Consider the following 72,089-nt stretch of genomic DNA (forward strand, 5'->3'; position numbering starts at 1 on the left):
TTACAGTTCTTTAAGAACTTCCCTTGCATATAAAAGAACTGCAAATGAAGTCGTGTAAAATAAGCTCCAACAGGGTGACCACAGAATCTAGAGAGGAGAGGATAGTATCTATCATGGGTTTAGACTGTGAGAAAAGAGCATTTTTCAAAAACCTTTTGTATGCACGCTCAAACTTCCCACTGACACTGAGCACTGACCTGGTTCAAAGTCAGGTTCCCAATGTGATACTGCCATTGCCAATTGGTAAGTCAGTCAGGTCAGAACGGCTTGATTCAATGGACTTGAAATTAAAGCTTAGCAGGAATCCATTTTTCCATCCCACAACTCTTTTCTTTTTAAATATTTCAACATTTTCCTTTTCTACAGTGAGATAAAACCAAGACCATTTGAAGATTTTTTTGAGAAAAAGAGAGAGAGGAAAACACTCATCCCCATGCTTGTTATTACATCTCCTGTTTATGAGGCCTCTTTGCCTGTAGGATGCTTCTTTCTCCTCCTTCAGGCATAGTCATGCCTGGAGAAGGGCAGCTCTGTAGGAGCAAAGGGCCAGGACAGTAAGGCTGAGAGGGAATAGATGTGTGTGAATGCTGTTAAAATACTGGCAGCACATCACTGCATATCCCCATTCAGGATTCACACGTCAACTACCAAATACTCTTACTTCCTGATATGTCATTATTCGGTACCTCCAAACCTCTGCTCCTTTACTTTCTCATCATTATTATGATGACCTATATGTTCAGGAGGAAAATCAAAGATTTGTTCCACCATTTCCCCCCATGAAAACCAGTTTCTCACCTTTCATGTCTCTTTAATTTCTGCTGGACAGAAAACTCCAGGCTCCTAGGAGTGCTCTCTGGGTACTTACCATGCTCCAGTTCCTAAATGAATCTAGACAAGAATGTGAGTGTGTCCCCCTTACAAATAACTCATTTGGTTTCTGACAGGTCTTTAGAGATTCTGTCTGTGTGTGGGAAATATATCATTTTGCTAATATGGGTTTAGTATTTGGTATTCAATTCACATCAACCTGTGCCTGTTTAATATGCCAGGACTTTAATAAAACCTTTGACACCATTTCCCACAGCATTCTCCTGGAGAAACTGGCTGCTCATGGCTTGGATGGGCATACTCTTTGCTGGGTAAAAAACTGGCTGCATGACCAGGGCCAAAGAGTTGTGGTGAATGGAGTTAAATCCAGTTGGTGGCCAGTCACAAGTGGTGTTCCCCAGGGCTCAGTATTGGAGCCAGTTCTGTTTAATATCTTTATCAATGATCTGGATGAGGGGATTGAGTGCTCCCTCAGTAAGTTTGCAGACAACACCAAGTTAGGCAGGAGTGTTGATCTGTTTGAGGGTAGGAAGGATCTGCAGAGGGATCTGGACAGGCTGGATCGATGGGCCAAGGCCAATTTTATGAGATTCAACAAGGTCAAGTGCTGGGTCCTGCACTTGGGTCACAACAACCCCATACAACGCTACAAGCTTGGGGAAGAGTGTCTGGAAAGCTGCGTGGCAGAAAAGGACCTTGGTGTGCTGGTCAACAGAGGACTGAATATGAGTGTGCCCAGGTGGCCAAGAAGGCAAATAGCATCCTGGCTTGTATCAGGAACAGTATGGCCAGCAGGAGTAGGGAAGTGATTTCCCCTTTGTACTCAGCACTGGTGAGTCCGCACCTTGAATATTGTGTGCAGTTTTGGGCCCCTCACTACAGGAAAGGCATTGAGGTGCTGGAGCGACGAAGCTGGTGAAGGGTCTAGAGAACAAGTCCTATGAGGAGTGTCTGAGGAAACTGGGGTTGTTTAGTCTAGAGAAAAGGAGGCTGAGGGGAGACCTCATTGCTCTCTACAACTACCTGAAAGGAGGTTGTAGGGAGGTGATTGTCGGTCTCTTCTCCCAAAGTAGCAAGTGATAGGATGAGAGGAAACGGTCTCAAGTTGTGCCAGGGGAGGTTTAGATTGGATATTAGGAAAAACTTATTCAACGAAAGGGTTATCAAGCATTGGAACAGGCTGCCCAGGGAAGTGGTGGACTCACCATCCCTGGAGGTACTTAAAAGATGTATAGACATGGTGCTTAGGGACATGGTTTAGTGGTGGACTTGGTAGTGTTAGGTTAACGGTTGGACTCGATGATCTTAAGGGTCTTTTGCAACCTAAATTATTTTATTCTATGATTCTCTGACTTTCTCAAAGGCTTAGTATTCTGAAAATTATCTTTTTTAAAAAATATTCTTTGTATAATTTCACCTATCTTAGTTTGACTCCTTAAAAAATGAACGAAGATGTTCATCTTTCCTAGAACCAGAGATTATGATAGTTGTAGCTCCTGTTTCTCTCTTTTAAAAATAAATTTGAATGCTTACTCATTGGATACAAAAAACTCTGTAATTCTCAAATGGTTCCCAGTGTTTAATTTAATCTTAAAATCTGTGAGTGCACTGATGAAGAAAAGCTAATACAAACATTTGCAAAATCTTTATCAGATATTCTAAAATATTGAAAAGGCTAAAATATTACATATTCCATTAAAACTCTCTAGGTGTCTGTTGTGGTTTTGTTTAGTGAGGGGGGCCTAAGGTGGTAGCTTCTGTAGGAAACTGCTAGAAGTCGCTCCCCTTTGTCCAGTGGATTCGGCCGGGCCTAGGGCAGACCTGCTGCTAGCCAAGGCCGAGCCGATTGGTAACAGAATGGTCCCTGATTACGCCTCTGTGATAATGTACTTAAGAAAGGGAAAACAGGAAAAAAAAAGAGAAAAGAGAAGATGTGAAGAAGCTGAGCGGGGGCAGAGGCAGAGAGGGGGAGGCGCAGGCCTCATGGGCCGCGCAGGCCTCACCCTCTGGCCTCTCGCCAGGCAGATGACTGGGCCTGACTCGGTCCAGCCCGGCTGCAAGAAGTGGAGAGGAGATGAGATGAATGATGTGAAGAGATTCTGAGAGGCATCTGCCAGCCTGTTGTGAAGAACTTGTCTTGTGAGAGGAACGGCTGCAGATGCCAAGGTCAGTGAAGAAGGAGGGGGAGGAGTAATGCGGCTCCTGGCCAAGATTCCCCTGCAGCCTGTGGTGACGACCATGATGGAGCAGGTTGTCCCCCTGCAGCCCATGGAGGTCCACGGAGGAGCAGAGATCCACTTGGAGCCTGTGAAGGACCCCACATCGGGGGAGGTGGATGTCTGAAGGCGGCTGTGGCCCGTGGAGGGCCCGCTGGTGCAGCCATTCTGGAAAGACTGCACTCCATGGAAGAGATGACCCACACCAGAGCAGTTTCACGAAGGACTGTGGCATATGGGTGGGACCCCACAACGGAGCAGGGGAGGAATGTGAGGAGTTCTTCCCCCGACCATGAAGCAGCGGCGTAAAACGATGTGTGATGAACTGACTGCAACCCCCATTCCCTCTTCCCCCCTGTGCCGCTCGGGGGGGGAAGGTAGTAGAGATAATGTTAAGCTTGGGAAGAGGGAGAGGTGGATGGAGGTTATCTTGTTCTCTGTCTCATTATCCTGCTGTTTGTAGTAATAAATGAATAGTTTTCCCCAAGTCGAGTCCGTTTTGCCCATAACGATAACTTTAAGGATTTTCTCCCTGTCCTTATCTCAAACCTCGAGCCATTTTTTCCTTATATTATCTCTCCCTATTTTCTCGGAGGGTGGGGGGAGTGAGAGTGACATTGCATAGTCTGGTCCCGATTGGGGCTGAACTACAACAGTGTCTTGTAACAGCAGCCAGGAGAGTTTTGATAAAGCACTTTTATTTAGTTGAGTGTTGTCCTGCTTCTGGCTAGGTTAGAGTTAATATTCACCTGAGCTGGAAGGAGAACTGGAGCTGCTGGCCACTATGGCTGGGGGTGTGGCTGGTTAACTAATTAGCTAACAGCTGGGGTAAGTTTACCCAAATTAGCCAAAGGGCTATTCCATCCCATGGGACATCATGCTCAGTATATAAGTGAGGAGGGTGATAAAGAGAGTCTCCTGCTATGTGGGAAGAAACTGCATATGGAGATTTGTTGTAAGCTATCATACTGTATTTGTTTTACATCACTGTTTTGTTTTCTTTTGTTGTTGGTATTAAATTTATTTGTTTGTTTCATCTCAACCCAAGTATTTTTGCTGTCTTTTGTTTACCAATTCTTCCTTCTGCCCTACTGGAGGGTGAGGGGAGTGAGAGACATAGACTGTGTAGTCTTGTCCCTACCAGAGCTAAACTACGACAGTTATTTTGGGACCCAGCGTGGGGCTCAAAAGGTTGAGATAACAACAGATCTTATTCATTATGTTTGAAACAAATTTGTTTATATACACTTATTGTATTGGTTGTTAGTTACTGGTCATGATGTTGCAGTGGTTAGTTACATTGTTGTGTCGTCTACGCTCCTATATGTACTATGTGTTCCTGGTGTTAGTGTTTATCACCTCAGGAAGAATGATCAGAATTATCCTTCTGTTATACTATGCCATATCAATCTATGATATGGTGACATCAATGGCCTTAGAGATAAATTGGTATTCCTATGTGGACAGCTTCCTGAATTCTTTCACTTCCAGGGTAGTTAAACCACTTTTTGAGAACTCTGAAGATCTGGGGGATATTCAAGCCACTATGATGTTGTTGTTATGTGTCTTGAATATGTGCCAAGTCTTGTCTAGGGCTGTAAAAACACTTTTTTTGGAATCTCCTCCTGAGATTTACCCTAAGGCAAGATAGTAATACGCGGCATGGTATGAGGGAGAGCAAACTGACCTGCAATGTAGGTACTCAAACTCCACCAACAGGCATTGTAGTTGAATCAGAGGGTGAACCTGTGTTGGTATCAGTTGCCCCTGTATACAAGAAGGCTTGGAAGCAGAAGTCAGCTCATTTAGTGAGGGATAAAGAAGCCTCTTCTAAGAAGGAGCAAGTGGAAGAAGAGTGTCGTAGTTCAGCCCCGATCAGGACCAGCCTACGCAGTCTCTCTCTCACTCCCCCCACCCTCCGAGAGAATAGGAGGAGATGATAAAAGAAAAACAGCTCAAGGTTTGAGATAAGGACGAGGAGAAATCATTGAAGTTCCTGTTATGGGCAAAACAGACTCGACTTGGGGAAAACTATTCATTTATTTCTAAAACTAGAAGGATAATGAGACAGGGAACAAGATAACCTCCCTCCACCCCTCCCTCTTCCCGGGCTTAACATTATCTATACTACCTCCCCTCCCGAGCGGCACAGGGAGGGAAAAAGGGAATGGGGGTCACGGTCAGTTCATCATGCATTGTTTTATGCTGCTGTATCATCGTTGGGGGAAGAACTCCTCGCATTCCTCCCCTGCTCCAGCATGGAGTCCCTCCCACGGGCCACAGTCCTTTGTGAAACTGCTCCGGCGTGGGTCATCTCTTCCACGGGGTGCAGTCCCCCTAGAACAGCTGTCCCAGCGGGCCCCCCACGGGCCACAGCCTTCTTCAGGCCTCCACCTGCTCTGGCGTGGGGTCCTCCATGGGCTGCAGGTGGATCTCTGCCCCTCCGTGGACCTCCATGGGCTGCAGGGGGACAACCTGCTCCACCATGATCTTCACCACAAGCTGCACAGGAATCTTGGCCAGGAGCCATGTTACTGCTCCCCTTCCTTCTGAACTGACCTTGGTGTCTGCAGCCGTTCCTTACAACAGGCTGGCAGACGCCTCTCAGGATCCTTTTTACATCTTATTCACTTCTCATTTCCTCTCTACTTTTTGCAGCCGGGCCTAGTCGGCTGCCCGGCAGGAGGCCAGAGGGTGAGGCCTGCAAGGCCCATGAGGCTCGTGCCTCCCCTGCTCAGCTGCTTCACATCTCTCCTTACTTTTCCTGTTTTCCCCTACTTAAATACATTATTGCAGAGGCATTATCATGGGATATTCTGCTACCAATTGTCTCAGCCTTGGCCAGCAGCGGGTCTGCCCTAGGCCCGGCTGAGTCCACTAAACAAAGAGGAGCAACTTCTAGCAGTTTTCTAGAGAAGCTACCACCTTAGGCCTCCTCTGACTAAAAAAAACAGAACAAAGAGGAATGTTTATTTGCTTCATGCCAAGGAAGAACTCGGCAGGCAGGCTCTTCCTCAGAGGAAGAACTCCTAAAGGAGACAGAGTAAGCACCTGATCTCTATCCCTGAGTGAGCTGTGAGACATGTGAAAAAATGTTAGCTGTCATCCTGGGGAGCACATTGTCAGCTGGCTGCTGTGGTGCTGGGATAATGGGGCCAATAGCTTGGAATTAGAGGGCAGAGAAGCTAGGCAGCTGGGATCCATTTCTAGAGAAGCAAGCATTGCTTTCAAGGAGGATGTAATATGTCACCCAGGCAAGTGGGCCACCATGGAGAGGAACATCCAGTACCTGAGGGAAACTAGCTGTACTGGAGGTCGTTTATGATGACCTGGACAATGATCAGTTACCTAAAGATCCAGATGAGGTTAGGTGCACACGACAAATGTGGCAGAAGTTTGTTCGAAGTGCATTGTCATCATATGCCAACTCACTGGCAGTTATGATCTGGAAAGATGGAGAGGAAGAAAAGGATGAACTGGCTGGCTGACTCCAGCAGTAGGAGGAAAGTCTGTCTTCCTCCCTATGGGCCTGCATCTCAGCTGTGGATAAACTGTTCCAATAATTCAAAGCAGGTATGTCCCATTTCCCACTGGTATGGGCCAATATTTCAGCTATTAGGAGGGCTTTAAACTAGTGTTGCCGGGGGAGGGGGAGCACAGTTCAGCCCACTGCTGTCAGCATGGCACCAGTGCCAGCACCGAGGGTCCAGAAGCTGAGGAAGGATCACAGATAAGTGCAAATAAACCTAAACTGCGGTCCAATAGCACCCCTGTAGCTCCAGCCAGCAAGTCGGCTTTGTCGGGGGCCCAGCTGAAGTGTCTTTATACCAATGCATGCAGCATGGGGAATAAACATGAAGAGCTAGAGATGCGTGCACACGAGCAGGGCTACGACCTTGTTGGCATCACGGAGACGTGGTGGGATGACACATACGACTGGAGCGTCAACATGGAAGGGTATAGGCTTTTTAGAAAGGACAGGAAGGGGAGACGAGGAGGGGGTGTCGCTCTCTACATCAGCAACCGGCTGGAGTGTGTGGAGCTCTGCCTGGGGATGGAGGAGGAGCTGACAGAGAGCTTATGGGTCAAGATTAGAGGATGGGGACGGACAGGGGAAGTTACAGTGGGGGTCTGTTACAGGCCGCCTGGCCAGGAAGACAGAGCAGACGAAGTGCTCTATAGGCAGATAGGAGCAGCCTCATGGTCACAGGCCCTGGTCCTCATGGGGGACTTCAGCCACCCTGACATCTGTTGGAGAGACAACACGGCAGGGCACAGGCAGTCCAGGAGGTTCCTGTAATGCGTGGATGACAACTTCCTCCTGCAGGTGATAGAGGAGCCGACAAGGAGGGGTGCCATGCTCAACCTTGTGCTCACCAACAGGGAGGGGCTGGTGGGGGATGTGAAACTAAAGGACAGCCTTGGCTGCAGTGACCACGACACGGTGGAGTTCAAGATCCACAGGGCAGCGAGGAAACTACACGGCAAGCTCTCTGCCCTAGACTTCAAGAGGGCAGACTTAGGCCTTTTCAGGGACCTGATGGGCCAAGTGCCATGGGAGGTGGCCCTGGAGGGAAGAGGGGCCCAGGAAAGTTGGTCCATATTCAAGGAGCACCTCCTCCAAGCTCAGCAGAGGTGCATCCCGACGAAGAACAAGTCGGGCAAAAAGACCAGGAGGCCCGCGTGAATGAGCAAGGAGCTCCTGGACCAACTGAAAGTAAAAAAGGAGGCCTATAGAGGGTGGAAACAGAGACAGGTAGCCTGGGAGGTCTACAAAGAGGCTGCACGAGTGGCCAGGGATAAGGTAAGGAAGGCCAAAGCCCTGGCAGAATTAAATCTGGCCAGGGATAGAAAATGCAACAAGAAGAGCTTTTATAGGTACATAGGGGACAAAAGAAAGTCCAGGGAAAATGTAGGCCCCCTTCGGAAGGGAACTGGTGTCCTGGTTACCCGGGACATGGAGAAGGCTGAGGTTCTCAATGACTTTTTTGCCTCAGTCTTCACCGACAAGAGTTCTTGTCCCACCACCCAAGCTGTAGAAGGTGCAAGCAGGGACTGGGAGGATGAAGAACCGCCCACTGTATTCGAAGAGCAGGTTCAGGATCATCTGAGGAACTTAAAGGTGCACAAGAAGTCCATGGGACCTGATGAGATCCATCCGCGGGTCCTGAGGGAACTGGCAGATGAAGTTGCCAAGCCACTGGCTATCGTATTTGAGAAGTCATGGCGGTCTGGTGAGGTCCCCGATGACTGGAAGAGAGGGAACATAACCCCAATTTTTAAAAAGGGGAACAAGGAGGACCCGGGTAACTACAGGCAACTACAGCCTCACCTCTGTGCCTGGCAAGGTCATGGAGCAGATTCTTCTGGAAACCATGCTAAGGCACATGGAGAGCAAGGAGGTGGTTGGTGACAGCCAACATGGCTTCACCAAGGGCAGATCGTGCTTGACCAATTTGGTGGCCTTCTATGACGGGGTTACGGCATCGGTGGGCAAGGGATGAGCAACTGACATCATCTACCTGGACTTGTGCAAAGCTTTTGACACTGTCCCGCACGACATCCTTCTCTCTAAACTAGAGAGGCATGGGCTTGATGGACGGACCACTCGGTGGATAAGGAGTTGGCTGGATGGCCGCACTCAGAGAGTGGTGGTCAACGGCTCAATGTCCATGTGGAGACCGGTCACGATTGGCGTCCCTCAGGGGTCCGTGCTGGGCCCGGCCCTGTTCAACATCTTTGTCGGCGACATGGGCAGTGGGATAGAGTGCACCCTCAGCAAGTTCACTGACGACACCAAGCTGTGTGGTGCTGTCGACATGCTGGAGGGACAGGATGCCATCCAGAGGGACCTTGACAGGCTGGAGAGGTGGGCCCGTGCCAACCTCATGAAGTTCAACCAGGCCAAGTGCAAGGTCCTGCACCTGGGTCCTGGCAATCCCAGGCACAAATACAGGCTGGGCGGGGAGTGGATTGAGAGCAGCCCTGAGGAGAAGGACTTGGGAGTGCTGGTGGATGAGAAGCTCAACATGAGCTGGCAATGCGCCATTGCAGCCCAGAAGGCCAACTGCATCCCTGGGCTGCATCAAGAGGAGTGTGGCCAGCAGGTCGAGGGAGGTGATTCTCCCCCTCTACTCTGCCCTGGTGAGACCCCACCTGGAGTACTGTGTCCAGTTCTGGAGCCCCTAACATAAGAAGGACATGGACCAGTTGGAGAAGGTCCAGAGGAGGGCCACAAAGATGATCAGAGGGCTGGAGCACCTCTCCTATGCCGACAGGCTGAGAGAGTTGGGGCTGTTCAGCCTGGAGAAGAGAAGGCTCCGGGGAGACCTGATAGCAGTCTTCCAGTACCTCAAGGGGGCCTACAAGAAAGATGGGGAGAGGCTGTTCAGTAGGGCCTGTTGTGATAGGACGAGAGGTAATGGTTTTAAAATAGAGGGGGGTAGATTTAGATTGGATATTAGGAAAAAAATTTTTACAATGCGAATTGTAGAACACTGGAACAGGTTGCCTAGAGAGGTGGTGGAGGCCCCATCCCTGGAAACGTTCAAGGCCAGGCTGGATGAGGCTCTGAGCAACCTGATCTAGTCGGGGATGTCCCTGCTCCTTGCAGGGGGGTTGGACTAGATGACCTTTGAAGGTCCCTTCCAACCATAACCGTTCTATGATTCTAAGTGTTTCCCTACTCAAGAGAGATGGTATACCTGGCGGGGTACCCTGTGGCTTAACTTGCCAGGACATGAGGGAGTAGGATGGGAAGCCTACCTCTGCCCTAGAGGCACGGGTACGTGAATTGCATGGAAAAACCATTGCAAATAGAGGTTCTCCCCGGAAAATTGTTGCACCAGTCTCCAATAGGCAGAGTAGAAGGAATAGCTTTTGTTTGGACCCTCTTTATGGGACCTCTCATGCATATTTAAAAGAAATGAACAATGAATACTGTGGCCAGGTGTCGTAGTTCAGCCCTGATTGGGACCAGACAACACAGTCTCTCTCTCACTCCCCCCACCCTCCAAGGGAATAGGGAGAGATAACATAAGAAAAATGGCTCAAGGTTTGAGATAAGGACAGGGAGAAAATCCTTAAAGTTACCGTTACGGGCAAAACAGACTCGACTTGGGGAAAACCATTTATTACTAAAAACAAAGCAGGATAATGAGACAGAGAACAAGATAACCTCCCTTCACCCCTCCCTCTTCACAAGCTTAACATTATCTCTACTACCTTCCCCCCAAGAGCGGCACAGGGGGAAAGAGGGAATGGGGGCCGTGGTCAGTTCATCACGCGATGTTTTATGCCGCTGCATCATCGTTGGGGGAAGAACTCCTCACATTCCTCCCCTGCTCCATTGTGGGGTCCCACCCATATGCCACAGTCCTTTGTGAAACTGCTCCAGTGTGGGTCATCTCTTCCACGGGGTGCAGTCTCTCCAGAATGGCTGCACCAGCGGGCCCTCCACGGGCCACAGCCTCCTTCAGGCATCCACCTCCCCTGATGTGGGGTCCTTCATGGGCTCCAAGTGGACCTCCATGGGCTGCAGGGGGACAACCTGCTCCACCACGGTTGTCACCACAGGCTGCAGGGGAATCTTGGCCAGGAGCAGCATTACTCCTCCCCCTCCTTCTGAACTGACCTTGGCGTCTGCAGCCGTTTCTCACAACAGGCTGGCAGATGCCTCTCAGGATCCTTTTTGCATTTTATTCACTTCTCATCTCCTCTCCACTTCTTGCAGCCAGGCTGGGCCGAGTTGGGCCCAGTCAGCTGCCTCGCAAGAGGCCAGAGGGTGAGGCCTACAAGGCCTGCGCCTCCCCCTCTGCGCCTCTGCCCCCGCTCAGCATCTTCACATCTTCTCTTTTCTCTTTTTTTTCCTGTTTTCCCTTTCTTAAGTACATTATCACAGAGGCATTATCAGGGACCATTCTGCTACCAATCGGCTCAGCCTTGGCCAGCAGCGGGTCCGCCCTAGGCCCGGCCGAATCCACTGAACAAAGGGGAGCGACTTCTAGCAGTTTCCTACAGAAGCTACCACCTTAGGCCTCCCCTCAGTAAACAAAACCACAACATAACCCAAAAGAAGAATGATTTTAAATGGGGCCCTGAACAACAGTAAGCTTTTGAACAAATTAAACAAAAAATTGTTCATGCGGTAGCTCTTGGTCCAGTCTGGGCAGGGCAAGAGGTAAGAAATGTGCTCTACACTGCAGCCAGGGAGAATGGCCCTACCTGGAGTCTCTGGCAGAAAGCTCCAGGGAAACCCGAGGTCGACCCCTTGGGTTTTGGAGCCAGGGATATAAAGGATCTGAGGCCTGTTATACTCCAACCAAGAAAGAAATACTGGCAGCATATGAAGTAGTTTGAGCTGCTTCAGAAGTGGTTGGTACTGAAGCACAGCTCCTCCTGGCACTCTGACTGCCAGTGCTGAACTGGATGTTCAAAAGAAGGGTCGGTCCCCTCTGCGCATCATGCAACTGATGCCACGTGGAGTAAATGGGTCACACTGATCACACAGTGGGCTCAAATAGGAAACCCCAATCGCCCAGGCATATTAGAAGTAATTACAGACTGGCCAGAAGGCAAAGATTTTGGAAAGCCACCAGAGGAAGAGGTGACACATGCTGAAGAGGCCCCACCATATAACAGCCTCCCAGAAAATGAGAAGCAGTATGCCCTATTTACTGATGGGTCCTGTTGTATTGTAGGAAAACATTGGAAGTGGAAAGCTGCTGTGTGGAGTCCTACAAGATGAGTTGCAGAAGCTGGTGAAGGCCAAGGTGAATCAAGTCAGTCTGTAAAAGTGAAAGCTGTCCAGCTGGCTTTAGACATTGCTGAACAGGAAAAATGTCCTGTGCTCTGTCTCTACACTGACTCATGGATGGTGGCAAATGCCCTGTGGGGGTGGTTAGAGCAATGGAAGCAGAGCAACTGGCAGCGTAGGGGCGAACCCCTCTGGGCTGTCACATTGTGGCAAGATATTGCTGCCTGGCTAGAGAATCTAGTTGTAAAAGTACGTCACGTAGATGCCCATGTACCCGAATCGAGCCACGGAAGAACATCAGAACAACCAGAAAGTGGATCAGGCTGCTAAAACTGAAGTGGCTCAGGTGGATCTGGACTGTCAGCATAAGGGTGAACTGTTTTTAGCTCGGTGGGCCCATGATACCTCAGGCCATCAGGGAAGAGATGCAACATACAAATGGGCTTGTGATCAAGGGGTGGATTTAACTATGGACACTATTGCACAAGTTATCCTTGAATGTGAAATATGTGCTGCAATCAAACAAGCCAAGCGGTTAAAGCCTCTGTGGTATGGAGGACAATAGCTGAAGTATAAATATGGAGAGGCCTGGCAGATTGATTACATTACACACCCACAAACCCACCAAGGCAAGCGCCATGTGCTTACAATGGTGGAAGCAACTACTGGATGGCTGGAAACATATGCCATGCCCCATGCCACTGCCTGGAACACTATCCTGGGCCTTGAGAAGCAAGTGTTATGGTGGCATAGTGCTCCAGAAAGAACTGAATCGGACAGTGGTACCTACTTCTGAAACAACCTCATAGACACCTGGGCCAAAGAGCACAGCATTGAGTGGATATATCGTATCCCCTATCATGCACCAGCCTCTGGAAAAATTGAAAGGTATAATGGACTGCTGAAAACTACACTGAGAGCAATGGGTGGTGGAACCTTCAAAAATTGGGATAAACATTTAGCAAAAGCCACTTGGTTAGTCAACACGCGGGGATCCACCAATCGAGCTGGCCCTGCCCAAAATGAACTTCTACGTACTGTAGAAGGGGATCAAGTCCCTGTGGTGCATGTAAGGAATATCCTGGGGAAGACAGTCTGGGTTATTCCTCCCCTGGGCAAAGGCAAACTCATGCATGGAATTGCTTTTGCTCAAGGACCTGGATGTACTTGGTGGGTAATGCAAGAGGATGGGGAAGTCCGATGTGTACCTCAAGGAGATCTGATTTTAAGTGAAAATAGCCAATAATTTGAACTGCTTGACGTTGATTACTATATAGTACTCTGTCGTTATCTAGCTGTTATATGTTCCTCTGCTTCCTCCTGCTCCCCGCCCTGAGAGACTTATGTTGTATCAAAAGTATTATAGTAAAAATCACCTAAATCAACAAAGAATGAACTTTGATAAGACAGAAAAAAATGCAGCAGTGATGGACCCAGAACTGGTTCTTACAGCTAGCACCTAGCAACAGATCTTCAGTCTGCAGACCATGAACATGCTAAATCACTCACACCAGATAGACTACCTGAGCAAACATTGTGTGGTCTGTCCTATGCTGAGAGACTGTTATGACAGATGGAGCTCTAAGTTATGGACTGGATAAACTCAACAGACATTTTGGAGGGATGGCCCATAGACTAAGGGAGTGATATCTGTGTGTATGTATATAAGTAGATCAAAGAAAGAAAAAGGTGATGATTAATTGGAAAGTGTAGGATCTGGGCATGATGTAGATGGTATGGAATAAGGAGTGGATGATATCCTGGTTCTGGCTAGGGTAGAGTTAATAGTCACCTGAGCTGGGAAGAGAACTGGAGCTGGTGGCCCCTATGGCTGGGGCACCCAGCTGGGATAGTTAACTAATTAGCTAACAGCTGGGGTAAGTTTACCCAAATTAGCCAAAGGGCTACTCCATCCCATGGGACATCATGCTCAGTATATAAGTGAGGAGGGTGCTGAAGAGAGCCTCCTGCTATGTGGGAAAAAACTGTGTGTGGATATTTGTTTTGAGCCATTGTACTGTATTTGTTTTCCATTGCTGTTTTCTTCTGTTATTTCTGTTAAATGTATTTATTTGTTTCATCTCAACCCAGGTGTTTTTGCTGCCTTTTGTTTACCAATTCTCCCTTCTGCCTCACTGGAGGGTGGGGGGAGTGAGAGAGAGACTGGTCCCAACCAGGGCTAAACTATGACAAGTGTTTTGTCCAGTTAATAAAATAAAGGAATTAAAATTTCTGTTTAATACATAGGAAGGACTGAAGTAATGAGCTTTTGAAGACAATGAAACAATAAATAAGAATAAAAGTTTTGTTTCATGAACTCAGCTTTTTCTGTATGTCTTACTTTTCATTTCTGTTGGGTTTCCGTGGCAAGGTTGCAGTAGCGAGGAGGAGGGGGCTGTAGGAGTGGCTTCTGTGAGAAGGTGCCAGAAGCTTCCCCTGTGTCTGATCTGATAGAGCCAGTTCTAGCCAGCTCCAAGATGGATCTGCCCCTGGCTGAAGCTGAGCTTATCAGCAACACTGGTAACACCTCAATGAAAATATATTTAAGAAGGGGTAAAAATTGCTGTGTAACAGCAACTAGGGGAGAGAGGAGCGAGAATATGTGAGAGAAACAACCCTGCAGACACCAAGGTCAGTGAAGAAGGCAGAGGAGGTGCTCCAGGCACCAGAGCAGGGATTCCCCTGCAGCCCGTGGTGATGACCATGGTGGAGCAGGCTGTCCCCCTGCAGCCCATGGAGGAGCAGCTATCCCCCTGCAGCCCGTGGAGGACCCCAGGCTGGGGCAGGTGGATGCCTGAAGGAGGCTGTGGCCCATGGAGGGTCTGTAATAGGGCAGCCGTTCCAGAGGGACTGCACCCTCTGGAAAAACGACCCAGGCTGGAGCAGTTCATCAAGGACTGTGGCCCGTGGGAGGGACCCCACGCTGGAGCAGGGGAGGAATGTGAGGCGTTCTTCCCCCGAGGAGGTAAGAGCGGTGGAAAGCCGCATGTGATGAACTGACCATGACCCCCATTCCCTATTTCCCCCTCTGTGCTGTTAGGGGAGGGGAAGGAGGTAGAGATAATTGAATATGAAGTTAAGCCCGGGAAGAGGGAGGGGTGGGGGGAAGTTGTTTTGTTTTCATCATCATTATCCTGCTTGGCTTTTAATAGTAATAATAAATAAATTGTTTTCATAGAATCATATAATAGTTAGGGTTGGAAGGGACTTTTAAAGGTCATCTAGTCCAACCCCTCTGCAAGGAGCATTAATAACAATTATGTTTTATATCCTGCTAGCCAAATCACTCATTAAAATGTCTAATCAGTCCCCACTTAGGGCATATTGGCTGGGAGTCCTGCTTGATTCTTCCTTGCAGTGAAAAAGGAGACCTACCTGGTCTGATTTCTATCAGTTTAGCACCCACTTAATTGTTGATTCATCTATAAAATGTTTCTTTGGTTAACTTCTGAGAAAGTCTAGTAAGGATTTTGACACTGTTCTGTGTAAATCAATAGAAATGACATTTGCAGCTTCTCTCCACTCACAATGCCTGTTATTGTCATAAAGAAAACGGGAGTAGTTTCATGTGATTTGTTCTCAACAATTCCATGTTGTCTGTAATTTATTGCCTAGTTATCTTGGAGACAGTTTTTTATTTGTCCTTGTATTTTTTACTAACTGGAATGAAACTGTCGGGGTTCTCGTTTCTCCTTTTTCTCCTTTCCTCCCTGCTAAACTGCATTTCTGCTTTTTCCAGAAATTCCATCAGGCATTTTCATCATGTGAGAGCTGTAAGCAGCTCTGCAGCTGAACCAGCTCTCTAGCTGATGTGAATTTCATCAAGCCACTGCATTTAAAAATCATATATTTGCTAGTATATTTGTAGTTTAGCCCCGATCGGTGTGGGGTAACGTTAGCAAGGCTGCATGTATGCAGGAGGGGCGGTCCGTGGCGATTTACGCACTGGACGCGGATGAGTCCACAAGTGCAGGGGGCAGGTGCGTCCATGTACGTGGTGGGCACGGATAAGTCCATGAGTGCAGGGGTAGGTGCGTGGCGGGCATGGATGGGTCCATGGGCGGAGGGGGCGGGTGCGTTCGCGTGCGTAGCGGGTGTACGGGTATTTAACCCTGTGTTGCGCAGCATTAAATTGAAGGCTTGGCTTGACGGTATCCGTGTGATGCCCTGCTTTCCCCGGGGCGGGGCTCCGGTGCGTCCTGGGTTGGTTTGCTGGCAAGAGAGCCGGCAAGTGGTGACCCCGACGTGATTCCGCGGGATGGGATCCCGATAGAGGGAGGGTCTGTAAGTTGTCGTGCAGCGACAACCGGTGACCCCCGACGTGTCAGAAGGTAACGCGTGGCCGCGGGGCGGTCGTGGTCCGGACAGGTTTGAGTCGTGGCCGCGGGGCGGTCGTGCCTGCCTGCTGTTAGGATGGCATCCATCCAGGATACAGTAAAGGCGTTGGGAAAAGAGGTAAATTGTCCGGTGCATACGGCACCGTTGACGAAGGGCTTGATTAGCAAGCCGGGAGAGGTGATGGACGTGGCGCGGTTACAGGCGGTGGGGAAAGAGCCGTCGGAAGGGGAGGGGGACGAACGGGGTCGAGACGGCGCGGAGGGGACGGGGGGTGGCGCTCCGGTGGTCTGCCCGGTTCGGCCGAGAGCCTCTGACAGTGATAAGGGGGCGATGGAGGTTGGGTGTGCCCCCCCGTGTGTTGCGCCTTACTTGCCGGGGGGGCCTGGGCCGAGGGGGCAACCCCCCGGATGCGAGGACGCGGGGGTGCCCTCTGTCTCCTTCTACCCTGTCGGCTCCACCGCTTGTGGATTCGCGGAGGGGCGATACCGGCTTGCCACCTCTCCCTGAGGGTTCACGGGTTGCGGACAGGGGAGGGGGCAGCGAAGCGGGAGCAGTGGACGCTTTAATCCGCAGGTTCACGCGGTTGGCGGCGGACGTAGAAAAAACACTGAGTAAAGTAGAGGGGTCGGCGCGGGAAGCGGGGGCAGCGGCTGAACAGAAACCAGGTCGTGGATTAACGGATTGGACATTGATTGCTAAGAATTGCGTATTGGAAGGGGTATCTCTAGGGCCATCAGACGGAGATGGGGGTATAATGGTGTGCCCAGTGACACAGGGGCAGCAGGGTCGGCAGTGGAGCCCGTTGGATTACAAGTTATTCAGGGAATGGCAGAAGGCGGTGAAGGAGGAAGGTGTTAATGGGGTGGTGGCTCGAGCGATCTTGGATGTGATCTGGGCAGCAAACCTGCTTCCTTTTGATTGTAGGCAGCTGGCTAGAGCGGTTTTTACAGCCCCCCAAATGGTGCTGTGGGAGGCTGCGTTAAAGGAGGAAGCGGACAAGGTGGTTTTAGAAGCTTTAGATCCGAATCACCCCTTGCACGGGATTAGTGTGGAAAGGATTCTAGGGTCAGGTAAGTTCGCTGATCCGGCCGCACAGGCTAATATGCGGGGCAGGGATATCCACGCCGCCGCGCAGGTGGCATTCGCAAAAATGGGTAAATATGAGGGCAAAAGGCAGCCGTACACTCAGGTGAGGCAGGGCATAGGGGAGTTGTATACCTCTTTCTTGGAAAGGCTACAGAAGGCGATTGAGAATTCTGATTTACCAGAGAATGTGAAACCTATAGTGGCGAAAGAGTTAGCTAAACAGAATGCAAATGAGGTAACTCAACAAGTTTTGGCGCAATTGCCTGGGGATGCAGGTGTGGCGCAGATGATGAAGCAGGTTATGGAGGCAGAAGCGTTGCAGCAAGCAAAACCGCTCATTGCAGCAGTTTCTGCCATGCGATCACCCCCCGCGGGCCCCACCTGCTTTGGCTGTGGGGGTGTAGGACATTTCAAGTGGCAGTGTCCTTCAGGGATGGATCAGGGGATAGAATTACAGGTGGCCAGAACAGGAGATGTTTTCGATGTGGGCAGGGCGGACATCTTGCCAAACAGTGTCTGCAGCCACGCTTGGCCAGAGGGCAGTCAGCTGAGCCGGGACCGCTGCCGCCGCCGCCGTGGAGCGAGCTGTGAGGGGGGCGAGCGGGGAGAGGCTTGGCGGTGGCTGCCCCTCAGGCAAGCCCGGTGCTGGGAGAAACGGCGGGCGGAGGCCGGTTTCTGTCACGGTCGCCGTGGGCGGGCTCGCCCGGTGACTCGGCGGATCCAGGTATATGCTTCCGAGATGTCCAGCAAGCTGAAAAGCCATCCTGCTGAAAATGGAGAGCATCCCAAGAGAAAAACGGAAAACGGAACGGACAGCATGGCTGCCTCAGCCCTTAGCACCTACACCCCAGAAGAAATGGTACAGCAGATGAAGGAGCTCATCACTGAGAGCAATGGGTTAAAAGAAGCCATGAAGTTGCATAACCAAGCTATGAAGGACCGGTACGAGGAACTTTCCATCTGTCGAGAGAAGCAGAAAGAAGAACGAGGATTTTATGAGTTGAAGCTTAAGGAAGTTAAGCAGCGCTTGCTAGACAAGTGCATGGAAAATGAAAAGCTACAACAACACCTTCAGAACTTAAAGGAAAGAGAAGGAGCTGAAATGGAGGGCTGCATGGCTCCTGAGAAGGAAATGAGGCAGCTGATATCCCAGGTGCACCAGCTCCAGGCTGAGAAGGCCAATATGCTAGGCATCATTTCAGAACTGCAGGTCAAGCTGACCATCTCAGCAGAGGATTCCTTTGTGGAGATTGGGATGAACGAAGGAGAAATAAATAGAACTGCAAAGGAACATCAAGAGAATAGTGGTGAAATGACCAGTAACATTGATATCTACGGCAGGAGCAAAACTGCCAATGAATCAAAGAATCTGCAGTCTGAGGAGCTAATTGTAAGCCAACTGCTCTACTGCCTTAGAAATGAAACTCAGAAGAGGGAAGAACTTGAGAAGGAGCTGCAGAATCACAAAGAGAGACTGTCAAAACTGGAGAAGAAAACCAGCAACTGCCTGAAGAGTGGGACACAAACTGAAGAGCAAGCAGAGGAGAGTTCAGAGGCTGTTGGCAGTGAAGTAGAAACTCTGAGTTTGCAAGTTTGTGCTCTGTTTAAAGAGCTTCAGGAAGCCCATGAGAAGGTAAAAGAGGCAGAATTGATTCAGAAGCAGCTTCAAGAAAAGTGCCAAGTACTGGGAAGAAAAAGCTCAGCTGCTGCATCAGAACTGGAGGAGAAGCAGCAGCTAATATACACCATCAAGAAGCTGGAACTTCAGGTGGAGAGTGTTGGATACCTGGAGTACCAGGGGCACTTAGTGAACAATCCAGACCGAATGGAATTGTTATGTTTGTGAGCAGCAGGCCTCAAGGACATCACTGAAGCCGCTTGTGAGAAAATAATGAGGCCGCCTGTGAGAAAGTAATGAAGCTTCCTGTGAGAAAGTAAACGAAACAACCTTGAGAAGAAGGAAAACAGCTGGCATACGTGACTGGGGGCTGAACATGAAGCAGGGTGCAGGTGGAGAGAGCTGTGAGTGTGAACAAAGAGACTTAACGAATCATATTTTAGCTAGGAGCGCGTGCATGATATAGTTAACCAATTAGTAGAGAGCTTGCGCATGATACGGAATTAGAAGGGCTATATTAACCGGGATGTATCAACAATAAATTGGCATTTGCTTGATCATATTGGTCGTCAGCAGTGTCCGTTACTTCCGCGTCAACAGGTGGCGCCCGAACAGGGACCCTCGGATCCGTGTTGGACATCCCGATGGAACCGAAGTAGGAAAGAAGAAATGAGGGGGCGGAAGCCGGTCGAAGGCGAGTGTTGCCCCGGCACTCGGGAAGTCGCTATAGCGCAAAAAGGTACAAAAGGTACGGAGGGAATCTCGTCGTGGCCAGGCGAGCGGCCGGGGAGGAGATGGGGTCCACACTGACCAAAGAGGAGTCAGCAGTGGTTAAGCTCCTCCAACATATGCTCTCTATGAGAGGACTGAGTTATGACTCGGCCGTCCTAGAAGCTTTGCTGCAGTGGGCAAAGAAAAGGGAATTAATTCCCACAGTTGATGATGCTTTTGAACTCCCGACATGGGAAAAGATAGGAAAAGAGCTGTGGGATGAAATAAGTAAAGGATCAAAGGAGGCGAGCAAACTCTCCACCGTGTGGAGGCTAATTAATGAAACATTGATAAGCATGAAAGCCAAACGTTCAGTTGCCACATCTGCTTTTGCGGCCTTAACTCCAGCCGACGGGTCCACCTCCACTACTAGCATGCTGTTCTCGGGTTTAACGAGCCCTGCCGCCGCCCCAGCTCGTGCTGAGGGTGGGGGGGTTCGAGCCCCAGCAAGGACTCCAGGAAATGCAGCCACAGCCCCTATAACTATAGATATGTGGGCACCAGAGGGAAAAACTGCCAAAGGCTTTTCACCACCATCAGATGTACCACTGCCAGGCACCCTGCCACGCTGCGCCAGCGCAGGCTCAGAGTCACGAGCCTTTTCGCCAGCGCCAACAGCTCCGGTTTATCCCCCGTTACCACCTTCTTCCCTGCCACCATGGCGTGAGGAAGAGGGGGATGAACATTCATCCGGCTTGAAGGATGCACAGCTGCAAGAGACACTAAAAAGGCTGGAAGCCCTAGAGGTTCGCCTAGAAGGGTCACTGGGAACCTTGTCAACTCCTTCGCCTGTGCCACATCGAGACCTGCCAGCGTCCAACCTATTCATTCCGAACGGAGCATCGGGTGAGATCAGTCTTTTTGCACCTTTGCAAGGGATGCCGGCGGGAGGGGCTGGGGATTTGAATCCAACAGCGCGGTGGAAAGGGGTGATTTGAGATGCCGTGATAGAAGGACAGCCTTTGCCCATGGCATTTCCAGTTGTGACCGATAATACTGGGAAAAGTGTGTTGAAAACATTAGACTGGAAAATATTGAAGGAAGCTAAAAGTGCAGTTACTCAGTATGGGCTAAAATCATCATATGCTCAATCTGTGTTGCAGCATATTTTTTTGTCACAGTTGTTAACTCCTTATGATATTAGAATGATTGTCCAGATGCTTTTGCTACTGTCACAGCAGCTGCAGTTCTTTCAGTACTGGCAGACTGCTTGTGATAGGGCACCTGCAACTCCTCGACAACAGGGTGATCCATTATTTGGGGTGCAAACTCAAATGCTGATGGGAGTGGGACCCTACACACGATCTGATTGGCAAGCACAATTTGCTACTGAAGTGTTACAACTGGGCCAGGATTTGGCTTATAGAGCGCTTGCTAGGGTGCATGATGAAAAGTCCAGACCTGCCTTTATGTCAGTAAGGCAAGGTCCCACAGAACCATATGGGAAATTTATTGATCGGTTGCACACTGCAATTATGGCTCACCCTGATCTGGATGATGACATGAAAGCAAAGTTCTTAGATATGCTTGCCTTTAATAATGCTAATGAAAAAACTAAGAGAGCCCTTAGTGTGCTGCCAAAAGGATCTAGGACAGGGCAACTGCTGGAAGCTGCCGAGTGAATGTTAGAACAAGAAAAGGCTACAGTCATGGCTGCTGCTGTAGGTGCAGCAGTTAAACCGTTGATATCAATAAAGTGGCGCGTGATTAACTGACTGTAACCCCCATTCCCTCTTCCTGCCCCCCTGCCCCCCATCCCTGTCCCGCTCAGGGGGCAGGGGAGGGAGGTGGAGATGGTGTTAAGCCTGGGAAGAGGGAGGGGTGGGGGGAGGTTGCCTTGTTCCTTTTTTCCTTATCCTACTTTGGTTTTAGTGATGGTCTGTTTTGCCTGTAGCGGTGGCTTTAAGGATCCCTCCCTATTTTTGTCTTAAACCTCAGATTTTAGTTTTCTTTCCTCTTATATGTCCGGGACCACGGCCGCCGCCAGGCGCCCCCACCCCCCCGCCCCTGACATGGTTAACAGATACTCCTGTCTGAGTCAAGCTTTGTATAAGTGGAAGGACCATTCCCTCTTATAACATGGGGGAAGGGATACGCTTATGTCTTTACAGGAGCAGTAAACAAGTGGATCCCTGTCTGTATCATCTGCGGGTATTTCAGAACGTTTGGTTGACCTGCCAGATACCGGTAGGACGGCAACTCTGTGTAAAACAGCAGCAGCCACGAGTGCTGAGTGCTAAAACTATAAAAGATGGAACTTTTTGGAATCAGTAAAGATGGACTTCTGTCTATTTTTTTTTTTTTAACTATTCAAGAGCTAATGTTTCTAGAGGGGTAAAGATTGTAAATGCTTTAAGATCTATACATTGCAATGACACAGCATGACGTAATCATGCGAGCACATATCAAAATCCAGACAGCATAAAAGACCTAAACGAAGCATACATAGCATTGAATCTGATTGCCAAGATAATACAGAGATTTGGAAACTAAGTAAAATTATTGCTGCTTCAGTCTTTACACCTGGTGTGGCAAGTGCCTAGGCGTTAACTACGCTAAATAAATTGGACTGTTGGCTTGCTAAGCAAATAAATACAACTGCATCGGCACTATTAACGCTGTTAACTGATGTAGGTTCTATATACTATGCTACTTTACAAAACAGAACCGCTGTTAGCCTGCAGAGCACATATTTTGACAGGCCTTGTTGTATGCGCTGGCCACGCATGCAGCAACACCTAGTCAGTACTCTTTCACTGAATCTGCTGAGGGTATAAACAGAGGTGGCTCGGAGCGAAGGGGAGAGGACGGACCCAGAGCACACTTTATTTATAACAGGGGACGCCCTGAAAGTGCTGTGCCTGCCTCCCTTCTCTGCTCTGACCCGGCTGATAAACATCCTCTTGCTCAGCGGTGTCTTTGGCATAGTTGGGTTAGTAACAGAATAGATCAGCAGTAGAATTTTTTTATTATTAGCACAAAATCATGATTGTCAGGATTTTGATGGGCTTTGCTGCATGAATCTGTCTGATCATTCGGAATCTATTCACAAAGTATTCAAAACTTGCAAAAAGGAGTACAAAAACAGCAACAAAGTGATGGTTTTGATATATTCAGAAATCTTTTGGTGACCTGATATAAGCTTGTTACTAATAGCTGTAGGATGCTTATTCATTCCTTTTATATATGTATTTTGATCTATATTCTGTGTCTTAAAATGTGTGCAGACTTTAATAGATAAAGCGTTGAAACAAGCCTCTTCTCATAAACAAAGAAGGGGGAGATGTGGGTATTTCGCTGAGTCAGTATGGTATCAGTGAAAGCACACCGACCTTGGGGGAGGAATGCAATCATGCTCTCAGGAAGAAAGCCATGGAATGAGAAGGGAAGCTTTAAGATACAAAACATTGTTAGCAGAATTTATGGCTTGTTTCAACAGAGGCTTGCAAAAAGAAAGTAGTCACTGGCCTTGTAGATAAGAAAGTTACTGGAGTTGTTATGTCTGTAATAGGAGAAGAATGCTGTAGTAGAAAATAACTAGAATGTAGTGAAACTTAGTTTTGCTTAGCAATCATGAATATGTATAACGTGTGATGAGTAACTTTATTGGCTAAGCTTGTGTGTAGCATAACTGGGTGGTTGCTATCCTTGGTTAAAATCAGAATTGTGATACTAGGCATCATACTAGGTATAATCATTAACATTCCATACTTGGTCACCTGCCTACAAAAGTGATACAGAGAATGCTACATCAGGGCGTGCACGCCATACGACGTTAGTTCCGACTGTCCATCTCACAGGCTCGGGCTGTAGTGGCAGCCTGTCCAGCATGTCAAGCAGCAAAGCTGAACCAGCCCTTATACTACCCAGGCATTAACCCCGGGGGTATGCTCCGAACCAGGTATGGCAAGTGGATATCACAGAGTACGCGTCATTTGGCCGTCTTAAGTACATTCATGTTGCGGTCAACACTTGCTCCCAAGCTCTCTTCGTGTGTCCATTCACGAGGTCCATGACACAGAAATCCATCCTACACCTGAACTGGGCTTTTGCCTACCTAGGAGTACCTCGGGAGATAAAGACTGACAATGGGCCGAATTATCGATCACAGGCGTTTCGCCACTTCCTGCAGACGTGGGGAGTCCGCCATACGTTTGGCATTCCTCTGAACAGCACCGGGCAGGCGATTGTAGAACGCGCACACAAAACCCTGAAAGCACAGCTAACGTGCTTAAGAGAGGGGGGAGAGAGGGGTTCGCCAGAGGTCTTAGTTGATAAAGAGCTTCTGGTACTGAATCATATATCCTTCGCTGACCCCCAATCCGTTTCCCCTATCCAGAACCATTATTCCTCGTGTCAGCCGCTGTGTGGGGGCAAGGAACTCCCAAAGGTCTGGTACCCCCTGCCAGAAAACCCACGTTGGGAAGGTCCTGCTGATTTGCTAACATGGGGATGAGGGTATGCTTGTATCTCCACAGGTGTGGGGCCCTGATGGATCCTGGCCCGGTTGGTACAGCTGTGGCTGGAGGATCAGCAGGGTAACAGAGCAGTGCGGTGCTCTCCAGCTCACCCTAGTGGGATTGATCCTGATTGTGAGTCTTCCAATGCCAGTGACTAATTTCTGGGAGCGGTTCACGAACTGTGCCAACTCTACTCAGGTTTGCATAGCGCGTGGCCTGTTGGGCTCTTGGGAATGCCAACCGCACAGCCCTCGCCATATCTGAACTGGCGACTGCCTTAGCAGCACACGACGAAGGACTGACACAAATGAAGTTGGCATTAGATTATGCCCTTGCGAGGCCTGGCATCGGTTGCAGCGCCCTAGAGGGAGTCCTAGGTCTCCAGGGTTACTGCTGTTTGGACTTCAGCAAGAACACCTCCTTCGTTTACCTAGATGGCTAAGAAATATTGTGTCCATAGGTTTGATGATCCTAGCAGTTGCTTTGATAATGCTTTGTTTGTTTCTGTTACTGTTACATTTCTTGCATGCTATGATTGAGGGGTCACTAGGCGACTCTCCATGATCACCTATGTTATGGCGGCATCCGCCCCAGAGTACCAGCCATTAGACCAGGATGATTTAGCATAGAGGGGGGGAATTGTGGGGTAAGTTAGCAGGGCTGCATGTATGCAGGAGGGGCGGTCCGCGGTGATTTGCGCGCTAGGCGCGGATAGGTCCATGGGCGGAGGGGGCGGGTGCGTTCGCGTGCGTAGCGGGTGTACGGGTATTTAACCCTGTGTTGCGCAGCATTAAATTGAAGGCTTGGCTTGACGGTATCCGTGTGATGCCCTGCTTTCCCCGGGGCGGGGCTCCGATGCATACGGGGTAGGTTAGCTGGCAGGAGAGCCGGCACGCAAATGAATGGATAGCTGTAGCAAAACTGTTTGTAATGCCATTTGTGCTTCTAGAGTTGGTCTCCTCGTGGAGGTTAAATTTGAGTCTCCCTTTAGTATTAGGAATAGTGGAGAAAGCAATTCAGTAGAGAGGCCTAATACCAGGCCTACCCAGTTGATATCTCCCAGCAATTTCTGCAAATTGTTTAAGGTAAACACTCTTTGAGGGATTTTTAACTTCTGTGGCATAATTGTTCTTTCCATAATTTGTCAGCCGAGATACTGCCAGGGACACACCTTTTGAATTTTTTCTTGAGCAATAACCAATTTAAATCAGGATAATGCACTGGTGATATCATTAAGAACTCTGTCCACCAGAGACTCATCAGGTGCTGCAATTAAGATATCATCCCTATAATGATAAACGAGGCTATTCCTATGCAAGCACCTTACTGGTGCTATGCCCTGTGCGACGTACCATCAGCAGATGGTTGGACTATTTTTCATACCCTGCGGAAGTACCGTCCAGTAATATCGCTGATTGGATTCTCCCATATTGTTTGAAGGCACAGAAAATGCAAATCGTGCAGCATCTGATTTGTCTGTTTTACAAACACAGGTGTATTCTAGGAACTGTCTGTTGGCTTTGTATGTCCAAGTTGTAATCGCTCATCAACTCATTCAAATGGTGCAGCTTTTTTCTTGCTAAAGGCCACTGGTCAACTCAGACGGGAGTATCTGTAACCATGGCAGTTTTTGGGTAAGCTGCCCCCGCCCCGCCTGATGGGGTGTGGGGGGGGTGGGGGAGAGCGCCTGGCGGCAACCGCGACAAGAAATCCTTAAAGCCACTGTCACAGGCAAAACAGACTCGACCTGGGGAAAACTACTCATCCATTACCAAAACTAAAACAGGATAATGAGAAAGGGAACAAGACAACCTCCTCCCCCCCTTTCCCTCTTCCCGGGCTTAACACCATCTCCACCTCCTTCCCCGGTCACCTGAGCAGGACTAGGCAGGGGCTGGAAGAGGGAATGGTGGCCAGGGTCAGCCAATCACACGTTACCTTATGCTGCAGTTTACTAAAAGGAAATCTACAACAACAACCAAGTGTAAGAACATTAACATATACAAAATGAACAGTCTACAGTTTCTCACCACTCGATGTCCAAATGACCAATACTCTGTTTTGGGTTTTTTTTTTTGCCCAGCTCCCTGCACCTGCTCGTTAATGAGACTTGGAAAGCCAAACAGTGTCCTTGGTCTCATTAACAACCCTAATCATCAGAACATTTTTATCAACATTCTTCACATACAAAACCCAAAGCTTCTGAGAGGAAAATTAACTCCATCTCTGCTGAAACCAAGACAGTATTCACCCCTTATTTCATACCATTTACTTCATGCGTATATGCACACACACACAAACACGCCACCTCTATAACAAGGAAGCTCCAAAGACTGAAGGCTCCTTTTCCGGATCTATGGGACCTGGATCAAAGGGATTTTCTGGCTCGCTGTTAGTCTTTGTTTCCACGGACGGAGGAGCGGATGGGGTAATGGGTGCTGTTGAATCTCACTTCCGTGTGTGATTCTTCAAGGCTTCAAACATGACACGCCACACCGGTAATAACTTTTGAACAGCAGGGTCACCCCGCGTTACATAGTCCCACAGTCTAATACCTATGGTGTTCCAGGAGCCCACCGTATATATATTACAGAGGTTTGCATTTGATACGTGATCAGACACCCAAGTCAACAAGCTCTTCAGGTCAGTGTTATTAATGGCACAGTTCTGTTCTTCTAACATTTTTGTTAGACTCGTTAAAACTGATTTATGTTCCTTTGAAGCAGTGCTTCTCGTCGTTCTGGTCCGGAGGACCGCGGCTCTATCACCCGCCGCTTTATCCTTGGTCTCGGGGACCGCGGCTCTTTTCCCCACCGGGAAAGCACTAGGACCCCGCTCCGCGCCCCGCGACTCCTCGGGCGCCACCTCGAAACTGGCTCCCGCCTCACTATCGCCCCTCCGCGAATTTACAAGCGGTGGAGCCGATGGGGCAGAAGGAGAGACAGAGGGCATTTCTGTCCTCGTATTTAGGGGGCTGTTCTTTCGGGTCAGGCTCCTCCGGCAAGGAAGGCATGATACACGGGGGAGCACACCCAAATTCCATCGCCCCTCTACCACCATCAGAGGCTCCCGGCCGAACCAGGCAGACCGCCGGAGCGCCACCCCCCGTCCCCTCCGCGCCGTCTCGACCCCGTTCGTCCCCCTCCCCTTCCGAGGGCCGCCCTTCTTTGATTGCAGTTAAAGCCGCAACCCACACTTCACGCCCCTCTCGAGCCTTAGCCAGCAGTCTTTTCACCGAACCTAACGTCTCCAGCCGCGTCGCCACACCCTTCGTTCCGACCCCCCCTTCTTCCAGTAACTCTTTCCCCACCGCCTGTAACCGCGCCACGTCCATCACCTCTCCCGGCTTGTTAATCAAGCCCCTTTCCTGCATCCATTGGATGAACTCCGTCAACGGTGCCCTATGCACCGGACAATTCAGATCTTTACCCAGCGCCTTTAATACCTTCACTGTATCAGGGATGGATGCCATCTTAACAGCAGGCAGGCACGACCGTCCGGACCTGTCTCACGTCGGGGTCACCACTTGCCGGCTCTCTTGCCAGCAAACCAACCCAGGACGCACCGGAGCCCCGCCCCGGGGAAAGCAGGGCATCACACAGATACCGTCAAGCCAAGCCTTCAATTTAATGCTGCGCAACACAGGGTTAAATACCCGTGCACCCGCTACACACGCTAACGCACCCGCCCCCCTGTGCCCATGGATCTATCCGTACCTGCCACACACCTGCCCCCTACGCTCATGGACTTATCCTCGCCTAGCGCGCGAATCGCCGTGGACCGCCCCTCCTGCGTACATGCAGCCCTGCTAACGTTACCCCACACTCATCATTCTCTCTGAGGTGATAAACACCACCACTGGGAACACATAGTACATATAGGAGCATAGACAACACAACAACATAACCAACCACTGCAACATCATGACCAATAACTAACAACCAATGCAATAAGTCTGTATAAACAAACTTGTTTCAAGCATAAAAATTTAGATCTGTTGTTTTCTCAACCCTTCGAGCCCCACATTGGGCACCAAAATAACTATCCTAGTTTAGCCCTGATGGGGACCAGACTACACAGTCTCTCTCTCACTCCCCCCACCCTCCAGTGAGGCAGAAGGGAGAATTGGTAAACAAAAGGCAACAAAAACACTTGGGTTGAGATGAAACAAATAAATACATTTAACAGAAATAACAGAAGAAAACAGCAATGGAAAACAAATACAGTACAATGGCTCAAAACAAATATCCATACACAGTTTTTTCCCACATAGCAGGAAGCTCTCTTTAGCACCCTCCTCACTTATATACTGAGCATGATGTCCCATGGGATGAAGTAGCCCTTTGGCTAATTTGGGTAAACTTACCCCAGCTGTTAGCTAATTAGTTAACTATCCCAGCTGGGTGCCCCAGTGTCGTAGTTCAGCCCCAATTGGACCAGACTACGCAGTCTCTCTCTCACTCCCCCCACCTTCCGAGAGAACAGGGAGAGAAAATATAAGGAAAAATGGCTCGAGGTTTGAGATAAGGACAGGGAGAAATCCTTAAAGTTACCATCACGGGCAAAACAGACTCGACTTGGGGAAAACTATTCATTTATTACTACAAACAGCAGGATAATGAGACAGAGAACAAGATAACCTCCCTTCACCCCTCCCTCTTCCCAAGCTTAACATTATCTCTACTACCTTCCCCCCCCGAGCGGCACAGGGGGGAAGAGGGAATGGGGGTTGCAGTCAGTTCATCACATGTTGTTTTATGCCGCTGCTTCATGGTCAGGGGAAGAACTCCTCACATTCCTCCCCTGCTCCGTTGTGGGGTCCCTCCCACGGGCCACAGTCCTTTGTGGAACTGCTCCGGCGTGGGTCATCTCTTCCATGGAGTGCAGTCTCTCCAGAACAGCTGTCCCAGCGGGCCCTCCACGGGCCACAGCTGCCTTCAGGCATCCACCTCCCCCGGTACGGGGTCCTTCACGGGCTCCAAGTGGATCTCTGCTCCTCCGTGGACCTCCATGGGCTGCAGGGGGACAACCTGCTCCACCATGGTCATCACCACAGGCTGCAGGGGAATCTTGGCCAGGAGCCGCATTACTCCTCCCCCTCCTTCTGAACTGACCTTGGTGTCTGCAGCCGTTCCTCACAACAGGCTGGTAGGTGTCTCTCAGGATCTTTTTTACATCTCATTCACTTCTCATCTCCTCTCCACTTCTTGCAGCCAGGCTGGACCGAGTCGGGCCCAGTCGGCTGCCTGGCGAGAGGCCAGAGGGTGAGGCCTGCAAGGCCCATGAGGCCTGCGCCTCTGCCCCTACTCAGCTTCTTCACATCTTCTCTTCTCTCTCTTTTTTTTTCTGTTTTCCCCTTCTTAAATACGTTATCGCAGAGGCGTTATCACGAGACATTCTGCTACCAATCGGCTCGGCCTAGGCCAGCAGTGGGTCCGCCCTAGGCCTGGCCAAGTCCCCTGAACAAAGGGGAGCGACTTCTAGCAGTTTCCTACAGAAGCTACCACCTTAGGCCCCCCCCTTACTAACAAAACCACGACACCCAGCCACAGGGGCCACCAGCTCCAGTTCACCTCCCAGCTCAGGTGAATATTAACTCTATCCTAGCCGGAACCAGGACACATTTTTATTTTGCAAGAGTGGCTTAATGAAATTATGATTTGTATTTCCTTAGGCTGACAAATCCAGAGTAAAGCGTAAGATTTGTTGATACTGTGGTAAATCAGTAGCCAGTTAAACATTATTAGGGAGAAAGGAAAAAAGGCTATTGTACTGTTCCCTTACAGAAGTGCTGAATAATCTGAAATTAATGTGATGAAATACAAAACCATAAAGGAGGTACCTTTTTTGAGAGAAAATGAAATCTTTAATGGCAAATTTTTCATTTATACAGTTCAGCCAAGTTCTCCTGTGAACCTCTCTCTAGAAACAAAAACCATCTCCTAGTATAATGTACCTTTGGGCAAAATGGTCTCCACCTCCATTAGCTGATGTCAGCTCTAATTCACATGTCTATCACTATGAGCTATGACTAAAATCTGAGGAAACGGAAGAGTGGGAGGTAATGGAAAAATATATTTATTGTACAAATGCTCTTTCAGTGAGTTCTCTTGTCTGAATTTAACTTAGTTTCTATAAGGATAGCAAAATTAATTTAACCAAATATGATTAAAAAAGAGAAATACTGTAGTGGTTTGTAGAGGCGGTGAAATTCAAGGTATTTGTATAGTTGTCCTAATGTCACATACTAAAAAAAAGTAAAATTGTAATTTTCATCAATGTTTCTGTTCCCAGGTATCACAGTCAGAGACTGTTCAGTTCACATAATTTAAACTAAATAAGGATCAAAGCTGTTTATCAATTCATTAAGATATAATTAATGAGCAATCAGTTAACTATGCAGTCAAGGTCAGTATCAGCAATATAACAGATAAATCACAATACTAGGCACTTAAAAATGTTTATAGACAACTACAAATTTATAAACACATTCCTGTAACTAGTCCTAGAAACATACTATATACATAAATTCCCCTCTCCCAGAAAGAATGAATTATAAACACACCTCACCCTCCACAGAGTAGTATCTCCCCTATTTATAATCCCTTCTGCAGGGAACGTGGATTCTTTAACTTAATGTGAACCCATGCACCTTTCTACAGTCTACTAAGCCACACAGCAATGAAAAAGCACCAATATGGTCACATATATACACCCAGGTGTGAGTCTCTGCCTGCTGCAGCCCACGCTGTCTGAAGTGCAGCTACTCAGCATTAGAGAAGGAGGCTGCTCTGTCTGGCCAAGGCAGAGGTCATAATACTAGAAGAATAGCTTTTGACAGCATCAAACTAAACTTCAGCTATTGCTGTTTCCAGTGTGTGTGCATACATACCCACTATTAAAATTTTTCATGCTTCTTTAATATTGATTTTCAAGCTTACTTTTTTTTTTTTTGTTTCAGAAGTCTCTCAGTCATTCCCTAATTACTATTACTGGAGCACAGGTAGTTTCTTCATCAATCCTTCAGGTCAAAGGGAAAGGAGTTTGAAAGGGTCAGCCCAATTTGACAAATCAGCAAATGATTACAGGACCAATGCCACAGTCAGGAGTTCTGCTACTTAGACCGTGGGACTCACTTTGAGAGGCCTGGTCTACTGAGGGCTGATGGGGTCCACCTGACAGAGAAGGGGAAGAGCATCTTCATCATCTTTGCCAAGCTGGTGAAAAGGGCTTTGAACTAAAGTTGCCGGGGGAGGGGAACCTCAATCCATCCCACTCCTGGCAGTTTGATGCCAGTTCCAGCAACAGATGCCCAGAGCCTAGGGAAGGATCACAGGTTAGCAGAAGAGCACCTGAAGAGCAGCACAAAGGAATTCCAGCCACTCCAGCAGGAAAGTCAGTTTCATCAGGGGCCCAGCTTAAGTGCGTCTATGCAAATACACATAGCATGGGGAATAAACAAGAGGAGTGAGAGATGTGTGCATGCCTGCAGGGCTGTGATCTTATTGGCATCACAGAGATGTGGTCGGATGGCTCCTACAACTGGAGTGTTGGAATGGAGGGATACAGGCTCTTTAGGAAGGACAGACAGGGGAGATGAGGAGGGGGTGTTGCCCTCTACGTCAGCAACCAGCTGGAGTGTATGGAGCTCCACCTGGGGATGGAGGAGGAGCTGACAGAGAGCTTGTGGGTCAGGAATAAAGGGAGGACAGGGACAGTGGACATTATAGTGGGGGTCTGCTACAGGCCACCTAGCCAGGAAGACAGAGTGGATGAGGCCATCTACAGGCAGATAGGAGCAGCCTCACAGTCACAAGCCCTGGTCCTCATGGGGGACTTGAACCACCCTGGCATCTGTTGGAGAGACAACACAGCAGGGCACAGGCAGTCCAGGAGGTTCCTGGAATGTGTGGATGACAACTTCCTTCTGCAGGCGATAGAGGAGCCAATGAGGAGAGGTGCTATGCTGGACCTTGTTGTTCTCACCAACAAGATGGGAATGATGGGAAATGTGGAGCTCAAGGGCAGCCTTGGCTGCAATGACCATGAGATGGTGAAGAACCTTAGGGTAGCGAGGAGGGCATACAGCAAGCTCGCTATCCTTGAGTTCAGGAGGGCAGACATTGGCCTCTTCAGGGATCTGCTTGGCAGAGTACCATGGGATAAAGCCCTGGAGGAAAGAGGAGCGTAGTAAAGTTGGTTGATATTCAAGGAGCACCTCCTCCAAGCTCAGGAGCAATGCATCCCAATGAAGAGGAAGCTGAGCAAAAATGCCAGGAGGCCTGTATAGATGCACAAGGAGCTCCTGGACCAACTGAAAAACAAAAAGGAAACCTACAGAGGGTGGAAGCAAGGACAGGTAGCCTGGAAGGAATACAGAGAAAAAATCCAAGCAGCCAGGGATCAGGTGAGGCAGGCTAAAGCCCTGACAGAATTGAATCTGGCCAGGAACGTCAAGGGCAACAAGAAAAGCTTCTATAGGTCCATCAGGGATAAAAGAAAGATCAGGGAGAATGTGAGCCCTCTCCAGAAGGAAACAGAAGACCTGATTACCAGGGACATAGAGAAGACTGAGGTGCTTAATGACTTTTTTGCCTCAGTCTTCACCGATAAGGGCTCTAGCCACATCACCCAAGTCGCAGAAGGCAAAAGCAGGGCCTGGACAATGAAGAACTGCCCCCTGTAGCAGAAGAGCAGATTCGGGAACATCTAAGGAACCTGAAGGTGCACAAGTCCATGGGACCTGATGAGATGCATCTGTGGGTCCTGAGGGAACTGGTGAATGAAGTTGCTAAACCACTATCCATAATATCTGAGAAGTTGTGGCAGTCTGGTGAGGTTCCCAATGACTGGAAAAGGGGTAACATAACCCCCATTCTAAAAAAAGAAACAAGAAAGGCCCAGGGAACTACAGGCGTCAGTCTCGACTCTGTGCCTGGCAAGGTCATGGAGCAGATTCTCTTGGAAACTATGTGTAACTGGTTCGTAGGATTCCTATGCACAAAGTTCACCCAACATATGCTATTTAAAAGCACGACAGTATTTATTGCTCTGTTATAGCCTTGCAGAAGCAGTTACTAGCGTATTGTTTTCCCTTTATGAGAGTCTTACCAACTCGACTAAGCCAGAGACACTGCTGAGCAGGAGGATGTTGATCAGCAGGGTCAGAGCAGAGAAGGGAGGTAGATGCAGCACCTTCAGGGCATCCCCTGTTGTTTGTAGAGTGAGCTCTGGGTCCTTTCTTTCTCCCTCTGCTCTGAGCCGCCTCTGTTTATACCCTCAGCAGATTCAGTGGAAGAGTACTGACCAGGTGTTGATGCACGCGTGGCCAGCGCATGCAACAAGGCCTGCCAAGTATGTGCCCTGCTGGCTAACAGCGGTTCCCGGATAGCAGCAACATACTGCTCAATAACAACCCTCCTAGTTCCCCTCTCTGAGATAACAACCCTCCTAGCTCCCCTCCCTAGCTCCAAGGTCGCGTTCTCACATTTGTGTGCAGCTTGTAATCTCCCACAGTGGCCCTACATGGACCATCACTGAAATCCCTCACACACTATGCTAAGGCACATGGAAAGCAAGAAGGTGATTGATGACAGCCAACATGGCTTCACTAAGGGCAAATCGTGCCTGACCAATTTGGTGGCCTTATATGATGGGTTATAGCATCGGTGGACAACGGATGAGCAACTGACATAATCTACCTGGACTTGTGCAAGGCATTTGACAGTGTCCCACATGACATAGAATCATAGAATGGTTAGGGTTGGAAGGGACCTTCAAAGGTCATCTAGTCCAACCCCCCTGCAAGAAGCAGGGACATCCTTCTCTCTAAACTGGAGAGATATGGATTTGATGGATGAACCACTCAGTGGATAAGGAATTGATTGGTTGCGCTCAAAGAGTGGTGGTCAACACCTCAATGTCCAAGTGGAGACCAGTGACGAGTGGTGATCATCAGGCTTGGTATTGGGACCGGTCCTGTTTTACATCTTTGTTGGTGAGATGGACAGTGGGATAGAGTGCACCCTCAGCAAGTTCTCTGAAGACACCAAGCTGTGTGTTGTGCGGTTGACATGCTGGAAGGGAGGGATGCCATCCAGAGGGACCTTGACAGGCTGGAGAGGTGGGCCCATGAGAACCTCATGAAGTTCAACCAGGCCAAGTGCAAGGTCCTGCACCTGGGTCGTGGCAATCCCAGGCACAAATACAGGATGGGCGGAGAATGGATCGAGACCAGCCCTGAGGAGAAGGACTTGGGAGTGCTGGTGGATGAGAAGCTTAACATGAGCAGGCAATGCGCCCTTGCGGCCCAGAAGGCCAACCGCATCCTGGGCTGCATCAAGAGGAGCATGGCCAGCAGGTCGAGGGAGGTGATTCTGCCCCCCTGTACTTTGCTCTCATGAGACCCCACCTGGAGTACTGCATCCAGCTCTGGAGCCTGACGCGCAAATCAAACTCTACAGCTCTGAGAGAGTTATAAAGCAGGCATGTTTATTCGATGATGGGTATGTGGGGGATCGCTCCTCCAAAAGCACGCACACCAACAGCACATTTTACCAAAAATTTATATCATAGAATCATAGAATGGTTAGGGTTGGAAGGGACCTTCAAAGGTCATCTAGTCCAACCCCCCTGCAAGTACCAGGGACATCCCCGACTAGATCAGGTTGCACAGAGCCTCATCCAGCCTGGCCTTGAACGTTTCCAGGGATGGGGCCTCCACCACCTTTCTGGGCATCCTGTTCCAGTGTTCTATAACTCACATCGTAAAAAATTTCCTAATTTCTAATCTAAATCTACCCCCCTCTATTCTAAAACCATTACCTCTCATTCTATCGCAACAGGCCCTACTAAACGGCCTTTCCCCATCTTTCTTGTAGGCCCCCTTGAGGTACTGGAAGACCGCTATCAGGTCTCCCCGGAGCCTCCTCTTCTCCAGGCTGAACAGCCCCAACTCTCTGCACGGGAGCCGTGCGAGGTAGCGCGCCCGGCTCGTGTAATAACTAGCGCCAAACTACCAACAAAAAGAGACGAGTGCTAGTAGTGGGTGACTCCCTCCTGACAGGTACGGAGGCACCCATCTGCCGCCCCGATGCGCTCTCTCGGGAGGTATGCTGTCTCCTGGGGGCTCGTATCAGGGACGTCACCGAGAGACTACCTAGCCTCATACGGCCCACAGACTATTATCCACTGCTGGTGTTTCATGTGGGGGCCAGCGACACAGCTGGCAGCAGTCTGAAAAACATCAAAAGGGATTTCAGGGCTCTGGGTTCAACAGTCAAAGGCTCTGGGGCGCAGGTGGTCTTCTCGTCAATCCTCCTGGTCAAAGGGCAGGGACCTGAAAGGGCCAGACGTATCTGGCAGGTTAACTCGTGGCTCAGGGAGTGGTGCTACAGCCAGGGCTTTGGGTATCTAGATCACGGGGCGTGCTTTGAGGAAGGGGGTTGGACTAAATGACCTTTAAATGTCCCTTCCAACCCAAACTATTCTATGATTCTATTCAGTTGGACTGGAGTCATCATTGTCTTCAATATGTTCAGTTGGGGGTGTTGTGGTTTAGCTACAGTCAGCAATCAAATACCATACAGCTGCTCAATCACCCTCTCCCTCCCTAGGGGTGGGGGAGAGAATCAGGAAAAAAAGAAAACTCGTGGCTTGAGATAAAGGCAGTTTACTAGAATAGTGAAGCAAAAGATAATTATTTTTATATATATAATAATTTTAATAATACTAATAGAAGAAGAAGAATTTAAAAATACACAAAACAAACAAAACCAATGAATGATACACAATTTCTCACCACCCCGCAACCCAATGACCAATACAGCCTGTCCTGAGCAGCAATTACGGAATGAAAAAAAACTTGTAAACGATCTCGGAATGATTCCGAACAGCAAGAGAGAAAAAGAGCCAGCTCGCTAGCTCACCTCCCCACTTAAGTACTGAGCGTGACGTTTATGGCATGGAATACTCCCTTTGGCCAGTTTGGGTCAACTACTCTGGCTATAGCCCTCCCAGCTTCCTGTACCTGTACATTAGTGAAACCCGGGAAGACAGACAGTGTCCTTGGTCTCATTAGCAACAACTCACAATATCAGTGTGTTTATCAACAGTCTTCACATCCCAAATCCAAAACACACCAGCTACTGAGAGGAAAATTAACTCCATCCCTGCTGAAACCAGGACAGTATCCACCCCTTATTCCATACCGTTTATGTCATGCTTTGATAGATAAACACAGATATTCCCTCAGTCTATGGGCTATCCCTCCAAAATGTCTGTTGAATTCATTTAGTCCATGACTTTGGGTTCCATCTGTCATAACAGTCTTTCAGGGCAGGAGGGTTGGTATGTAATGTGGGATTGTTGCATGCTGCATCTGGAGCTTGCAGTTTGTACATCTGGTGTGACTGGTGTATCATACCCAGGATCTGCAAGTTGAAGATGCTGATCTCGAGGGAATTGTTGGGTGCCACTTCTGGTTCCATCACTGCTCAGTTTCATCAAAGTTCATTCTTCACCCTATTTGAGTGATTCTTGCTGCAATATCTTTGATATAACATATAATAACTGTAGAAATTATGACATACAGTATTACATAGTAGTTAACATCATACAGTTGAAATTACTGTCTCTTTTCACCTGAAATCAAATCTCCTTGAGGTACATATCGGACTTCCCTGTGGGTATTTCTCGAGCCAGTATGGTGTCGGTGAAAACAAACCGACCTCGGGAGAGGGATACAATCATGCTCGTTGGAAGAAAGCCATGGGAGCGAGAAGAGAAGCTTTAAGATACAAGACATTGTTAGCACAATTTATTACTTGTTTCAATAGTGGTTTGCAAAAAACTAGTCACTGGCCTTGTAAATAAGAAGGTTGCTGGAGTTGTTATGTCTGAAATAGTAGAAGAATGCTGTAGTAGAAAATTACTAGAAAGTAGTGAAACTTAGTTTTGCTTAGCAATTATGAATATGTATAACGTGTGATTAGTAATTTTATTGGGTAAGCTTGTATGTGGCATAACTGTTCACTGGAGAAGAATGAAGTAAGGATGGTAATGCTTAAGAAGAGAAATGTATAAAAACCCACTTGTAACAATAAACAGGGTCACACTTACTCCACAAGTCAAGTCCGTGTGTCCATACAACACAAATGGCGCCCAACATGGGGCTCGACAATGACTAACTGTCGATCCGGTGACGTAGCCCAGCTGAACTCAGAAGGTCTTGAGAAGAGGGGCTAAGGAAACTTTAATAGATATGGCATTTATTGATTATTGCTGTGCATGCTAATACAAATAGCGTTTGATGCTTTGCTAACTAGCTATTGTAAAAACTACCCGAGGGGGGGAAGTCTTGTATTCCCCAACCGAGGGGTCTTGCTTTGTGCTTTGAACTCTTTATCTGAAGTGAGAAGTCCTGCACCTCCCGCACAAGGACAGTCCTGATAAGAACCAAGGGGTCTCCTGCGAGAAGTCCTGCACCTCCCACACAAGGACAGTCCTGATAAGAACCAAGGGGCCTCCTTCAGGAGCCAGCTAAAACTGGACAAATGACTTCTTGGAACTAATTGTAATACCTAAATGACCTCTTGGAACTAATTTTAATACGGAGCGGGGATAGCTCATGCATATGTATAGGCGTGTTTTTTTAACTTCATGCATATGTAACACTTGGTTGTATAAAATTCAAAGTGAATTGCCATGCCAGGCGCGCACGATTTTGGCGGGACTACCCCCCGTGCTGCCCGGCGCCGAATAAACATACCTACTTTACAATCTTACAGATTGTGGAGTCCGTTTTCCGCACGTCAGTTTGGCGAGCCAGGCAGGAGGCTCTCTGCTTGGCTGCGGGATCGACTGCGGAGTGGACTCTCCTAGGCGCGCCCCGAGCACTTTCCTCGGAGGAGCCTCCGCTGCCAGCCGCTCACCGCAGGAGCAGACAACAACCTCCTAAAGCCGCGGACCAAACGGTATGTTTAATGGTAGGGGCCTGTAAGTCGTACGCGTGGCCGGGGCAGCTGGTAAATCGCGCAGAGACGTCTGGCGTGCAGCATAGTCCCCTTTGGGTGGGTACCCAGGTTGGTTTGGGGCTCCAGTTGGGGACTCACTGACCGATAGAGTGACCACTAGTGATCCTGGGAGTAGATCAAATTAGTCTGTGTTTTGCTGGTATCGATTTTTGGTTCTTGTAATAAGGCATTTTGTGTTGGCTACTGATTTGGACTTGCTGAACCATAGTGTCTGCGTGAAGGATTCTTGTGTGTGTGTGATCTATGTTGCATGGTAAAAATTCTATGTTGCGTGCAGGACCTTCTATGGTGTAAATGCCTGTGTTGTGAAAGCGTGAGTCTCGGGAATCCCAGCAAAGCTGTGACTGTGTGTGTGGCACGAGGTCTGTCCAGCCGCCCCTAGCCACCCAGAGTCTTCTGAGGTGGGCTAGAAAGCAAGGGGACTTTCCTCTTTCCGAAGTTTATGGTGTAAATGCCTGTGTTGTGAAAGCGTGAGTGAGTCTCGGGAATCCTAGCAAAGCTGTGACTGTGTGTGGCGTGAGGTCTGTCCAGCCGCCCCTAGCCACCCAGATTCTTCTGAGGTGGGCTAGAAAGCAAGGGGACTTTCCTCTTTCCCAAGTTTCTTGTATGATTGTGTGACCACTATGAGTGTGTGGACGTTCACGAGAGTGTGAACACTGTGAGTCTATGTAAATTGTATTGTTTGTGTGCAAAGATTGAATTGGATCCAAAGTGTGTGTTTGTAACCGCGGTAGTAGTTTATTGTGTTCTGTCATTGTAGATTCCTTTGTTCCCTTGTGGTGGGACCCTGACGGTCCTGAATAGTGTCCTTTACACCACGGTAACTCTCGTAAACCTATATTTTGTTCTAGAGTGTAAGGGTTGTGGTGAAAAGTTGTGGGTAAAGGTTGGCTGAAATTCCGAGCATCCTAAGTGTAAAATTTAGACTGGGATAAGAAAGAAAGGGCTGTGTTTGTGTACAAAAGAAGGATAAATAATAAATCAATAAATATGGGAGGGGGTCAGAGTAGAGGAATAATAAACAAAAGTCCTCTGGGTTTCATACTTGCTCACTGGGAAGATATTGCTGGGACTGGAAGTACGAAAAGTAAAAAGACCCTTATCAAATATTGCAATCAATGGTGGCCGTTGTACAAGCTAGAAGGTGAGGCTAAGTGGCCGTCTGATGGGTCAATAGATTATAACACCCTTTTACAACTAATGTTGTTTTTAAGAAGAGAAAGAAAATGGGATGAGGTTTCGTATGCAGATATGTTTTTCACCCTCCGAAACCACCCGGAATGGCAAAGGGGCTGTGGAATGGTGCCCCCACAGGACCCTATGGTACTCGCGCTTGAGCGAGAAAACAAGGAGCTCAGAGGTAAACTGAGGCGGTGTTGTTCGGCATGTAGTATCAGACAAAGATGTACTAAGGCAAGTAAGATTCATCAGGCGCCAGAACAAGATTTAACTGATTTGTTTAAGCCTCCCCCTCGACCACAGGAACAGGATGCGGACTCGGACAGAGCTTTGACTCCCCCGGACAGTCCCGTATCTTCCCGTACTAGGAAGAAATCCGCTCCAACAGTTTTTCAAGCACCTCTCCGGGAGGCGGTGGGACCGGATGGTGGGACGATGTTAATTAAAGTACCCTTTTCTACTGCTGACCTAGGGGAGTGGAAAAAGATTGCAAAAGATTATAGGAGTGACCCGGTAAGTGTAACTAAGCATTTCCAATTTATTATAAAGCAACATAATCCTGATTGGAAGGATACCATTATAAAGTTACAGGAGGGAACGTTAAGGAACATTTCCCCCTCCAAGATCCAAAGTGGGATGTTAATAGATCTGCACATATGGAAAAACTGCAGGAGTACCAGGAATGGATTTTAAAGGGAATGGAGAAGGCAATCCCCAAAACTATAAATTGGTCAGCTTTGTATGCAATCAGACAGAGCCCTTCCGAGTCCCCATCTGAATTCCTGGATCGATTGAGGGACGTGATGCGCCGTAGCACACCGCTGGATCCTGGGTCAGAGGTAGGAATACAACAATTAATCTCCCTATTCTTGGGTCAATCCACAGGAGATATAAGACGCAAACTTCAGAAGTTACGCCCCACAGAAAGCAGGAATTTAGAAGTGCTGCTGGATGAAGCATGGAGAGTGTTTAGAAAGGGAAAAAGGGATTAAATGGAACCTGCCTCTTGTGGGTAAAAATCAGTGTGCTTTCTGTAAGAATTTTGGTCACTGGAAGAGGGAATGCCCAAAGAATAAGAAAGGGGGCCAAAGGGCTCACACAGGAAGAACAATAGCCCACGTAGGGAAAGACTGACGGGAACCTGGGGGATCTACCCTAGCGGATCCACTGGTTATAATTAAGCTAGGGGAAAAACAAGAAAAAGTAGAATTCTTAATAGATACAGGGGCAACATACTCTGTTTTGAATCAAGCCTTGATGCCCCTGGGGAATGATTATGTTATGATAAAAGGGGCGACCGGCCAAAGTGAAAAGGCATATTTTTGTAAGCCTCTAAAATACAAATTGGGAAAACAATGGGGCATTCACAAGTTTTTATATATGCCCAACTCCCCAAAAGCACTTTTGGGAAGAGATTTGTTGGAACAATTGGGAGCAAAAATCACATTTGAAAAAGGAGAAATTACTCTGGAGGTAAAAGATCAACAATACGTTCAAATATTGAGTCTAACCTTAACCAGTCTTCCCTCAGAAGGAAAAATTAACGAGGAAATCCTAGATCAAGTGTACCTGGGGGTATGGGCTACCGACGTACCGGGAAGAGCGAAAAATGCTCCACCGGTCAAAATTCTGAATTCAATACCCCTATATTACCTGTTCGGAAACCCGATGGGTCATATAGGGTGGTCCAAGACTTACGGGCAGTGAATAAGGTAACTGAAGACCTCTACCCAGTAGTGGCGAATCCATATACCCTGCTGACTGTGTTAACACCTGATCTAATTTGGTTTCCAAAATATACCAAAGAAGATCAGAAACTTATTACAGACTTAGAAGGGTCACATAATGAAGAGGGGTGGGCTTATACCCCACAGGGAAGACTAATTATTCCCTCTTGTTTACTGTGGCACTTGATACGGGAGGAACATAGAAAAAGGCATTGGGGAACAGAGGCTCTGTATAAACATTTGATAAGGGAAATCGTGGCTAGAAACTTATATACCACAGTGAGACAGGTGACTCAACAGTGTGACCTTTGCCTCCAGACTAATCCAAAAAATACTCCCAAACCAGAAATGGGCCAGATCGGGAAGGGCAATGGGCCTGGACAACAATGGCAGGTTGATTTTACAGAACTTCCAAGAAAAGGGGGGTATCGCTATTTGCTGGTATTAACTGATACCTTTTCAGGTTGGCCAGAAGCGTTCCCAACTAGGACAGCCAAGGCTCGGGAGGTAACTAAAGTGTTGGTACAAGAGATAATACCACGTTTTGGGGTTCCGGCAACCATATCCTCAGACAGAGGACCACATTTTGTCTCAAAAATAGTGCAACAAATCAGCCACCATTTAGGTATAGATTGGCAACTTCATACCCCGTATCGCCCTCAGTCGAGTGGCCAAGTGGAGAAAATGAACCACTTAATCAAACAGCAAATTGTGAAATTGGGACAAGAAGCAAACCTGACATGGCCTCAGTCTCTCCCTTTAGCCCTTTTAACAAGACCAAGGGGGAGGGAAGGACTGAGCCCCTTTGAAATTTTGTATGGACGACCCTATGGAATACAAAAAGGGATATCTATGCAAATTGGGGATGAAATTATGACTTCCTACATGGTGGCATTGAGCAAACAGCTCAATAAAATTAGAAAGCATGTAATTGGGACCCGGGGAAGAGGTCTAGATGAACCTGTACATGATATACAACCTGGAGATTACTATGGAAAGTCTCGGTACTGCGACAGGGGATGCAATTCAAGCCCTCCAAGAGGAGACTTCTTCCCTGAAAAAAATGGTCCTCCAGAATAGGCTGGGTTTGGATATGTTGTTTGCCCAGCAAGGGGGATTATGTACTGCTATAGGTGAACATTGTTGTACATATGTAAACCAGGAGAAAAGGATAGAAAAAGACTTATCTAAAATCTGGGAACAAACTAAAAGTTTTCATGAAATAACCAGGGACAACATTTCCTGAGGGTTTGACTTATGGGAAAAGTTAACCTCTTGGCTACCAAATTTAACATGGCTGAAACAACTATTTTTGGCAACAATTATAATTATACCTTTCTTCATAATCCTTTTTATAACAGTTCGGTGTGGCTTCTGGTGTTTCCAGAGCACGGGAAATTCCTATAGTAATTGGAAGAAAAACCAATTACGACAGAGGCTTGAGTCTAACCAATACTTTGAGAAAGTGCAAAATAAATAAACATTGTGCCAGAATTAGGTATAGTAAAAGAATTTACTAATTCTCTAGAAAAGGGGGGAATGAGAAGAGGGGCTAAGGAAACTTTAATAGATATGGCATTTATTGATTATTGCTGTGCATGCTAATACAAATAGCGTTTGATGCTTTGCTAACTAGCTATTGTAAAAACTACCCGAGGGGGGGAAGTCTTGTATTCCCCAACCGAGGGGTCTTGCTTTGTGCTTTGAACTCTTTATCTGAAGTGAGAAGTCCTGCACCTCCCGCACAAGGACAGTCCTGATAAGAACCAAGGGGTCTCCTGCGAGAAGTCCTGCACCTCCCACACAAGGACAGTCCTGATAAGAACCAAGGGGCCTCCTTCAGGAGCCAGCTAAAACTGGACAAATGACTTCTTGGAACTAATTGTAATACCTAAATGACCTCTTGGAACTAATTTTAATACGGAGCGGGGATAGCTCATGCATATGTATAGGCGTGTTTTTTTAACTTCATGCATATGTAACACTTGGTTGTATAAAATTCAAAGTGAATTGCCATGCCAGGCGCGCACGATTTTGGCGGGACTACCCCCCGTGCTGCCCGGCGCCGAATAAACATACCTACTTTACAATCTTACAGATTGTGGAGTCCGTTTTCCGCACGTCAGTCTCCCGGGAACTGAGCTGAAAGGAAGCGCACTGCGGCCACAGTTACCTCTCGCTTGACGAAGGTAAGCGGCTGGGAACAATGGGGAACAAATTGTCTCCGGAGCAGAGATCTTGTGTAGATACCTTTAAACAAATGCTCCGAACACAAGGAAAAGTTTTAGATGAGGAAGAATTGAAACGCATTCTTTTATGGGCATCAAAAGCTGACCCCTCCGTAAATACCACTAACATTTATAACCCGGAGGTTTGGGATAAAATAGGTGTCCATCTATGGGATTGTGCTACAAAAAATGATAGGGTTGCCACCGCTTTATTGAGCCCCTGGAGAACCATCTTTGAAACTTTAAAAGCTCATGTTGGCTCACAAAGGAAGCAGAAGCGGCACCTTCAGCTTCTTCACTGCCGCCTTCTCTGGCAGACCCTGCCGTAAGACCAAAAACTAAACCTGCTGCCACCGTTCTTGTGGTCCTGCTGCCTGATAATCCTGATGATGACTCAGATGACCGTTTTGATCTAGGGCCTATTAATTCAGAAAACGAGCCTGATTTATATCCTCCTGACCCTCATAATAAATTGGCAGCTGTAAGGACAGAAGTGAAGTGAGTGGGGGTTGTGGATATGCTGCCTGCTTTCCCTGTGGTGTATGTGCCTGATCAAGACCTGTGATGGGAAGGTCTCTCGTATGCTCTTATTAAGGATATCAGGCGAACGGTGACAGACCATGGACTTGGGGCTCTGTATACAATGCATTTAATACAGTCTGTCTGCGATACTCATGTTTTTATCCCAAATGATTTTAAAATGTTATTTTGCTTAATAATGACTGTGAGATATGTTCACCTGATTCCTGTTAATGTGAAGCAATACTAGGGTTGCATGGTGAAATGTGACCCTCTTTGTATGTGGAATCTTTAATTATCCTGTTTGTTCTTATATAGCCACAGGCTTAGGGGAAACAGGATATGTACATAGTTTTAAGCCCATTTTTTTGTAAACTGTATATAAGTTTTGTTGTAAATGTATTTGAGTTATTGAGATGTGTTTGGCAGGGTTCACTCCTGCCTTGGTAGTTTAACATAATTAGAGGTTTGACCTGCTGCAAGGTCATAAGAAGGACACTGAACAGTGGAGCGAGCAAAAGGCGGGAAAACTGGGCTGGGGGCTGATGGCCACAGGCACGTAAACAACTCCAAGTACTTTTGGCTAATTAACATCTGTATAGCGGCCGGAGACACGCTCTTAGCCAGTCAGCACCTGTCACAAACTGTGTAAGTAACCAAGGGAATGTAGATTGTGAGCTCCCAAAAAAAGGAGACAGGCACGATGGGGGACCGGGAGAGGTTATAAATACTGTAACTGTAAACAAAGGGGTGTGCGTCTTGGTGGAGCGGAGACTCCCGGCGCACCCAGCGCTGTTTGCTTGTTTCTATTCAATAAATTGGAAACTATAATTGGAATCCTGTTTTGGGACTCAACTCATTTATAACATAGTGAAGGCTAGAAGATTGTGATTCCGATGGGAACGCCTGGCGGATTGGTAGGAAGCCTGCGCAGCAAATTCGTTACCTCGAGGAAGGGAGGTAAAAGGCCGGGAACGAGGGGTGATGTGCGGAAAACAGACTCCACAATCTGTAAGATTGTAAAGTAGGTATGTTTATTCGGCGCCAGGCAGCACGGGGAGGGGGGCGGTAGTCCCGCCAAAACCGTGTGCAACTGATGCGGCAACTCACTTTGAATTTATACAACCAAGTGTTACATATACATGAAGTTTCAAAGAAACACGCCTATACATATGCATGAGCTATCCTCGCTTCGTATTAAAATTAGTTCCAAGGAGTCATTTGGTTGGTTTTAGCTGGTTCTTGAAGAAGGCCCCTTAGTTCTTATCAGGAACTGTCCGTGTGAGGAGGTGCAGGACTTCTCGCTTCAGATAAAGAGTTCAAAGCACAAAGCAAGGCCCCTCGGTTCTTATCAGGAACTGTCTTGTGAGGAATGCAAGACTTCCCACCCCCTCAGGTAGTTTTTACAATAGCTAGTTAGTAAAGTATAAAGCATAATGTATTAGCATGCACAGCAATAATCAATAAATGCCATATCTATTAAAGTTTCTTTAACTCCTTCTCTCAGGGGGAGCACGGCTCCAAAAAGAAACCTAGCTGAACTGGGGAAGTCTGCGCAGTATCCGTTATCTCGACTAAAGGAGGTAACGCAGCTAGGAACAATGGGAAGCACTGCTTCAAAGGAACATAAATCAATTTTAACAATTCTAACAAAAGTGTCAGAGGAACAGAACTGTGCGATTAATTACACTGACCTGAAGAGTTTGTTGGTTTGGGTGTCCACTCATGTATCAGATGCTAACACCTCTAATATATACACCGTGGGCACCTGGGACAGTATAGGTGTTAGACTGTGCAACGCGGGGTGACACTGCTGCTCAAAGGTTATTACTGGCATGGCATGTAATGTTTGAAGCCCTAAAGAATCACATGCGGAAAGGGGATCCGACAGCACCCCTTACCCCATCCATGGAAGCAAATACTAACAGCGAGCCAGAAAATCACTTTGACCCAGATCCCATAGATGCAGAAAAGGAGCCCTCAGTCGTTGGAGCTTCCTTGTTATAGAGACGGTATGTTTGTGTGTGTCCTTCATGTTGACCATGTGGTGGTTTTTTGTGTGTGTTTGTGTGTCCTTTGTGTCAACAGTGTCATATTTTTGTTACTGTTTGGTGCTGTTGGTGTGGATGTAAGCTTATTCCAGCTGATTTATATTTGTGCTATAGCTGAGTGTTCTGGTGCGTGCGGTGTCGCAGTTTGACCCTGCTAGTGACGTGCGGAAAACGGACTCCACAATCTGTAAGACTGTAAAGTAGATATGTTTATTCAGTGCTGGGCAGCACGAGGGGGGGTAGTCCCACCAAAACTGTGCGCGCCTTACGTGGCAACTCACTTTAAATTTATACAACCAAATGTTACATATACATAAAGTTTCACAATACGCCTATACATATGCATGACCTATCCCCACTTTGTATTAAAATTAGTCCCAAGGGGTCATTTTCATAAACTCCTCCTGTCTGGGCTTGCGCAGTGCCTCCTGGTGGTGGTCGTCGGGGGTCGTGGGGATGAAGGCAGGTGACTCCTCTTCGTCACCGCTAGTAACCTTTTGTTCTTGCGCAAACTCAGTTATCCCTTGGCTTTCATTCAAGCTGCAGGGTCGGTTTTAGCTGGTTCTTGAAGCGACCCCCCTAGTCCTTACCGGGAACTGTCTTTCGTGAAGAATTGCAAGATTTTCTGCTTCAAATAGTTTGCACAATGGTTAGCAAATTATTAAGCAAGTAGTTAGCAAAACATTAAGCACTATTTATCAACTTGATTCCTTAGGATGCACAGCAATAATTAATCAATGCCATATCTATTAAGATTTCTTTAACTCCTTCTCTCAGTCCCCCCTTTTCTAGAAAATTAGTAAATTCTTTTACTGTATTTAATTTAATTCTAGTATAGTGTTTCTCTATCTAACATTTTTTCAAAATATTTGTTAGACTCAAGCCTTTGTCGTAATTGGTTTCTTTTCCATTCACTGTAGGAATCTCCTGTATTCTTAAAACACCACAAGCCGCATCAAATTGCTATACAAAGGATTATGGATAAAAGGATGATTGCTATTATTGTAACAAACAATTGTTTTAACCATGTTAAATTTGGCAGCCAGGAGGTTAACTTCTCCCAGAGTTCGGAAAAACTCCAGTAATCCGCCCACTCTGGTCTACATACATACAGCAGTCAACGTTGATTGCTGTGCATACTCCTTCTTGTGAGGCCAATAATAAATCTAAGGCCATGCGATTCTGTGATATTATCCTTGATAACCCAGTCACTTCTTCTTAGAGTGCAAGAATGTTACTATGGCCTTTTCCAATTCGCTTACCCCTAGAGATGGGATCAGCCACCGCACAAAGCTATGAAAACCCGTTGGCCTTTCTATTAGGGGATTGTTTGTCCTCCGGCTCCTAATTGAATTGATTCTCCGTTTTCTCCTTACAGGACTGTGTTGTTTTGTCAATAATAGTGATGTTGGGGACCAGACCACCTAAAGTACAGGCTCCTCGCCATCCTAGAGGCAGAGTCTTACGGGCCGCTGTGCCACACAACCAGTACCATCCTGTTCCCAGTGGAACCGGAAGACCAGTATAATTAAACGATTGAAATACTGGGTCAATATTCATCATGTTCAATGAGATAGTTTTGTTACAATTTAGATACTCCCCAACAAATGTACCATTTCCCGAGCTTACCAGGCAGCGGTCTCCTGAGGTATTGGTTACTATTGTGTTTATTTCCAACTCCCAGCCCCACGTGGCTTGAGTATCTTTACTAAGAGTGGTACTTTCCCAAAAGATCCTATTTGTCCAGGAGACATTCAAAGACAATGGGATACCTATTAAAGGCACTCCATGACCAGAATGCCTTGGCATTTGGGTACAAACCCAACAATCGGTCTTGTTTAAGATTTTAGTGATGTTTTGAGTCAGCTGAACATACAAATTCCCTTGCCAAGCAGCTATGTTCATCATTTGTAGATTTACCAGGATTACACAAACCTTAATCCACGTTCTACCTTCTCAGTTTAAGCTTTAGGGGTCCCTGAACTTCAGAAGTCCAGAGTTTTTGTGGTGCCTTTTTTACCCTAGTGTGGTGTATCCAGGCATTCTGCTCTCTGATCTTGATTGCTGTAAAGGAGGTGAGGAGTACCTGGTATGGTCCTTCCCACTGTGGTTCCAAGGTTTTTTCTGCAAGAGACTTTACATATACATAATCTCCAGGTTGTATATCATGCACAGGTTCATCTAGACCTCTTCCCCGGGTACCAATTACATGCTTTCCAATTCTGTTGAGCTGTTTTTGCTCAATGCCACCATGTAGGAAGCCATCATTTCATCCCCAGCTTGCATAGACATCCCCCTCTGTATCCCATAGGGTCATCCATACAGAATTTCAAAGGGGCTCAGTCCTTCCTTCGCCCTTGGTCTCGTTCTTATACGCAAAAGGGCTAACGGGAGAGACTGAGGCCACGTCAAGTTTGCTTCTTGTCCCAATTTCACAATTTGCTGTTTGATTAAGTGGTTCATTTTCTCCACTTGGCCACTCGACTGAGGGCGGTATGGGGTAGGAAGTTGCCAATCTATTCCCAAATGGTGGCTAATTTGTTGTACTATTTTTGAGACAAAATGTGGTCCTCTATCAGAGGATATGGTTGCTGGAACCCCAAAACATGGTATTATCTCTTGTACCAATACTTTAGTTACCTCCCGGAGCCTTAGCTGTTCTAGTTGGGAACGCTTCTGGCCAACCTGAAAAGGTATCAGTTAATACCAGCAAATATCGATACCCCCCTTTTTCTTGGAAGTTCTGTAAAATCAACCTGCCATTGTTGTCCAGGCCCATTGCCTTTTCCAATCTGGCCCATTTCTGGTTTGGGGGTATTTTTAGGGTTAGTTTGGAGGCAAAGATCACACTGTTGAGTCACCTGTCTCACCGTGGTATATAAATTTCTAGCCACAATTTCTCTTATTAAATGTTTATACAGAGCCTCTGTTCCCCAATGCCTTTTCCTATGTTCCTCCCGTATCAAGTGCCACAGTAAACAAGAGGGAATGATTAGTCTTCCCTGTGGGGTATAAGCCCACCCCTCTTCATTATATGACCCTTCCAAGTCTGTGATAAGTTTCTGATCTTCCTTGGTATATTCTGGCTTACCTTCTAGAGAGATTTGCCTATCAGGAATTAGAGCCCCTTCTACTTTCACCTTTGTTTTGGCCACTTGTTTTGCCTCTCTGTCCGCCAGCTCATTCCCTTTTTCCAAATCTGAGCTCACTTTCTGGTGTGCCTTAATATGCATAATTGCCACTTTCTCAGGGAGCTGGACAGCTTCTAGTAGCTTCAGAATTTCTTCTGCATGTTTGATATTTTTCCCCTGGGAGTTCAATAGTCCTCTTTCTTTCCAAATTGCTCCATGTGCATGCACAACTCCGAAGGCATATTTTGAGTCTGTGTAAATGTTCACAGTTTTGCCCTGGGCCAACTCCAGGGCTCAGGTTAGGGCAATTATTTCTGCCTTCTGTGCGGAGGTGTTCACGGGCAAAGGCCCTGACTCTATTACCTGCTGACTGGTAGTGATGGCATATCCCGCATGTCGATTGCCATTTAAGACATAACTGCTCCCGTCTGTGAACCAGTTTTCCTCGTTTTCCATGGGGCTGTCCTTCAGGTCTGGGCGGCTTGCATATGTTGCTTCGATGGTTTCCAAACAGTCATGATGCACCGGTTCTCCTGTGTTCCCGCTGAGAAAAGAAGCTGGGTTGACAATGTTAGTGACCACGATTTCCACATCATCCTGTTCTACTAATACAGCTTGATATCTCAGAAATCTTTGTGGAGAGAGCCAGTGCCCACCCTTTGCTTCCAGTATTGCTGATACTGTATGAGACACCAACACAGTCATTTTCTGGCCCAGGGTAAACTTTCGGGCTTCCTGTATGTTCAGTATCACAGCTGCAACCGCCCGTAGGCATCCAGGACAACCCTTTGCAGTGGCGTCTAACTGCTTAGAGAGATAGGCAACTGCCCGTCGATATGGACCCAGATCTTGTGCTAATATTCCCAGGGCAATGCCCTGTTTCTCATGGGAGAAAAGAAGAAACGGCTTACTCACATCTGGGAGTCCTAAGGCCGGAGCCAACATCAACGCCTTTTTCAGTAGCTCAAAGGCTCGTTCGGTCTCTTTGTTCCACTCAAGGTGCTTCTGCTCAGTAGCTGTCAGAGCATACAGTGGTTTAACAAGCAGTCCATAATTAAAGATCCACAATCGGCACCACCCGGTCATTCCCAGAAAAGTCCATAACTCCTTTACTGTCTGAGGCCTCTGAGTTTGGCATATTGCCTCTTTGCGGGCCTGTCCCAAAGTTCTCTGCCCCACACTAATTTCATAGCCCAAATAATTCACTTTACACTGCGTTACCTGGGCCTTCTTCTTGGAGACACGGTATCCCTGGAGTCCCAAGAAATTCAACAGACTCACCGTCCATGCCATACAGTCTTCCTCTGTTTTCGTGGCAATCAGGATATCATCCACATACTGCAACAATTTTCCTTGCTCAGATGGGGTTTCCCAGGATTCTAAGTCTTTTGCAAGCTGATTCCCAAAAATGGTAGGACTATTTTTAAATCCTTGTGGCAACACCGTCCAAGTGAGCTGGGTCTTCCGACCACTTTTAGGGTTTTCCCATTCGAATGCAAACAATTTTTGACTGGCTTCATGGAGAGGGAGGCAAAAGGAAAGCATCCTTCAAATCTAAAACAGTAAACCAAATTAGTTCAGGTGTTAACACAGTCAACAGGGTATATGGGTTCGCCACTACTGGGTAGAGGTCTCCAGTTATCTTATTCACCACCCGTAAGTCTTGGACCACCCTATATGACCCATCGGGTTTCCGAACAGGTAATATAGGGGTATTGAATTCAGACTCACACTCCTTTAATAGTCCTAACTGTAGAAATTTTTCTATCACCGGCCGGATTCCTTCCCTATCTTCCTTCTTTAGGGGATATTGTTTAATTCTTACTGGTCTTTGACCTTCCTCAATTTTAACCTCAACAGGTGGAGCAGTTTTCGCCCTTCCAGGTACATCAGTAGCCCATACCCCCGGGTACACTTGGTTTAGGATTTCCTCATTAATTTTTCCTTCTGAGGAGAGACTGGTTAAGGTTAGACTCAATATCTGAATATATTGCTGATCTTTTACCTCCAGAGTAATTTCTCCTTTTTCAAATATAATCTTTGCTCCCAATTGTTCCAATAGATCTCTTCCCAAAAGTGCTTTCGGGGAGTTGGGCATATATAAAAAATTGTGGATACCCCATTGTTTTCCCAATTTGTATTTTAGAGGCTTACAAAAATATGCCTTTTCACTTTGGCCAGTCGCTCCTTTTACCATGACATAATCATTTCCCAGGGGCATCAAAGCTTGATTCAGAACCGAATATGTTGCCCCTGTATCTACTAAGAATTCTACTTGTTGTTGTTTTTCCCCTAGCTTAATTATAACCAGTGGATCCGCTAGGGTAGATTCCCCAGGTTCCCGTCAGTCTTTCTTCACATGGGCTATCGTTCTTCCTGTTTGAGCCCTTTGACCTTCTTTCTTGTTCCTTGGGCATTCCTTTTTCCAGTGACCAAAATTTTTACACAAAGCACATTGATCCTTGCCCAGTCGGGGCAGGTCTCGTCTAATCCTTCTTCCTCCCTCTTCCTGGATAACAGCTATCAGCTTCTTTTGCCCTTGTCTATATCCTTCCTCTCTGCTACTGAATACTCTCCATGCTTCATCTAACAGTACTTCTAAATTCCTGCTTTCTGTGGGGCGTAATTTCTGAACTTTGCGCCTTATATCCCCTGTAGATTGACCCAAAAATAGGGAGACTAATTGCTGTACTCCTACCTCTGACCCAGGATCCAGCGGTGTGCTGCGGCGCATCACGTCCCTCAATCGATCCAGGAATTCGGATGGGGACTCGGAAGGACTTTGTTTGACTGCATATAAAGCTGACCAATTTATAGTTTTGGGGATTGCCCTCTCCATTCCCTTTGAAATCCACTCCTGATACTCCTGCAATCTTTCCATATGTACAGATCTATTAACATCCCACTTTGGATCTTGGAGAGGGAAATATTCCTTAACGTCCCCTCCTGTAATCTTATAATGGTCTTCGGCCAGATTCCCTGCTGTCTTTAAAATCAGCTGTTTCTCTGTCTCGGTCATATACTCCAATAATAGTTGTATATCCTTCCAATCAGGATTATGCTGTTTTACAATAAATTGGAAATGCTTAGTTACACTTACCGGGTCACTCCTATAATCTTTTGCAACCTTTTTCCATTCCCCTAGGTCAGCAGTAGAAAAGGGTACTTTAATTAACATCGTCCCACCATCCAGCCCCACCGCCTCCCAGAGAGGTGCTTGCAAAACTGTTGGAGCGGATTTCTTCCTGGTACGGGAAGATATGGGACTGTCCGGGAGGGTTGAAGCTCTGTCCGAGTCTGCATCCTGTTCCTGTGGTCGAGGGGGAGGCTTAAACAAATCAGTTAAATCTTGTTCTGGTGCCTGGTGAATCTTATTTGCCTTAGTACATCTTTGTCCAATACTACATGCCGAACAACACCGCCTCAGTTTACCTCTGAGCTCCTTGTTGTTTTCTCACTCGAGTGCAAGTACCATAGGGTCCTGTGGGGGTACCATTCCACAGTCCCTTTGCCACTCCGGGTGGTTTCGGAAGGTGAAAAATCTGCATATGAAACCTCATCCCATTTCCCTTCTCTTCTTAGAAAGAGCATTAGTTGTAACAGAGTATTATAATCTATTGACCCATTGAGTGGCCACTTAGCCTCGCCTCCTAGCTTATACAACGGCCACCACTGATTACAGTATTTGATAAGGGTCTTTTTACTTTCCGTACCTCCAGTCCCAACAATATCTTTCCAGTGGGCAAGTACACACGCCAGAGGGCTTTTCTTTGATATATCTCCTTGTGTATTACCCATCTTGCAAGGTCTCCACACAAATCACTTCCTGCAAACCCCTACAGTTTTCTCCTAATTTTCCTCTCCACACATCCCAAATTTCCGGACAAAACAGGGAATATTCCCCAGATATCCCCTACTCCAAGGAATTTGGGAAAATCCAGTAATGTACACATATTCCTACGGTTCAAGTCCAAACCAACTCAGAAATGTTTCTCTCCATCCTGACATACAAGGACATTTACTAAATTTGGATGAGAGGATGGCCCCCTTGCGTTCTAACCAACCTCAGACAAGCTGGGCGGCTAGGGGCGGCTAGACCAGCCTCTCACACCACACACACAGTTGCAGTCTCGCTTGAATTCTCATGACTCAATCACTCTCACAACACAGGCACTCCCACAGCAGAACGTTCTTCGCACACACATGAATTTGTCCGGACGCTTAATTAACACTCCAATTGACATCCCTTTTAGCAGCTGCAAAATATAGCCTTCAAAATTGCAAGAAGCCCGCTTACCCTTCTCCTGCTTCTCATATGCCGATCATCAGCAGGTCCGTCCTGGCTCCCGACAATGGGATGCAGCGGTTACCTCGGACTCACTCGATCTACTCCCAAGATCGCTAGCGGCCGCTCTATCGGTCAGCAAGTCCCCCTTTGATGCTCCAAACTAACCTGGGTACCCACCGAACAGGGACTATGCTGCACGCCAGACGTCTCTGCGCGATTTACCAGCTGCCCTGGCCATGCGTGACAGGCCCTTCAGTAAAACATACCGTTTGGTCCACGGCTTCAGGAGGTTGTTGTCTGCTCCTGCGGTGAGCAGCTGGCAGCGGAGGCTCCTCCGAGGAAAGTGCTCGGGGCGCGCCTAGGGGCATCTGCTCCGCAGTCGATCCCGCAGCCAAGCAGAGTGCCTCCTGGCTGGCTCGCCAAACTGACGTGCGGAAAACGGACTCCACAATCTGTAAGATTGTAAAGTAGGTATGTTTATTCAGTGCTGGGCAGCACTAGGGGGGGTAGTCCCACCAAAACCGTGCGCGCCTTATGTGGCAACTCACTTTAAATTTATACAACCAAATGTTACATATACATAAAGTTTCACAATACGCCTATACATATGCATGACATATCCCCACTTCGTATTAAAATTAGTCCCAAGGGGTCATTTTCATAAACTCCTCCTGTCTGGGCTTGCACAGTGCCTCCTGGTGGTGGTCGTCGGGGGTCGTGGGGATGAAGGCAGGTGACTCCTCTTTGTCACCGCTAGTAACCTTTTGTTCTTGCGCAAACTCAGTTATCCCTTGGCTTTCATTCAAGCTGCAGGGTCGGTTTTAGCTGGTTCTTGAAGCGACCCCCCTAGTCCTTACCGGGAACTGTCTTTCGTGAAGAATTGCAAGACTTTCTGCTTCAAATAGTTTGCACAATGGTTAGCAAATTATTAAGCAAGTAGTTAACAAAACATTAAGCACTATTTATCAACTTGATTCCTTAGGATGCACAGCAATAATTAATCAATGCCATATCTATTAAGATTTCTTTAACTCCTTCTCTCATTAGAACAAGTGATACATCCAGTTTAGTACTGTTGCTGTGCAAGGCGCAGTGTTAAGTTAAAGATCTTTAAGTGGAAAGAGATAGGCAGTATAGGATTATAGTCAGGAGGAAATTCAAAGTTTCCTAGACAGATATATGCAGTCTGTGTGTGTGTGCATATAAGCATGAAGTAAATGGTGTTACCGAAATCCGGAATAAAACTCCTTAACAGCAATGAGAAGTTAAGAAGCAGGCACTTCTTTATTGCAGCGCTGGGCGCACGGGGGATCGCTCCACCTAGCGTGCGCACCCATTTGATCAACAGCACGGGTTAAATACACATTAATTATACATATTCATTAAATTCCAAGAAATAATATGCATAAACATAAATTTTCTGAGAAACCATTACATCATTTCCCTACCCACTCGCGCATGCCCAGTCTTTTGAGTCGAGGGTCTTTTGGTGGTCTTGGTGGTCGTCAAAACGCCCCCTCCTCAAATTCACTGGTCAAACTCCTCCTTGAAATCTCCATATACGGTCTTGAGAACAGGTCGCGATGCTCCTTGATTTTCCTGGCTCCAAATTGATGGCTCAGGGCCTATTTCTGCAGGTGGTGTTTGGGGGTGTTTGGGACTTACCATTGTATTAAAGATATGCTAGGCTAGCTTCTAACAAATGTGTATTATAATATCTCTAGGGTCCCACTCCCTTTAGGAACAAACAAATTTTATGAAGATTTAACCTATGTGACTACAGTTCTACAGTTAGCAAGAATCACCTCATACTGATATTTAATTTTCAACATTTATGTCATGTAACATTCCCCCCTTTGAGACTTATTTTTTTTCAGTAAGTCTCATTTACTTATAACTAATCTCCATAATCAGTAAAACAAAAAAGTATTATTAGCATTACTACTAAAATTCCTTTGATAGATTTCATTATTTTGATATGATTTTGTCTAATTCATTAAAAATGAGAGACTGTTAACTTTAAATGACATGTTTCTTTAGAAATCCATTGTTTCTGTTTTGGAGGCTGTGCTTCTTGACTCTCAAATAATGAATCCAAGAATCAATATCTTCAAATTTAGGGGCTGTATATATTGCTAGAAGCACCTGATATGGTTCTTTCCATTTTTATTGAAAAGTTTCTGATTCCCAAATTTTCAGGTACACGTAATCTCCTGGTTAAAATGATGAACTGGGGAATCTAAAGAAAGAGGCTCTGTGGCAGTTCCATATCCATATCAGAGTTCTTCCAAGGGATATCAAATACAATTCCATTTCATTATCCCCAGTAGCAGTCACATTTTGAACAAGGGTTAGAGTCTGATAAGATTTTCCATACATTAACATATAGACTAATTTTAGTCCTAGATCTGGATTGAATCTTGATTCTCGGAAGTGCTTAAGGAAGAGCATGAGGCCATTTTAAAGATATTTTCTGACAAATTTTACTTGTCTATTAGATTGTGGCCTTCAAGGAGTGTGTAAATTCAATTTGATTCCCAGAATTTTCCTCAATATTTGAATAATTTCAGACACAAAATGAGGACCTCTATTTGATTATATTCTTTTGGGGATTCCAAACCATGATATTATTTCTTTTAACATATTTTTAGCCACTTCTCTTGCCTATTGGTGCGACAGGAAAAGAAAGTCTTTTGGCCATATTTACTAATACCAATAGATATCTATATCCATTTTGTTGTGGCAATTCTGAAAAATCAATCTGCCAATAATTTTCAGGCAAGTTTCCCATATATATGGTTCCTGGGGGTGGTTATTTAATATTTCTAGGGTTATTCTTTAAACAAGTTTCACACTTTTTGTTACTGATTTTATTAGCTTTATCATCCTAACACTAATCACCTGTCTTCTTAAATCACTGATCATTGCCTCTATTTCCCAATGAATTTTTCTATGCTTTTAGCTTTGATTGTGGTGAGACCACAACTTGATTTTTAGGACTAATGATCATTTTTCATATTTATTTGAATTGATTTAGCTAATTCCAAATCAACCTTACTGTAATTTGGGGTTTGTTGTTCAAATTTCACTTCTTTAACTGGTATTATTGTCATGATGCCTTTTTCTGCTCTCTCCTTTGCCTTTTTATTGACTAATTTATTTCCAATATTCACTGGGAAATTCCCAAATTGGTGGGCTTTGCAGTGCATTATTGCAACTTCTTTGTGTTTCTCCACCACTTGGAGCAATTGCAGGATTTCTTCTTGGTGTTTAATGGATGTTCCTTGTGCTGTCAGCATTCCTCTTTCTTTCCATGTGGCTCCATGGGCATGTACTACTCCAAAAGCATACTTTGAATCAGTCCATATATTCACTTTTTATGTTCTGTCCATTTTAGGGCTTTTATGAGGGCTAGTTATCAATTCAGCCTTTTGTGCTGAGGTGTTCACTGAGAGCGGCTTTGCATCAATAACAGAGTTTGTTATTGTTATTGCATATCCAGCCAATCTTCTTCCATTTCTCACGAGGCTGCTTCCATCAGTACATATCTCGAATTCTGGGTCAGGTATGTTCACTCTTCTGTTACTTCTGCTGGAATAAACTTGTTTGATGGTCTGTAGACAGTCATAACTTAGAACTTCTTCTTCTATTGAACTTAAAAAGATGGCAGGATTTATTGTTGTAGTTGTTTTTGATTTGACATCATCTTGTTCCAACAGGACAATTTGATGTTTGAGCATCCTGCTTGGGGATAACCAGTGTCCTCCTTTCTGTTCCAGAACAGAAAGTACCATATGCGGTACATAAGCTGTTCTTGGGTGTCCCGTTGTCAGCTTACAAGCTTCTTAAGTCAGGAGGACAGTTGCTGCTACAGCCCATAGACAACCTGGTCATCCTTAGCTAACATTGTCCAATTGTTTGGAGAAATAACCAACCGGTCTTCTTCATTCTCCATTTTTCTGAGAAAGGATTCTTCTGAGGGCCAAATGTTGTCTTTCATGAACAAACAGTTCAAAGAGTTTGGTTAAATCAGGCAACCCTAGAGCAGGAGTGAACAGAGCTACCTTTACATTCTGGAATGCCTTTTGAGCTTCAGGTTCTCACACAAGGGGTCCCTCCTTCAATTCCTTTAATCCACAGGTGACACCAGCCAGCCATTCCCAGAAATGTTCGCAGCTCCTTAGCTCCTTTTGGCTCCGGCATTTGGCAAATTGCCTCTTTTCTCTCATTTCCAAGTTGTCTTTGTCCCTGTGTGATTTCAAATCCCAAATACATGACAGTCTCTTTTCCAATCTGTGCTTTCTTCTTGGAAAATCTGTTATCACTTTGGCCCAAGAAATTTAGCAGGTTAGTAGTCAAGTTGAAACATTCTTCTCTGGTTTCTGTGGCTATTAAAATATCATCTACATATTGCAACACCAGTCTTTCAGGATAAATTATTTTGCATGTTTCTAATTCCTTAGCCAATTGATTTCCAAAGATCATTGGGCTATTTTTAAATCCTTGAGGTAGCACTGCCCAGGTGAGCTGAGTCTTCTGCCCAGTTGTGGGATTTTGCAGTTCAAAGGCAAAATATGCCTGACTATTTTTGTCAAGAAGAATACAGAAAAAGGCATCCTATAAGTTCAATACAGTGAACCACTTGTGATTTTCTTTTAAAGCTGTCAGCAAGGATACAGGTTTGCCACTAAGGGGTGAATATCTTGAACTATTAAATTTATTGCTATTAAAATCTTGTACTAACCTATATTCCTCACTTTCTGGCTTTTTCACAGGTAAAATGGGAGTATTGAATTCTGATTCACATTCGACTAATAGTCGATATTTTTTTTTAAATTTTCAATCATTTTCTCAAGGCCTCTTCTAGCTTCTAATTTTAAAGGGTACTGTTTTTGTCTTACCAGTTTGGTGCTCTCCTTTAGAAAAATCTTTACCGGTTCTGCTGCTTTTGAATGTCCGGGAACTTCGCCAGCCCACACCAAAGGGTTACTGCATTGTCCACTTCTTGAGGGATTTCATATGGCTCTGAAGTTGTCTGCAATATAAAAATTCTTGCCTCTCTGGCTTTTGATTAGGGTATATTTAATTGAATGTCAGTTTTAAAAATTAATTTGTGCTTTCAATTTGCTCAATAAATCTCTCCCCAATAAGGCAACAGGACACTCTGGTATATATAAAAATTGGCCAGTTCCCCATTTTTACCCACCTTAAAGTTAAGGATTGAATGAAAAATTTATTTTCAGCTTTCCCTGTGGCACCAATTTTGTCTACATGCTATTTACTCAATTTTCTTCTACCAGTACTTAAAATGAATAGCTCCAGTATCAAAATAGAAAATCCATGGTTTGGGTCCCCAGCTGGATTGTAACCAGGGGTTCTGCTGCGGAGTTCTCCCCCAGTCCTCTTTGCACCTCTGACAAAGGCATCTGCTGTGCTGCCAGTTTTTTGTTTCTTTTTCAGAATAAGGACATTCATTTTTCCAGTGCCACCATGCTTCACACTTTGCACACTGATATTCCCAATCTCTCTCCTACTGCAGTTATTTTATCCATTCCTCTACCACACCCCGATCTCATCCCCGGTTTGTTCCCCTACTGCTTGTCAAAGTGGTAGGGGGGGCAAGGCTTGAGCCGCTCCTTGTTCTATCTGGTCTTGTCAGCTTCCAGTTCTCCCTGCAATAGGGCTGAAACCCTCATAATTCAACTGTCCCACTCTACAGCTCCCACCAGGGGTTCGGTGTTCTGGCCCCTTTTTCTACTGTTTCATTTGTTAAACCTGCATCAACACTTCCAGACCACACATAAAGATAATACAGAAATTTAACACAGAAATTTAACACATGAATGCTATGTTTTCCTCTTCAGTTCCACATTTTAAACATCACTTTCTATACTACAAGCCAGGATCTTTTCAACCTTTTTCCTTTTTTTTTTCTTTTTTTTTTTATGCCAAAACCATCGGATCCTTGGGGACATATCTGCAATCTTTCTGCCACTCGGGATGATTTCCCAAAGTAAAGAACAAATCAACATCGGGGACCACATCTCACTTTCCTTCCCTTCTACAAGATAACATCAACTGTAAAATACTGTATCAATTTTTTTTTCTAGTTACTGGGTCTCCCCTTATATCCTCCCAATGTTTAAGAACACATCCCAGTGGAGACTTCATTAATATTTCCCCTACCATTGAGGTAGACATAGAAGATATGTGTTTTCCCATATTTTACAAAGGAGTTTTTGGTACCAAAAAGACAATAACACTGTTCTACAAACAAAGTCAATCCCGTCACCAAGACAAGTTTAAAACCCCAAATGCAATACTGTATATCATTCAAGTCCCGTACACTGCAACACATGCATACAGCCTTAAAAAAACAAAACAAAAACGCACTGAAGCAACAATTACCAGCTTGTAAATCACTTCTAAAACACCCTGGGGCCCCTTTCCAAGCTATGTACAAATCTTACCAATACTCCCCATACTCTTACTCTTAAACAATTTAGATTAAATGCCAAATACCAGATAAATGCAAATGACAATTGTCCCAAATACAAAAACCAAACAAATGCAAATGACAATTGTCCCAAATACACAAATGTCCAACCCAGCAATAGCTTTCGCTTATGACTTACGGGCAGACGCCTAGGCTTCCAAACCAAACGGGTACCCTCTAAGCCCCAACCCTGGGAAGCTTTCGCCGCGCCTTACGGGCAGGCTATCCAGACCAGATTTCAAAGAAGAAGTGCCTTACCCTTTTCTCCAGGGAACGTTGCGAGGAGCTTTGTGAGTCGAGAGCGATGGGTCTCCCCGAGAATACCTCGGTGCCGGCTGGAGTTCGATCAACACTCGATCTCGTTCAGTCTCACTCGCAAGGTCCCATCTGGGTCGCCAAAACTGTTACCGAAATCCGGAATAAAACTCCTTAACAGCAATGAGAAGTTAAGAAGCAGGCACTTCTTTATTGCAGCGCTGGGCGCACGGGGGATCGCTCCACCTAGCGTGCGCACCCATTTGATCAACAGCATGGGTTAAATACACATTAATTATACATATTCATTAAATTCCAAGAAATAATATGCATAAACATAAATTTTCTGAGAAACCATTACATCATTTCCCTACCCACTCGCGCATGCCCAGTCTTTTGAGTCGAGGGTCTTTTGGTGGTCTTGGTGGTCGTCAAAACGCCCCCTCCTCAAATTCACTGGTCAAACTCCTCCTTGAAATCTCCATAGATGGTCTTGAGAACAGGTCGCGATGCTCCTTGATTTTCCTGGCTCCAAAGTGATGGCTCAGGGCCTATTTCTGCAGGTGGTGTTTGGGGGTGTTTGGGACTTACCATTGTATTAAAGATATGCTAGGCTAGCTTCTAACAAATGTGTATTATAATATCTCTAGGGTCCCACTCCCTCTAAGGACAAATAGATTTCGTATAAAACTTAACCTATGTGACTACAGTTCTACAGTTAGCAAGAATCACCTCATACTGATATTTAATTTTCAACATTTATGTCATGTAACAATGGTGTGAAATAAGGGATGAATACTGTCTTGGTTTCAGCAGGGATGGAGTTAATTTTCCTCTCAGTAGCTTTGGATTTTGTATGTGAACAATGTTGATAAAAACACTCTGATGATCAGGGTTGTTGTGAATGAGACCAAGGACACTGTCTGGCTTTCCAAGTCTCATTAACATGCAGATGCAGGAAGCTGTGCCAAAGACAGAGTATTTGTCATTTGGACATCAAGTAGTGAGAAATTGTACACTTAATTTGTATATATTAATGTCCTTATATTGTTATTATTGTAGGTTTCCTCTTAGTAAACTGCAGCATGAAGTGACATGTGATTAACTGACCGTAACCCCCATTCCCTCTTTCCGACCCCCCCCGCCCCCACCCTGTCCTGCTCGGGGTCAGGGAAGGAGGTGGAGATGGTGTTAAGCCCGGGAAGAGGGAGAGGTGAGGGGAGGTTATCTTGTTCCCTTTCTCGTTATCCTGCTTTGGTTTTAGTAGTGAATGAATAGTTTACCCCAAGTCGAGTCTGTTTTGCCTGTAAGAGTAGCTTTAAGAATCTCTCCCTGTCCTTATCTCAAACCTCAGGCCTTTCTTTTTTTTTTTCTTCTGTGCCCGTGGCTGCAGCCACCGCCAGGAGCCCCCCTCATCCGGCAGGGCGGGGACAGCTTACCCAAAAACTGACATGGTTAACAGATACTCCCGCCTGGGTCGACCAGTGGCCTTTAGCAAGACAAAAGCTGCACCATTTGAATGAGTGAGTTGACGGGCAATTACAACTTGGACACATACAGCCAACAGACAGTCCCTGGAATACACCTGTGTTTCTAATACAGAAAAAAAATCAGGCAAATGGCCACTCTTACAGGATTTAAGGGCAATAAATTTGGTAATTGAGGATATGGGACCTTTGCAACAGGGGTTACCATCTCCTTCAATGATACTTCTGTTGCAAAACCTCCAAAGTGTTGCAAACCTGTTATGAATACCAGCTCGCTGCTAGGAAACCCCACACCCTTTCCATCTCAATCTGGGCATCGAGGACTTAAATCAGTGGAATTATAATCAATAACAATATCAATGATTGATAATAGAAAAATACTGAATCCTGTGAATTTGGAATGTAGATGTAGGGTGATTCTTACTAACCATAGAACTATAGGGTTCAATTTTATATATGAAATATCCTTATCCTAGTTAGTTTGGTATGTCAGGGGTAGTCAGGATAGTGGTAGAACTAGGCACCAGTTATGCAGCTGGGGCCTTGAGCCATCACTTTCAAGCCAGAAGATTTAAGGGCAAGGCGACCTTGTTCTCAGAACTATATATGGAGATTTCAAAGAGGGGTTCAACCGACAAATTTGAGGAGGGGGCGTTCTGACAACCCCCGAGACCACCAAAAGACCCCCGACTCAAATTACTTAGCATGCATAAATGGGAGGAGGCGTATTCTCAGAATGTTGATGTTTATGCATGACAATATCTCGTAAATCTATTGAATATGCATATCGAATGTGTATTTAACAGTGCTATTGAATCAGACAGGCGCGCACACTAGGTGGAGCAATCCCCCGTGCGCCCAGCACTGCAATAAAGAAGTGCCTGCTTCTTAACTTCTCATTGCTGTTAAGGAGTTTTATTCCGGATTTCAGTAACACTTCAAGACTGGAATATTATCATTATTGATTTAAAAGATTGTTTTTTCACTATACCTTTACATCCTGAGGATGCTCCATGATTCGCATTTCCTGTGCCTTCAATGTGGGAGAACCCAGTCAGCAATATCACTGGATGGTACTTCCGCAAGGTATGAAAAACAGTCCAACCATCTGCCAATGGTACGTCACACAAGCCATAGCACCAGTAAGGCGCTTACATAAGAATAGCCTCATTTATCATTATAGGGATGACATCCTAATTGCAGCACCTGATGATTCTCTGGTGGACAGAGTTCTTAATGATATCACCAGTGCATTATCCCGATTTAAATTGGTTATTGCTCAAGAAAAAATTCAAAAGATATGTCCCTAGCAGTATCTCGGCTGGCAAATTATGGAAAGAAGAATTAGGCCACAAAAGTTAAAAATCCCTCAGTGTTTACCTTAAATGATTTGCAGAAATTGCTGGGAGCTATTAACTGGGTATGCCTGGTATTAGGCCTCTCTACAGAAATGCTTTCTCCACTATTCCTAATACTAAAGGGAGACTCAGATTTAACCTCCACAAGGAGACTAACTCCAGAAGCACAAACCGCATTACAAACAGTTTTGCTACAGATCTCCATTCATTTGCCTAAGCAACCAATGCTGCAATTTTTAAGAGAATTAATGTTGTATCCAGCAACTCAACTAAGTTACACTCCCATAGAAAATGCCTTGACAATATTTACAGATGGATCAGGAAAAACACACAAATCTGTGATTGTTTGGAAGAAAAATGATGAGTACAATTGGTAGAAGGTTCAACCCAAATTGTAGACCTTGCGGCAGTGGTACAAGCTTTGTATAAGTGGAAAGAGGAATTCCTCAGTATTGTCTCCGATTCTGCCTATGTGGTCAATGTAATACAATGCGCTGAATGGGCAATGTTAAAAGAAATTAATAATCCTTTGTTGTATGATCAGTTTCAACAGCTATTATCGGTATTACATGTGCGGGATCATCCTTACTTTATTGTACATCTGAGAGCTCACATCCCGCTTCCAGGACCTGTCACAGAAGGTAACACAAGAGCAGATGCTCTCACTAATGCGACCCTCATTCCAAACACAGTCATGCATGCTAAGCTGTCCCATGAATTTTATCACCAAAACTGTACAGGCCTTCTGCTAGCTCTCTTGCCAGCAAGCCAACCCAGGACGGACAAGAACCCCACCCCGGGGAAAGCAGGGCGTCACACGGATACCGTCAAGCCAAGCCTTCAATTTAATGCTGCACAACACAGGGTTAAATACCCGTACACCCGCTACACATGTGAACGCACCCACCCCCTGCACCCATGGACTTACCCATGCCTAGCGCGCAAATTGCCGCGGACCACCCCTCCTGCATACGTGCAGCCCTGGTCACAGCCCTTCCCACGCATGTGCAGCCCAGCCCCGCTTGTAGCCTTGTTGCTAGGCTGTAAGTTCCGCCTTGCAGCACCCACCAGTTTGCTAACGTTACCCCACAATTCCCCCCCTCTATGCTAAATCATCCTGGTCTAATGGCTGGTACTCTGGGGTGGATGCCGCCATAACATGGTCATCTAGCGACCCCCTCAATCATAGCATGCAACATAACATAACAATAACAAACAAAGCATTATCAAAGCAACTGCTAGGATCATCAAACCTATAGACACAATATTTCCCAGCCATCCAGGTAAACTGAACAGGCCTGAAAACCACCAGCAGTCCTTTAGGACTTTGACATTGAATACCAACTGGGCTATTTCCACAGCATGTTGATGCACCTTCTCCAAGGCCGAGGAGGTGTTCTTGCTGAAGTCTAAACAGCAGTAACCCTGGAGACCTAGGACTCCCTCTAGGTTGCTGCAACCGATGCCAGGCCTCGCAAGGGCATAATCTAATGCCAACTTCATTTGTGTCAGTCCTTCGTTGCGTGCTGCTAAGGCAGTCGCCAGTTCAGATATGGCGAGGGCTGTGCGGTTGGCATTCCCAAGAGCCCAACAGGCCACGCGCTATGCAAACCTGAGTAGAGTCGGTGCAGTTCATGAACCACTCCCAGAAATTAGACTTTATCACTGGCATTGGAAGACTCACAATCAGGATCAATCCCACTAGGGTGAGCTGGAGAGCACCGCACTGCTCAGTTACCCTGCTGATCCTCCAGCCACAGCTGTACCAGCCAGGCTGGGATCCATCAGGTCCCCGCACCTGTGGAGATACAAGCATACCCTCGTCCCCATGTTAGCAAATCAGCAGGACCTTCCCAACATGGGTTTTCTGGCAGGCAGTACCAGACCTTTGGGAGTGCCTTGCCCCCAAACAGCAGCTGATGTGAGGAAAAATGGTTTTGGATAGGGGAAACGGATTGGGGGTCAGTGAAGGATATACAATTCAGTACTACAAGCACTTTATTGACTAAGACCTCTGGCAAACCCCTCTCTCAGGCGTGTTAGCTGTGCTTTCGGGGTTCCATACACGCATTCTACAATTGCCTGTCCGGTGCTGTTCAGAGGAATGCCGAATGTATGGCAGACTCCCCTCATCTGCAGAAAGTGGCAAAATGCCTGTGATCCATAATTCTGCCCATTGTCGGTCTTTATCTCCCGAGGTACCCCTAGGCAGGCAAAAGCCCGGTTCCGGTGTAGGATGGATTTCTTTCACAGCTCACTCAGGGATAGAAATCGGGTGCTCACTGTCTACTTTAGGAGTTCTTCCTCTGAGGAAGAGCCCACCTGCAGAGTTCTTCCTTGGCATGAAGAAAGAAGTCTTCCTCTTCTTCCTCCTACTCTCTCCTAAAAGGGGCTTCTTCATCCCTCACCAAACAAGCTGATTTCCTCTTCCAAGCCTTCTTGTATACAGGGGCAACTGATACCAGCACAGGTTCACCCTCTGATTCAACTGCAATGCCTGTTGGTGGAGTTTGAGTACCTACATTGCAGGTCAGTTTGCTCTCCCTTATAACATGCCATGTATTACTATCTTGCCTTAGGGTAAATCTCAGGAGGAGATTCCAAAAAAAGTGTTTTTGCAGCCCTAGACAAGACTTGGCACACATTCAAGATACATAACAACAATATCATAGTGGCTTGAACATCCCCCAGATATGCAGAGTTCTCAAAAAGTGGTTTAACTACCCTGGAAGTGAAAGAATTCTGGAAGCTGTCCACATAGGAATACCAATTTATCTCTAAGGCCATTGATGTCACCAAGTCATAGATGGATATGGCATAGTAGAACAGAAGGATAATTCTCATCATGTTCCCTGAGGTGATAAACACCACCACTGGGAACACATAGTACATATAGGAGCATAGATAACACAACAACATAACCAACCACTGCAACATCATGACCAATAACTAACCACCAATGCAATAAGTCTGTATAAACAAACTTGTTTCAAGCATAAAAAGATAGATCTGTTATTATCTCAACCCTTCAAACCCCATGCTGGGCACCAAAATAAGTGTCGTAGTTCAGCCCCAATCAGGACCAAACTACACAGTCTCTCTCTCATTCCCCCCACCCTCCAAGAGAACAGGAGGAGAATTGATAAAAAAAAAAAACTAAAAACAGCAAAACAAAAAAAAACACACACACAAAAAAACCACAACACCAAACACAAAACAGGAAAAAAAAAACAAACACATGGGTTGAGACTGAACAAAAAGTAAATTTAACAGTAATAACAGAAAACAACAAAACAGTGATGAAATACAAATACAGTATAATAGCTTACAACAGATCTCCACACCCAGTCTCTTTCAAGTAGTAGGGAGACTCCCTTTCCCACCCTCCTCACTTATATACTGAGCATGATGTCAGATGGGATGGAATAGCCCTTGGGCTAATTTGGGTAAATGAACCCCAGCTGTTAGCTAATTAGTTAACTATCCCAGCCATAGGAGCTACCAGCTTCAGTTCTCCACCCAGCTCAGGTGAATATTAACTCTATCCTAGCTAGAACCAGGACAGCCATGGACCTCATGAATGGACACGCAAAGAGAGCTCAGGACCAAGTGTCGACCGCAACATGAATGTATTTGAGACAGCCAAATGGCGCATACTCTGTGATATCCATTTGTCATACCTGGTTCGGAGCATACCCCCCGGGTTAATGCCTGGGTAGTATAAGGGCTGGTTTGGCGTTGCTGCTTGGCATGCTGGACAGGCTGCCACTACAGCCCGAGCCTGTGAGGTGGGCAGTCGGAACTGATGTCGTATGGTGTGCGTGCCCTGATGTAGTATTCTCTGTATTTTTGTAGGCAGGTGACCAAGCACGGAATGTTAATGATTATACCTAGTATGATGCCTAGTATCACAATTCTGATTTTAGCCAAGGATAGCAACCACCCAGTTATGCCACACACAAGCTTAGCCAATAAAGTTTACTTCTGAAAAATGTCACCTGAAGTACTGTAAAATGTTGCAGTAACATCAAGATGTTTCCTCTCAAGATTCTTTCATTCTTATCCATTAGGCTTGTTGCTAAGTTTAAAAAAAAAAATCACCGTTAGATTGCCTTTACGTGCTTTATTCATAGAATCATAGAATAGTTTGGGTTGGAAGGGACCTTTAAAGGTCGTAGACCAACCCCCCCTGCAAGGAGCAGGGACATCTCCAACTAGATCAGGTTGCTCAGAGCCTCCTCCAACCTGGCCTTGAATTTTTCCAGGGATGGGGCATCCACCACCTCTCTGGGCAACCTGTTCCAGTGTTTCACTACCCTCATTGTAAAAAATATCTTCCTTATGTCTAGTCTGAATCTACCCTCTTTTAGTTTAAAACCATTACCCCTTGTCCTACCGCTACAGATTCACCTAAAAAAAGGGCCTTATTCTTGACAAATCTGTCATTCAGCTTTTCAGAAAATAAACTGGGGGTCCCGGTGGGCATCAGGTTGAACATGAGCCAGCAATGTGCCCTTGTATCTGTCCTAATTTCAACTGGGATGGAGCTAATTTTCTTCCCAGATGCTGCTGTGGTTTGGATTTAGTATGAGATTGGGTATGCGAAGACTATTGATAAACACACTGATGTTATCAGTTGTTGCGAAGAGACCAAGGACTTTTCTGAGCTTCCCAGGTTGTGCAGATGCAAGAAGTGAGGAGTGGTATAGCCAGTACAGTTGACCCAAACTGGCCAAAGAAAATATTCCATGCCGTAAACGTCATGCTCAGTATATAAGTGGGAGTCGATCAGGGGGCAGCTCTCTCGCTCTTGCTGCTGAGGTTTTTTCCGGGATCGCTTTCAATTTCATTCTGTGATTGCTGCTCAGGACGGGCTGTATCGGTCATTGGGACATCGGGTGGTGAGAAATTGTGCATAGTTCGTTTTGTATATTTTATTATCCCTATTTTTATTATTATTATTAATGTATATGTGTTATTATATCTTCCTTTGCTATCCTAGTAAACTGTCTTTCTCTCAACCCAGGAGTTTTCTTTTCTTCCTGATTCTCTCCCCCATCCCCCTGGGGAGGGGGAGCAAGCGGCTGCGTGATACTAGATTGCTGACTAGGGTTAAACCATGGCAGCATCAAGGAAGGCTAATGGTATCGTGGGCTGCATTTGGCAAAGTATTGCCAGAAGGTCGAGGGGGATGATCCTTCCCCTCTACTGAGCACTGATGAGGCCACACGTGGAGTCCTGTGTCCAGTTCTGGACTCCTCAGCACAAGAGAGACATGGACATACTGGAGAGAATCCAACAATGGGCCACTAAGATGATTAAGGGACAGGAGGAGCATCTGTTATACAAGGAAAGGCTGAGTGAGCTGAGACTGTTTAGCCTAGAGAGAAGAATGATCAGGGGGATCTCATCAACTTCTAGAAATATCTGAAGGGAGGGTGCAAGGAAGATTGAGCCAAACTCTTCTCAGTGGTGCCCAGTGGCAGGACAAGAGGCAATAGGCACAAACTGAAACACAGGAGGTTCCATCTGAACATTAGGAAACATTTTATTACTGTGAGGGTATGTGAGTGCTGGAGCAGATTTCCGAGGAAGGCTGTGGAGTCTCCTTCCTTGGAGATATTCAAAAGCTGTCTGGACATGGTCCTGAGTAACCTGTTCTAGGTGGCCCTGCTCAAGCAGTGGAATTGGACCAGATGACCTCCAGAGGTCCCTTCCAATCTCAACCATTCTGTGATTTTCTTGTCATCATCTAAGTGTTTATATATTTTCAGCATCTCTTCTGTTTTTGAAGTTACCTGACTGGTGTATTGTTATCTGACTGCTCCTTAAAGATAAGCAATGACCTTCTCTAGTGTGAAACTTGTCCTCCATTAATTTCCAAAAGTAATACTTTTAATTTATTATAGCCTGCTATGTTGTATGTGGTGTAGATTGAATGCTTTTCAGCTTTCAATAACTGAGAGCTGTTATGGCGTTCTTCACCTGCTCCAAGGACTTCTGCATTCAATTCCCTGAATGGCTGAAATTATTTTCTTTTTATCGTTATTACGTCTTTTGTTTTCTTCCCCTATTGCACTTTCCCTTTGTCGTAGTTTAGCCCTGATGGGGACCAGACTACACAGTCTCTCTCTCACTCCCCCCACCCTCCAGTGGGACAGAAGGGAGAATTGGTAAACAAAAGGCAACAAAAACACTTGGGTTGAGATGAAACAAAAAAATAAATTTAAGAGTGATAACAGAAGGAAACAAAACAGTGATGGAAAACAAATACAGTACATACATACACACAGATGTAACTCCCTTAGTCTATAGCCCATCCCTCCAAAAGGCCTGTTGAGTTTATCCAGTCTGTAACTTTGGGCTCCATCTGTCACAACAGTCTCTCAGCGTAGAACAGACAACACAGTGTTTCCTCAGGTAGTCTGTCTGGTACAAGTGATTTAGCATGTTCGTAGTCTGCAGACTGAAGATCCATTGCTAGGTGCTAGTTGCAAGAGCCAGTTCTGGGTCCATCACTGCTGCATTTTTTTCTGTCTTATCAAAGTTCATTCTTTGTTGGTCTAGGTGATTTTTACTATAATACTTTTGATAGAACATAAGTCTCTCAGGGCAGGGAGCAGGAGGAAGCAAAGAGGGACATATAACAGCTAGATAATGATATACAGTAATCAACATCAAGCAGTTCAAATTACTGGCTGTTTTCACCTAAAATTAGATCTCCTTGAGGTACACATCGGACTTGCCCATCCTCCCACATCACCCACCAAGTACATCCAGGTCCTTGAGAAAAAGCAATCCCACGGATGGGTTTGCCTTTGCCCAGAGGAGGAATAACCCAGACTGTCTTCCCCAGGATATTCCTTACATGCACCACAGGGACTTTATCCCCTTCTACAGTATGTAAAAGTTCAGATTGGGCAGGGCCAGCTCGATTGGTGGATCCTTGAGTGTTGACTAACCAGGTGGCTTTTGCTAAATGTTTGTCCCAATGTTTGAAGATACTACCACCCATTGCTCTCAGGGTAGTCTTTAGCAGTCCATTGTACTGTTCAATCTTTCCAGAGGCTGGTGCATGATAGGGGATGTGATATACCCACTCAGTGCCATGCTCTTTGGCCCAGGTGTCTATGATGTTGTTTTGGAAGTGGGTACCATTGTCCGATTCAATTCTTTCTGGAGGGCCATGGCACCATAAGACTTGTTTCTCAAGGCCCAGGATGGTGTTCCAGGCAGTAGCACGGGGCACAGGATATGTTTCCAGCTATCCAGTAGTTGCTTCCACCATTGTAAGCACATAGTGCTTGCCTTGGCGGGTGTGTGGGAGCGTAATGTAATCAATTTCCCAAGCCTCACCATATTTATACTTCAGCCATCGTCCCCCATACCACGGAGGCTTTAACCGCTTGGCTTGCTTGACTGCAGCACATATTTCACATTCATGGATAACCTGTGCACTAGTGTCCATGGTTAAATACACCCCTCGACCACAAGCCCATTTGTATGTTGCGTCTCTTCCCTGATGGCCTGAGGTGCCATGGACCCACCGAGCTAAAAATAATTCACCCTTATGCTGCCAGTCCAGATCCACCTGAGCCACTTTAACCATCCCCACAGGGCATTTGCCACCATCCATGAGTCAGTGTAGAGATAGAGCACAGGCCTTTTTTCCTGTTCAGCGATGTCTAAAGCCAGCTGGATGGCTTTCCCCTCTGCAAACTGACTCAATTCACCTTGGCCTTCAGCAGCTTCTGCGACATGTTTTGTAGGACTCCACACAGCAGCTTTCCACTTCCAATGTTTTCCTACAATACAACAGGACCCATCAGTAAATAGGGCATACTGCTTCTCATTTTCTGGGAGGTTGTTATATGGTGGGGCCTCTTCAGCACGCGTCACCTCTTCCTCTGGTGGCTTTCCAAAATCTTTGCCTTCTGGCCAGTCTGTAATTACTTCTAATATGCCTGGGCAATTGGGGTTTCCTATTCGAGCCTGCTGTGTGATCAGTGCGACCCACTTGCTCCATGTAGCATCTGTTGCATGATGTGTAGAGGGGACCCTTCCTTTGAACATCCAGCCCAGCACTGGCAGTCGGGGTGCCAGGAGGAGCCCAAGAGCCACAACATGAACAATTTCTTGTTTAATTTGTTCAAAAGCTTGCTGTTGTTCAGGGCCCCATATAAAATCATTCTTCTTTCAGGTTACTTCATAGAGAGGGCTGACAATCATACTGTCATTTGGAATATGCATCCTCCAGAAACCCACAACGCCCAGGAAAGCTTGCATTTCCTTTTTGTCAGTCGGCACAGCCATAGCTGTTATTTTGTTGACTATATCTATTGGAATCTGATGACACCCAGCTTGACATTTTATTCCCCAAAAACTGTATCTCTCTTGCAGGTCCTTTCACCTTACATCGTTTTATGGCAAGCCCAGCTTTCAGAAGGATTTGGATTATTTTCTCCCCTTTCTCAAAAGCTTCTGCTGCTGTGTTGCCCCATACAATGATGTCATCAATGTATTGCAAGTGTTCTGGATCTGCACCCTTTTCCAGTGCAGCCTGGATCAACCCATAGCAAATGGTGGGGCTGTGTTTCCATCACTGGGGCAGTCAATTCCAGGTGTACTGGACATCCCTCCAAGTGGAAGCAAACTGTGGCCTGCATTCTGGTGCCAACAGGATTGAGAAAAATGCGTTGGTGATATCAGTGGTGGCATACCACTTGGCTGCCTTGGATTCCAGTTCATACTGAAGTTCTAACATGTCCAGCACAGCAGCACTCAGTGGTGGTGTAAACTCATTCAGGCAGTGATAGTCCACTGTTAACCTCCACTCTCCACTTGATTTTTCTCACTGGCCATATAGGACTGTTAAAAGGTGAGCAGGACTTGCTGATCACTCCCTGGCTCTCCAGCCGACGAATCAGATTCTGGATGGGGATCAGGGAGTCTTGGTTGGCGCGATACCGCCACCGGTGCACAGTTGTGGTAGCAATTGGCACCTGTTGTTCTTCAACCTTCAGCAGCCCCACAACAGAAGGATCCTCTGACAGACCAGGCAAGGTGGACAACTGTATAATTTCCTCCATCTCCAAAGCACCTACACCAAAAGCCCACCAATACCCTTTTGGGTCCTTGAAATATCCCCTTCTGAAGTAAACTATACCAAGAAGGCATGGAGCATCTGGGCCAGTCACTATGGGGTGCTTTTGCCACTCATTCCCTGTCAGGCTCACTTCAGCCTCCAATACAGACAGCTGTT

Source organism: Chlamydotis macqueenii, chromosome W (assembly GCF_036417535.1).
Source record: "Chlamydotis macqueenii isolate bChlMac1 chromosome W, bChlMac1.mat, whole genome shotgun sequence".
Classification (NCBI taxonomy): domain Eukaryota; kingdom Metazoa; phylum Chordata; class Aves; order Otidiformes; family Otididae; genus Chlamydotis; species Chlamydotis macqueenii.